Source organism: Zootoca vivipara, chromosome 1, assembly GCF_965207765.1.
Source record: "Zootoca vivipara chromosome 1, rZooViv2.hap1.1, whole genome shotgun sequence".
In the NCBI taxonomy this organism is placed as follows: domain Eukaryota; kingdom Metazoa; phylum Chordata; class Lepidosauria; order Squamata; family Lacertidae; genus Zootoca; species Zootoca vivipara.
The window spans coordinates 23,381,709-23,453,797 of record NC_142582.1 but is presented as its reverse complement, the minus strand read 5'-3'; the positions used below and the strand labels follow the sequence as shown (position 1 = coordinate 23,453,797).

The 72,089-nt window shown below is 45.3% G+C and overlaps 1 protein-coding gene and 1 long non-coding RNA gene across 2 annotated transcripts; one reads left to right on the top strand and one right to left on the bottom strand.

Moving 5' to 3' along the window:
• Positions 1-14,988: 14,988 nt before the first annotated feature.
• On the bottom strand, positions 14,989-62,550 carry LOC148687497 (uncharacterized). The gene is made up of 3 exons (XR_015947810.1): positions 62,209-62,550; positions 19,676-19,804; positions 14,989-15,442 (listed from the first exon to the last, which is right to left on the bottom strand). It is a non-coding gene; the product is annotated as an uncharacterized LOC148687497 (long non-coding RNA).
• Positions 49,354-52,272, top strand: LOC148687498 (uncharacterized). Its single transcript, XM_088660615.1, has one exon. The coding sequence runs from the start codon at positions 50,549-50,551 to the stop codon at positions 51,005-51,007; it is 459 nt and encodes a 152-aa protein (XP_088516741.1). The 5' UTR covers positions 49,354-50,548; the 3' UTR covers positions 51,008-52,272.
• Positions 62,551-72,089: the final 9,539 nt, after the last annotated feature.

Genomic DNA, 72,089 nt, shown 5'->3' with positions numbered 1-72,089 from the left:
AAAAGTTACCCCTTTACATGTTGCAAATGCCCCCCTCGAAAAAGAAGAAGAGGTGGTCTTTGCCACATTGTGGGAATGTGAAGGGGGGGAGAAATCATTCAAAATAAAATAATTTGTATTTTAATGAAACAATGGCATTCTACTATGTCTGGGATTTTCTCATGATTTATGTGCAAGATCTAACAAAGCAAGAGCCCCAAAGCTGTGTCTGTGTGTGAATATACACAATCTCCTTTTCATACCAGCTTTAATACAACTATTACATAGAAATAAAATGATAAGAAGCTAATTTTCTGGTTTTAAGGAAAGGCCGCATGCAGAGAATTCATTCTCCCAGGTTCCAAAATCCAGATTTCCCACTGTAATTAGAGTGAGGTAGTACCAACCAGATGTTGGAATCCTAAAACAATCATGGAATGGAAATGTTTTGGTCTGTGCCAGCCATCATGCCAGCTGCTCTGAGTTCCCTAGAATGAAGATGAAATGCTAATGTAATACATCAACCCTGGAGCTTTTTCATTACAGTTGTATCTTTCAAAATAGGCCCTGATAAGAAGGATAAAATTAAAATCAAATCCATTGTGTGTTCATACATAGTTCAGCGCCATTCCTGGATGTGTTCCTCCCTCCTCCCCCGGGGACAATTCAAGGACCACAACCCTGTGAAATACAGGACCACAATTGCCAGGATAATTCTGCAGCTTCGCAGTATATTCCAAAGCATGTTCACTCAGAAATTAGTCTCATTGACTTCAATAGGAACCACTCCCAGCCCCTGGTAGGATTATAGCATACTGGATTTTGGAACCTGGGAGAATGAATTCTCTGCATGCAGCCTTTCCTTAAAACCAGAAAATTAGCTTCTTATCATTTTATTTCTATGTAATAGTTGTATTTTTATTTTCTAAAAGAAATGCATTCTCACAATTGCTAAGTTCTTGTGATAGCTCTGCTGAATAATTGGGAAATAGAAAATGCCTAGTTGTGATGGGCAAGGGGGGGAAACTGTCAGTGGTGGTACATCTCCATTTAATATTTCTCTGATGGGGACATTCATGGAAGAAATGGTGATCACCAGCTTGCAGTTACTAGAAGAAGAAGAAGAAGAAGAAGAAGAAGAAGAAGAAGAAGAAGAAGAAGAAGAAGAAGAAGAAGAAGAAGAAGAAGAAGAGTTTGGATTTGATATCCCGCTTTATCACTACCCAAAGGAGTCTCAAAGCGGCTAACATTCTCCTTTCCCTTCCTCCCCCACAACAAACACTCTGTGAGGTGGGTGGGGCTGGGAGATTTCTGAGAAGTGTGACTAGCCCAAGGTCACCCAGCAGCTGCATGTGGAGGAGCGGAGACACGAACCCGGTTCCCCAGATTAGGAGTCTACCGCTCTTAGCCACTACACCACACCGGCTCTCGGAGGACCTACTAGGAGGACCTTTGGTGGTGGCAATGAGTTTCAGCCTACCTTTGAATTCCCATCCATTCCCCCCAAAAAACCAATGAACTGACTGCTCCCCATGTTGCTGCCCATGGATGAAACACCAAGGGAGGAGTGCTTTCTGAAGGGGACAGGAGTCAGTGCAGAGCTGGGCTTTAAAAGTCAAAAACCCCAGCCCTATGAACTGAACCCAGAAACTAATTGGTAGCCAGTGTGATCATGTCAGAACTGGTGTTATATGTTCAGACCATCCTGCTTGGCCAACAATCTGGACTCCAGATTCTGTACTAGATGTAACCCTTCTGGATCCCTACCAGTCCAAATGGAAAGCCACACTGTACGAAAACCTAAGAGACTTGGGATTCTCCCCACAGGCCTTGATAGCTGCAGGCTACGAGAAAGCAAGAGCAATAATCCGCCAACAAGTTTGGGATGTGGAACTGCAATGCCTTGTGAGCGAGATGAATAAACACCCAGCCGTAAAAGATAATGGGAGAGGATTTTCCCCAGCAAAGTATTTGTCAAAATTACAAATACCTAAATACAGATGGGCATTTACCTTTGTTTGATTGAATGCACTAGCATCTGCTTTACTGCAGGGAAGATTCGCAGGTAAACCATATGTGGAACGAGTCGGCCCCTGCGGTATGTCGGAGGTAGAAACTGCCTCCCACGTTTTATTACGCTGCCATTTCTACAGTGACATACGCCGGGTTTTCATTTCTCCTGTTATGCAAAAATTTCTCAAATGAATCCGAATCCCAATGCCTAAAATTCCTTGTAGAAGATAAGGACCCTGAGATTACGATAAAAGTAGCCAAATTTTGTGCGACTGCCATAAAACTCAGGGGACAAGCGGTGTCCCCACAATGATCAAGGCCCCCCAACGGCAATTTTAGGCTCTATTTTAGCGACCCAGTTTTAATTTACATATTCTAAATGCTGTAATATATACACGTGTACCGTCCCTGCCATGTAAATTTTAATGCTACATCGTTGAGTTTTATGGTTTTTGATTCTGTATGTGAGCTGGTCTGTGACCGTAAATAAAATTGAATTGAATTGAACTGAATTGTACTGGATGTAGTTTCTGAACCATCTTCCAAGTCATCCGTACATATAATGCATTGCAGTATTCCAAGATATACCAAAGCACAGACAACAGAAGGAGGCTGTCCCTTTCCATAAAGCAGCTCAGGTCAAAGTTGATGGATGGTACTCCAAACCACTGAGGCCACTTGAGCCTCAAGCTACAGTAACAGAGCCAGAAGCATTCCCAGGTAAGGTATTTTCTCCTTCATGGAGAGTGTAATCCCATCCAGTGTAGCCACATCCCATCCATCCATTACAGAATGAGCCACTAACAGCTAATCAATGTGAGTTATTTCTTTACTACTCTCATGAAACTCCTCTGCATCCAGAAAACTTTGGGTAGGTTTTCGCAAGTAATCTATCCAAGATTACTTAACTCATACAAACTTTAAATCAAAAGGTTAGAAAAGTGGCTATGAACTAGAAATGCCCATCCCTCAACAAGAAGGCCCAAGAACATGGTCGTTTCAAGAGGAGCAGAAACGCTCAGAGATGTGAAAGAGGCATTCATTTCAGCAATTACACCGGAAAGAAAATTACTCTAGTTTGCTTTGACCACGCAGGGGTTTGTAAATACCACAGCAATTGGGAAGATGATGATCGTGACATATTTCCTTTGCATGACATCCTTATTACATTTCACTTTTTATAGAGAAAATATTCACCTGGTTGAATTGCTGAGATGTGTGAGCAATATTGGGTATAGTTCTAAAGTTCTCCCACCCAGATGTATCTATTTCCATTTGTACTCTGTCATCATAGCAATCTTCATTCAAAGGAAGGAACTGGATGTTTAAATGTCAATAAATGAAAATGATGGGGTTTGAATTCTAACGTGGTTTCAGATGTGCTGGCAAATAATTTGATTGAAGTTCAAGATGCTCTTTGCAGTATGAACTACTCCCCCCTCCCTCCCACAAATGTTTTGGCATTGGGCAACGTACCAGCTGAAATTCTCTGGAGGAAATGCTATTAATTCAAATGTGAGTAGAATCCTCTAACCTCTTATTCCCCTGTAGGTAGACACTTGCAGAATCTGTTTGAGGACTGAATGCCTCCTTAATGGCCTTTTAATATAATCTTACATGTTGCTGCTACATTCTTTATTGACAGCTTAATAGAATCAGAAATTAAATTTATTCATAAAGTCTAGGTCCATTTCATGTAGCTAATAAACTAATTAATACTGAAGCCAGGACAGGCAGGAATCCTACAGAGGGGGCAAAAAAAAACCCACCCAATTGTCAAATATCAGACACTGTAACCTGAGGGTTTAACCTGAAGGTGACAAGCTTCCAAATGACACCATTATAACAATTCAATTAAAACCTGCGACAAAGTGAAAGACTTCCAATTTTATTTACTGACCAAAGGGAGGAGAAGAAAAAAACCTAGCATGAATAGCCTCCCCAATGCCAGTGATTGTCAGCTAATTTGGCCAGAGGCCCAATCCTGAACAGGAGCGAGGCATCAAGTTCCTTCCTCACTCTCTTCGGGCTCACTTTTAATCACAGGAACTGGGACTGAAAGCTTCAAACCTGCCCTAGGCCTGTTTTGGAATATGGGGCAGGGGGAAATCACTAGAAATATTTCCCCACTATGAGCCCCAATTCCTGAAGCCAGCTCAAAGAATACCATTCTCCAATGCCTCCTCAAATTCACCCACCGAGCAGGTTAGATCCATTATTCTGTGGTTTCATTCCCAAAGGGACATTCCATTTATTATTATTATTATTATTATTATTATTTATTATTATTCCCCACTCATCTGACTGGGTTGCCCCATCCACTTTGGGTGACTTCCAACATATATAAAAACATAATAAAACATTAAACATTTTAAAACTTCCCTATACAGGGCTGCCTTCAGATGTCTTCTAAAAGTTGTATAGTTATTGATCTCCTTGGCTCAGGGGTCGCAAAACTCCATACCCTCCAACACTTCTCCAATGAAAATAGGGACATCCTAAGAAAAAACGGGACATTCCAGGATCAAATCAGAAACTGGGACAGCTTCTGAAAATCCAGGACTGTCCCTGGAAAATAGGGATACTTGAAGGGTCAACATTTTACCATCCGGAAACTACTAAGTTCCTGCTTGTGGGTTTTCCACGGGCTTCTGGTTGACCACTGTGAGACCAGGATGTTGGGCCATTGGCCTGATCCAACAGAGCTCTTGTTAGCTTCTTACTGTCTCTTCGTAAGACAATAAGTCTCACTGACCCTGGGCAACAAGTTTTCAGCAAGTGTTTTCTACACTTGTCATTGTTGTTGTCAGAGAACATTTAAAGGTTTCCTGTTTCTCATTTTGTCTGTGTTTCTTCTTTGATTAAGCTGCTACTTTTTGATTTATCAGTCTCTGCTCTCTGGCAATTCCCCATCTTCTCTTCTTTCTCTGCATTTGCTCTTTTGTCACATCTGCCCTGGCAGTACTTTCCTACTGCTTTCCTAAAAGGCTTGTTGAAAAAGGAAGGTATAATAGGCACCAAAAAGAAAGTAAAGGTGGAGCCTGTTTGATAGGTAATGGGAGGATGTTCCAAAGGGCAGATTCCACCACACTAAAAGCCCGAGTCCTACATTGTATAAAGCGGACCTCCTGGTGAGAGAGCATTTGCACGAGGCCGTCTCTCCTCAGAGTGTGGTGATCAGTTGAGTACATAATGGGTGAGGTGAGGTGTTATTTTCTTCATTTCCATATGTTTACTATATAGCAACCAGCTGCTGAGGCACTTTATAGAATAATAACATATTATTTGCATTATTAGAACTAAAACTTATTTTGTAGCCTATCAGTTTCTACCTCAACAGAAATACCGCTGATCATTATGCAGCACCTGAGAGCAGGCTAAATGGACAAATTTCAGTGCATAATATAAAGTTGATGGGCCACAACACTAAGCTACACAAACAATTTTATCCATAAGCAACATCTTTTTTTAAATAGCTTTTTCACACACCGTACATATTCTGCACCATTAACAAGAAGAGTCAAGGAAGCTATTAGATACAAGGAGACGTCTTCTGGGGAAATGAAAGTGTTCCTCAAATAAGGAGGATCAAAAAAGAACACAAACTTTGGCAAAAGGAATGCAAGCAGATAATAAGGGATACAAAAGAGAGAGAAAGGGGTTAGAAGAGCATGTCGATAAAAACATTAAGACCAAGAATAAAAATATCCCTCACCGAAGATTCCTGCGTAAGCTTAGCAGTCATAGGATAAGAGGACAGGTACTTTTCTGGATAAATAGCTGGTTAAAGAACAAGAAACAAGAGTCAGAATAAATGGACAATTCTCAAAACAGTGTGGTTTAAGAAATGGATTCTGAAGGAACTGTATTAGGTCTTGGGCTTTTTTCACTTGTTCATAAATGATCCTAACTTTGTCATAAATGAGATAGGGGTGAGCACTTAAGTGCAGGGTGACACAGAACACCATTAATCTATGGGATTTGCTACCCAAGGATTTAGTGATGGCCGCCAACTTGGATGGCTTTAAAAGAGGATGTGACAAATTCGTTGAGGGTAAGGCTATCAATGACCACTAGGCATGATGGTTGTATGCTGCCTCCACTATCTGAGGCTGTATGTCTTTCTGAATACCAATTGCTGAGGTCTGAGCAGAGAACTGGTGTGTTCATGTCCTCCTTAGAGGTTTCCCATAGGAATTGGTAGACCTTTAATCTGATCTAGTTGAAACAGTACTGAAACTGTATTCTTTTACATTAGATATCAGTTCCACTGAGAACTTCTTAACCCAAGTTACTTCAGCTGACAGAAATAATGTGAGTTAATACAATCATTGCTCTTCTTCTCTCAATATTTAAGTGTGTGGCCATGCCGGAGCCTAACATTTGTCATTTCCAGCAGCTTACAAACAGTGCAAATGTTTACCGCCATGTGCGGTGAATTAAAATGCAAATCCCTTTAGTACAAAATTGGAGCTGTGCATCTAATCCACGGCACGCCAAGCTGAAAATTTGCCCCGGTTTACAAAATAAGATAGCAAAGAGTTGCTCTCTCTCAGACATCTGATTAATATTCTAGTTCCGTCCTGATGTTGCCAAAGATATGAATTATTTCAGAATGATTTGGGTAGCCAACACTATGAGGAAAGAGGAAAAAATGCTCCCGGGAATTTACACTTTGCTCGAAGATACATGATATACAACAACAGCGTGATTTTCAGTACTTTCTTTCTTTTGCACTGAAACTTGTAGCTCTTCCCCTTTGCTATTTCAATAACTCAACAAAGTTTAAGGAAAATAAAAACATCAAAAAACTCTATTGGTTCAGCCCAGAGATGTCCCTAGTATTGGCTAGGTAAAAGGTAAAGGTAAATGCACCCCTGACCATTAAGTCCAGTTGCGACCGACTTTGGGGTTGTGGTGCTCATCTCGCTTTACTGGTCAACGGAGCCCATGTACAGCTTCCAGGTCATGTGGCCAGCATGACAAAGCCACTTCTGGCGAACCAGAGCAGCGCACGGAAACGCCGTTTACCTTCCCGCTGTAGCGGTTCCTATTTATCTACTTGCATTTTGATGTGCTTTCGAACTGCTAGGTTGGCAGGAGCTGGGACCGAGCAACGGGAGCTCACCCCGTCACAGGGATTCGAACCGCCGACCTTCTGATCAGCAAGCCCTAGGTTCAGTGGTTTAACCCACAGCGCCACCTGGGCCCCATTGGCTAGGTAAATGTCCTCAAAATGTACATATAGAGCATGCTGCATAGGCCTAGCAGCTGGTACACCAAGTCAGTGCTATTTTTCTTGCAAAAGAGGTGCCAGAACGCACCATGACCACCTCCCTAGTTCTCTTAGAATGGAATGGCATTCACCTGAAAGATGCCAGAACTGAGTTTTGGCACGTTCCAACTGGAGAGGGAAAAAAGCCCTGCTCCAAGATACTGTATCTTAGCTCTGAACCATACATGGAGCTCTCGTGGCTTAAAGATATTGACAAGAGGAACCAACAACATTTAGAGGAGAAGGTTACAGCCACTCCATTCCATTTCACTCCATTCCATTTCCTCTCCCCATCATGCAGGAGCTTGGACTGGATCACCCTTGGGGTCACTCCGAATTCTACAATTCTATGGCTGGTTGGACACAGAGGAATGGTGAGAGGCACCAGCTGCGGAACCCCCCAAGGAAGAGGGCTCAGAGCCCAGGGATTGGTGGTGGGACAATGAGTGGTCAAATCTGGGAGGAGGAGGAGGAGGAGGAGGTGTCAGATGCTGAAGAGGGAACGGGGTTTAGTGAGCAGGAAGAGGCTGTGGCAGAGAGCAATCCAGAGGCAGAGGCAGAAGTGAAGGGTCTACTCTGAGTAGGACTAGCACTGGATAAAACCCTATGTTTTACAGCAGGGATGGAAAATTTGTGGTCCCAACTCCCATTGGCCCCAGACAGCATAACCAATAGCCAGAGCTGATGGAAGTTGCAGCAACCACTGGAGTGCCACATGTTTCCCATCTTTGTTTCACAGGAAGCGATTCATACACTCAGTAATTAAATAATAAACCACAACCCTTGAAACAGAACCAAAATGACTGCCTCCAATGTGGCCACTTGCAACAACAACAAAAAGAGAGAGAAAATCATTTATTGCAAAACCACAAGGGGGTCCATTGTATAGAATAGGGTGCCTCTTAATTGGGGGAACCAGTGGCAGCATTCCAAGAGAGAAGTCATGGGGCGGGTCTCCTTCCAACTGCATACATTTCACTTGGAGAAGCCCTCCTCACCTTATATAACCCAGTGCAATTTCATACTACTTTGTGTGCTCCCCTCCCCACCCAAGATGCAGCTAGTCAGCCTTGCCCAGTAACCCAGCTGGGGTTTGATTAACCTCTGGTGTTTGCTACTTCCCTACCAGGCTGAATGTCAGGAGCTGCAGTCAGGGGCAGGTCAGCAATTAAAATGCCCAGAATCAGTGATTTTAACTCTTTATTCAAAGAAACCAAAAGAGTGCAAGCCTGGTGATCACAGAAACCCTTCCCAGTAGGTCTTACCCCGATGAGGCAGTTGTGAGGACTGAAGGTACTCAGCTTCCCACCACTCTTTAAGGCTCCTCTCCCAATTCCTTCCCCAGCAACCCCCTTCCTCTGCTGCCTCTGATTCTGGACTGCTCTCTGCCACAGCCTCTTCCTGCTCACTAAGTCCTGTTCCCTCTTCAGCTTCTGACACCTCCTCCTCCCTCTTCTCCCTCTAGCCACATATCATCATCCCACCACCAATCCCCTGGCTCTGAGCGTTCTCCCCTGGGGGTTCCCTTGGGGGTTCCCCAGCTGGTGCTTCATACCGTTCCTCTGCATCCAGCCAGTCCATGATTTTGGAACTAAAAAAAGCATAAAGGTTTCTCAAGCACCTGGCAAGCCACATTGTTTGACTATGAAGAACAACAGATTACATTTGGCCTAGAGGTCACAAGTAATGTTTAAAATAGCCTTAAACAACACAGTTTCCAAACTTGGAGATCTTTTTAAAAAAAAAATGGAGGCAAAATGGCAGGTCTCAAAAATACAGGCACTGTCAGCACCTGTGAACACTGGTATTGAATTAAAGGTGATGCTTTGCTCATAAAGCATTCCAACATAGCAGACATCCTGCAAGAGTCTTCCATAAGTCAAAGAGAGTTATTTCATTCAAGGTTGGGAATTCTGATGGGACTCGCCTTACAGGACGTGGTAGAGCTAATCCCAGTCCATTTCAAGTCATAAATCTTAGATTTCTAGCTTTTTTTCCCCCTACACTTCTATTTTGCTGAGGGAAAAGTGTGTTTGGGGGCAGTTGGGGAACACTAACAAAATGCCACAAAAGCATTGATCAGCCAGCAGCTTTCTGCAGACTAAGCTTTGGCACAATCTATTTCAAGCCAACAGGGTTACTTTGAAGTAAATGGCTCACAGGCTGCAATAAAACACAGCTGCCTTTAAAGAAGCCAGGCACCTCCTTCAACCTTCTTTCCTATCACATATACTTTTTCACCAACGTAAGAAACACTCAACACCTATGAGGGCTTCTCTTAGTCTATCTGCTGAAAAGAAGTGGGATCACACCCCACTTCAATCAACGAGAGGGACCTACTTCAGTGATGTTCAAGACAACTGATGGGTGTATCCTTCCAAATAAGCTCCTTGAGTTGGGAGCTGGAAGCACTGTGTTTTGCTTGTTCCTTTTACAGTTGCTGTTCAGCGGATGAGCTCTTTGACAGCCATGAAACCCCTCAAAAAAACCACCATTTTCTGAAGTGATGGTGGGGTTGATGAACTACAACTCCCGCCATCCCTAACCAGTGGTCATGCTGGCTGATGGGAGTTGCAGTCCAATAATACCTGGAAGAAATTGTCTACAGGCTTGCTGATCAGAAGGTTGGCGGTTCGAACCCCCGCAACGGGGTGAGCTCCCATTGTTCGGTCCCTGCTCCTGCCAACCTAGCAGTTCGAAAGCACATCAAAGTGCAAGTAGATAAATAGGTACCACTCCGGCGGGAAGGTAAACGGCATTCCCGTGCACTGCTCTGGTTTCACCAGAAGCGGTTTAGACATGACCACATGACCCGGAAGCTATACGCCGGCTCCCTTGGCTAGTAAAGCGAGATGAGCACCACAATCCCAGAGTTGTCCGCAACTGGACCTACTTTAAAAGGTAAAGGTAAAAAGGGGTCCCTTTTTACCTTTACCTTTTAAACATGGCTCAAACGCTAACTCTGCCTTCTTATTTAATGCATCTATAAATATGAATGGATATTTAACATGTTTTTCTCCACCTCCACCAAAAACACATTTTATCCAAGATCCCTTGGCAATCTTATCTCCAGATAGTTTTAATGCTGACTTTTCATGTACAGTTGTAAAAAGTTATGGTGATTTAGGCAGTATTATCACTAAAGTATTTCCCCCCATTGCACATTGTTGCCAGAAACAATTATATACGTAGGATTTCCTCTGATTATATGAAGATAACTTCCTGCTGCTTTATTTTCCATGAAATCATGATAAGACTTGACTTTTCAAGTAGGGCAGCAAGTCATGCATCAAAAACTAATCCTTTTTTTTACTAGCTTCTGTAAAGAGCTTGTCTCCCTTCTGCCGTAATTTGTATAAAAGAGAGGGGGGGAGAGAAAGCAAATATTTGTTTCCAACTCTGTGACTGTGGAAGAGTCTGGAAAATATATAGAAATGAATTAATAACGTTTGACAAATTCTCATACTTTGTTTCTGATTTGATAAAAGTCACATCAACACCATACATTTAAAGCAGTTTTAAAGTGCATGGCTCCCCCCATTAGAATGCCAGGAACTACAGTTTATCTCTTACAGAGCTACAATCAGCAGCACCCTTAACAAACTACAGATCCCATTATTCTTTGGGGGAAGTCGTGTGCTTTAAACATGCTTTAAATGTACGGCATGGATATACGGTAAGCAAAACTGATGATAAAACTTGAAACATTACAATTTTTTCCTCCATTTTTGATTTATTTTTGTTGACAAATTACCATGAATGTATTTTTCATCATATTCATTTCTAATACCTTGTGAAATCAATTACATTTCTGATAAGCAGACAGTGGGTTGAATATAAAGAAAAAGGTGGAGGCTTGATGGATCAGACCAAAGAATCTATCGACCTCTTAACTAGTAGTTGCTGATAACCTTATCCTCCTTTCAACTATGAAAGAAGTCTTCTACTCATAGAAGGTGTCTGTCCATTGCCTACTTCTTTTTTAAAAAGAGAATTGTCAGATTCAGGTCCGTTAGACCAGCGTTTCTCAACCACTGTTCCGCGGCACACTACTGTGCCGCGAGACGGTGGCTGCTGTGCTGCAACGTGAGGCAACGAGAAGGGCGATTTGCGGCCGCCAATAGGCAGCGCTGACCCGCCGGAAAGGAAGCCGGCCGGGTCAGTCTGGAGGGCGCGAGGGCGCAAAGGGTGTTCCTCCGTCATCTCCTCGCGCTCGCTCCCTGAGCGAGGCAGCGCTTCATGGCCGAGGCCGCCTCCTCGCGCTCTCCCCGCGTGCTCAATGGAGAAGGCAGCGGCGCAGGGCAGCGGGGACTCTGGAGCAGCAGCAGCCCCGTCCAGCGGCGGCAGTAACAGCAGCAGCCGCAGCAGCAGCCGCCCCACCTCGGCGGGCTCCTCGCCGTCCTCCTCCGCCAGCCGGGGAGGGCTCTCGGGCCGCCATGGAGCAGCGGCGGCGGCTACACCAGCAGGGAGGCCGGAGGGAGGCGGCGGTGGCGGCAGCAGCAGCAGCCCCAGCTCAGCCGCGGCCAGCCCAGGAGGGAGCGGGGGGCTGGCGGCAGGCAGGACGACGGAGGCGGTGCTCGAGGGCTCTCTCAGCAAGTACACCAACCTCATCCTCCCTATTCCTCAGTCCCCCACCCATTCCCAACCCCCAGGATTTGCCCCGTCTTTTAATGGTGGTGTGCCGCGTGATTTTTTTGACGGAACAAGTATGCCGTGGCCCAAAAAAGGTTGAGAAACACTGCATTAGACAATTACACACTCTGTTCTGGAAGCCCTTGACCCTGGTCCCAGATTTGTATAGGCTGATCTGTGTTTTCATTCGTATGGCACGTTTTCTTGCTCTTTGACCATATAATTCATCACGCAGTGAATTTTACAGCACACAAGGGGCAGGATTCACACAGCACATTCTACTGACCAATATAGCTGAGGCACAGGACGGTTGCCACAGAGATACTTAAACGACACTACACTCCATTTCTACGATTCAGTGAAATATGGTTGTTCCTGCTTAAGTACTCATAAAAATAAAGGACTTCCAGCATAAATCTCAGCACATTAAACAGCAATAAACGTAACAAGTTAGAGACGAGGAAAATTAGAGATTTATTCAGGGTTTCTCCACATTTCTGCTTGTCCCTTGCTGAGAAAGCATGGTTCTGAACGCTTTTCTGCTTAAACCATGCTTTCTCGGTGTGGGTCCAAGCAATTTTCTCCTTGCCCCACCCCTTTCCCAAGGAAAACCCACTTGCAGCAAGCACCAATCCGGAGATGGAATTGCTGTTTGCTCTGATTAAGCACTAAAGAGAAGTTTTCCCCAGGAGCTCTACCACTGCCCTTTCTATATGTTAGTGGTGGGTTGTAAGAATCAGATTACAGTACTGAAGTCCCAAACTCCATCATCTGCTATTCCACCCAACAGATAACATAGCAATTTCAACTCTATCTGTTGCACTGCCCAAGGGGCAAAAGGTAAAAAGGTAAATGACCCCTGGAAGGTTAAGTCCAGACTTGCAGCACTCCTCTCACTTTCAGACCGAGGGAGCCAGTGTTTGTCCACAGCTTTCCGGGTCATGTGGCCAGCATGACTAAACTGCTTCTGGCATAATGGAACACCATGACGGAAACCAGAACGCACAGAAATGCTGTTTACCTTCCAGCCACAGTGGTACCTATTTATCTACTTGCGCTGGTATGCTTTTGAACTGCTAGGTTGGCAGGAGCTGGGACAGAGCAACAGGAGTTCACCCCCTTGTGGGGATTCGAACCGCCAACCTTCTGATCGACAAGCCCAAGAGGCTCAGTGGTTTAGACCACAGTGCCACCTGCATTCCATTGCATCCTGCTCTTCTCCAACAAACAATGATCCCTGCAAGACTGTCCCTGCCAGCATTCCACACTCTTGGGCAGTAAGTCTAAAACAATATTCAGCATCCTAATAGCCTTCAAAACTAGAAATTACATAACTAGAAATTATATAACTTCCAAGCCAATCATGCTGCCTCCTAAGGCCAATCGTAGCCGTGTGTCCTGGGCAGAAGTTCAGGTCTGCATTCCCATCCCAAATCCACCATCCCACACATTAATTGCGTAGAGTATGCTAAGCAATCCACATTCTATTTATGAAGCAGAAAGTTGCTGCTAGGAAAATGAAGCGGAGCATCATATGATGTGAAGTTTAGAGAGGTGCCAAGAAGATGAACTTGCTGCACTCACTAGAGACCCAGAAACATGGTCTTCAAGTTTCTATCTTGCCAAATAAGACAGTATGGCAACTTACGAATATATCGACTTACGAATGGGGCAAATGGCCGCACGCTTATGAATTTCTCAACATCCAAACGGAAACCGCAGCGGTTTTAGATAGGGTTTTTTTCAATTTACGAATTTTTAGATGAGGTTGCTTCGACTTAACGAATTTTTCCGTTTCCAATGCATTCCTATGAGAAATCGCATTTCCAATGGTGCTTTTCAACTTACGAATTTTTCGACCTACGAAGGTGCCTTCGGAATGGATTAAATTCGTAAGTCGAGGCACCACCGTATTTGTAATTTATAATTATACCATACTGCCCTACTTCTGGATTTCCCGTGAATGCAAAGACAGGCTTTGGCAAATTGAGCAAACAAGACCAATGTGGGGTCCAATGGTCAAGAAGGCGGTTTCTGCACATGCTGTAGAGGAAAGGGAGGGGAAGATGGGGCTCGTCCACCTGGGAAAGTAGCCCATCTAGGAGAAGGAAAACCCTGATCTCTGCTGTCTTGTGAGATATCTTCGGGAGAAGAAAAGGCTAAGGAGTCAACCCTACACAAATCCAGAATGGAGTCCCTAAGACTGTTGGATGGTGCCCTGTACGCCTCCTTTCAGCAACTCCTGCAGCCAAACTCGTGCCAGACCTATTGCTCTGCTTTCCTTTGGGCCATATCAGTAAGGCCGAGAGGGTGGTTTTGTTGCCTGGGCAGCTCAGGGCCTCCATACACACTGCCTAGGCTTGCGTCCCTGAAAGGTTGCTTTAGTGCTGCTAATGCAGCAGTTTAATTTGACCCCTGGAGGCGCACTCCATTGTCTCTTGAGACTGACTGTACCGACAACTTCCCTACTTCCCCAGGTGGTCGTAAGGATTGCTGAGGTAATGTATGTGATTAATTTTTTTTCAACTGCAGAAAAAAAGGAAAAAGTACATAACAACAGTTTAATAAAAAAATTCCTTCAGTAGCACCTTAAAGACCAACTAAGTTTTTATTTTGGTATGAGCTTTCGTGTGCATGCACACTTCTTCAGATACCAACAGATAACAACAGTTTGTCACGGTCCTTCTTTCGGCGAGTCCCCCAGTAGCTCTAACAAGCCAAGGGACTTCTGAAAGAGAATTTGTAAAAAAAAAAAAAAAAAGAGGGGGAAAAAAAGAGTCTCCTCCTTAAAACATGTTCCTATAATAATCTCTGGCAAGGTAGCACTGTAGTTCCTACCAACGTGCCACAAATAGTTCCAAGGAAATGCTCCATAAATATAAGAAATTGTTGCTGGCTAGCACAGCAAGTCCTTCAAAGCAACCTTTCAGTTCATTGCCAGGCTTGAATTTTTGTCAAGAAAGACGGGAGAGAGAGAGAGAGAGAGAGAGAGAGAGAGAGAGAGAGAGAGAGAGAGAGAGAGAGAGAGAGAAAGAAAGAAAGAAAGAAAGAAAGAGAGAGAGAGAGAGAATGAGTGAGTGAGTGAGTGAGTGAGTGAGTGAGAGAGAGTCAAATAGATACTTTTTTTGCAAGCAATTTCCTTTATTTGTATGCTAGTTTCACTAATATTTATGCACTAATATTTATGCATTTTTGGTGCACTTTCCCCTATTTATGCATTGTTGTACACAATTTGGGGGGGGGATGGGAAGATCTGCATCACCAGCAGTGATGTCACAACATTGCACACACGCCATGTGACTTCAGCCCTCTCAATTGTGGGTGCAAGCCAGCGCCGATGCCTGGGTATAACTCCGCAAGGCTTACTTCTGAGTAGACATTTTAAAGAGCAAATTTGTTAAGGCTTACCATGGCACAATAAATGCATAGGGAGCAGCAATTTAATCCTGGTCTGTATATGTGCAGGGCAATAAGGCAGTAGAATCCAGAGACGGCATGGCAGATGGTATGGCTTCAGGTTGTGGATTACAAATTGAAATGCTCCTGTATGTAGAAAAGCCCCTCACAATTAGAAACCTAGCATAACAAGGAGCAGGCTGGGCTAGAAGCCTTCTCCCTGATGTGCTACTTTTCGACATGCAGTGAATTTACACGCGCGCGCACACACACACGGGAGCATTCAGAAATAGCATTTCCCTCAATGGCAGTCTGAAGTGGTGCAGCCTTTTCTACCAATTCAGGAATCCCCCATCTCATGCTGCTCCTTCTGCAGACAAGGCTTTAAGTTACATAAATGTTTCCAAAGATTCAGTTGGCAAATGGCACCCTGTGAACCGTATCTGTGTTGTTGTTGTTTTTTTAAAAAAACCTTAAATGGATTTGTGTCAATCAGTCCTCCTATTCAATGTATGCAAGAGAAAAAGATAAATAAATGTGCTTCCATACATATGCATGGCTGATTTAGTTGATTCAGTGTAATTGTCAGACCCAGGCTGCCTCCTGGTTGACCCTGAATATGATCAGCACATGGGGCAGCTGTAAAGAGCTTTTTAAAAATTATTATTCTGGCAGGCTCTTGCCTTGCTAGGCAGATAATTGCTTTTATCTGAATAACTGTTGTTGTTGGGTTTATTATTATTATTATTATTATTATTATTATTATTATTATTATTATTATTACATAACCCCCATTCCTGCCTCCAATGCCCTGTATTCTATCTGACATGGTTATCTTATTTGTTGGAAGCTGTTTTGAGCGATGCATCAGGATTAGAAGCACCGGACAAATCCATACCTACATCTGCATTGTAATAAGGGTAAGAGGGTCATTTGGGGAAAATGACAGGGAATCCTGGGTTTCAGTTAGGCAAGAATTGGATGTGTGCTGTTCACCAGTCAGAAACTATAATGAACAGCTGTTCATTTGAAGGAGCACAGAAGAAAAGCGAGGAGGGGGGGGAGGGAACTGCCCCTGCCTGCAGATTTCTAGGGCGGGTGCGGCTACCAAAAAGGCCCTTTGCCTGGTTTCCTTTAACTTCATCTCTCATAATGAGGGAGCCACCAGACACTAGAGGGAACCACAAGATACCAGAAGTCGCCACGCATCTGGCAATATAAGATTTTCACAAGAAACCAATGGCACAAAAGCAGAGCAGTGTAAAGAGCTCTCGGACGTGGGGGATTAACCAGCACACAAGCCAAGAAAAATATAGGTCAAGTGAAAAGTATGGACAGGCCCTCTTTAGACACCTCCACTGGCTCCAAGGCCCTTCTCTAACTCCAAGAGAACTAATTGGATCCCACCCTTTGTGTTGATTAACTGGGAGCAAATTATCTCCTTGCACTTTTTGTGTGTGTTTGTGATGTATTATCTTTTGGCACAAGCATTTGCAATTCCATTGATGTTGGTGTAAATTTTCCCTGCTTTCATCATAATGTAGCAGAAAGTTGTTTCTCTAGATGAGTTATAATATATTGAATTTTTTTTGTTGTGTGTATGTGTGGGGGGGGGGGGACTCAGTGATGTGTGACTATATATTTCCCACTGAACTCTGTGAGCTTTGCAAATCAACAGTCGGAAGACATAGTACCATGAACCAGTGAAATTTAAAGTTGGAAAGCTTTCAAATAAGAACTTGTATCTTGCAGAAGGGTTTTTTTTTCTTCTTCTTGTAGGGTAGAGGAAACCAAGGGATGTTTAAATTATACTTTTACATTTCAGGTAGCTTTACAGTACTCTAAAAGGAAAGAAAAAGACACAATCTTTTGTCCATGATTGCCATTACCAAACATGCAAATGAAAGAATTGTGCTTCAGGGGCCCTATCCTATATTTCTTATAAATAGAACCCCAATTGATGTGTTGCCATACTGTCTTATTTGGCAAGATAGAAACTTGAAGACCATGCTATGCAAAAATCTCCAAATGAATCCGAACTTCGGTGTCTAAAATCCCTGGTAGAGGACAAGGATCCTGAGATCAAATTCTGTGTGATTACCATAAAACTTTGGGAACAAGCTGTGCTCTCATAATGATTAAGGCCTTAAATGATAATTTTAGGTTATATGTTAGTGACTAAGTTTTAATTTATATATTTTTAAACTGTTGCTATATCTGTATTGTCCCTGTTATACCTAATTGCAAATTCAAATGTATCCCTATCGTGTTTTATGACTTCCTTGATATTGTATGTGCGCTGGAACTGGTCTGTGACCAAAATAATAAATTCACCATCCTTGTATTGGGGTGTACGTGTGTATGGCAGGGTTGATGCCGATGGTGGCTTAATAGAAAGTCCACCTAGTGTGTGAGTCATGTGATTGAGGCAAGACCTCAACCAGGAAATTTAATTAAGTGACATGGGGGTCAACAATAATAATAATAATAATAATAATAATAATAGTTATTTATTTATTTATACATACACACACACACACACACACACACACACACACACACACACACACACTGGGTGGCTCCCAAGAGAATATTAATAATAATAAAAAGTGATAAAACACCGGACATTAAAAACTTCCCTAAACAGGGCTGCCTTCAGATGTCTTCTAAAAGTCAGGTAGTTGTTTATTTCCTTGACATCTGATGGGAGGATGTTCCACAGGGCGGGAGCCACCACCGAGAAGGCCCTCTGCCTGGATCCCTGTAACCTCACTTCTCGCAGTGAGGGAACCGCCAGGAGGCCCTCAGCGCTGAACCTCAGTGTCTGGGCAGAACGATGGGGTGGAGACACTCCTTCAGGTATACTGGGCTGAGGCCATTTAGGGCTTTAAATTATCCTAAACTTTTACATTTTGGTTTTAAGAAATTAGAGCATGATTTTAATCTTTATGGAGTTAAATTCAACATCACACTTTCTAATCATTCCATCTTAAAGGATGGAATGATCCCCCCCCCCAATACTTCCACCATGTGGTGACCTAAGAGTTCTCCTGACCTGCTCCCATAAGCCAATTTAAAGGAGGGGGCATGTGGGGGAAGAAGATGGGGAAAATCCCGTTGCACAAGCAGAAGGGATTTTGCTGACAGAGCTTGTTAGGTGACTCCCACCCTACGTCTCAGTTCATTCTGGAAGGAGCCCAACATATTCTGTTGTTTTAGGAAATATTAGTATTCACTGCAAAGCCTTATTTTCTATGTGCTGAGCTGATTCTCACAGGGAGAAGCCAATCCGCTCTTGGAGCTGTTCTTACCTATTATATATTACAGAGAGTGTTCAAAAAGAAAAGTTGCCCGCATTACACAGTACTTGCCAATAATATTAATTTAGCCAGTATATTAGCACTGTTTGTACCAGTGAACAAGAAGTGTCAGCATCGGATAAAACACTTAAGAGATTACTGTAGAGGACAATCTTCCACACTTACTGCAAGTATATGGAGCAAATGACCCAAGATGTCCTTTTCAACCCTGTCAACTGTGATTCTATGAGCATTATCTAATGTTCTGCTTTGTCCCCTGCATAAATTTCCTGCCACTGAGTCTACAGTGCAAAAACTGAGGGCATTAGTAATGGCTGAAGCTTATTTTGTGGGTGTACATTGGTGACTTAAGAACACCCACATGCCCACACACATATGTGTCCTTTTCTGTGAATCATGTCAGTTCAAAATTACTGTGTATTGAAAAAGAATGTGAGTGCCAGCTTGGCCCCGCGACCGTGGGTGTCCGGGGCCGTGAGTGTTATGCAGTGTGCATGGCCCTGGCACTGAAATTTGTGGGTACCTGGCTCTTTCATGTGGAATTTTGTGGGTGCTCAGGCACCCAGGGCCCCAGGTAATTGCCACCTACGTGTATACACATATATCTCAAACAAATTGAGGACCCACAATCCGGAAGGGCAGGGGACAGTGTTGGGCCAGTGTTGAGACCTGGTTCCATACTGAAACACATTAACTTGAGGCTTGTTCACATGTTACACTGAACACGTGTTTGTGTGAAAGGGAGTACACATGTTGATTCACAGCTCAACTACTATGTCACAAGTACACAGACGACTCTTCTTCTTCTTCTTCTGCAATCACTCATAGCCGAGTAAGATTGACTCCTGACTTTGGCTTCTTCTGACCCTTGGTACTGATACCCACCTTGGCTGTTTCCTGGCCCAAACTGTTGGATCTAGGCTCCATCTGCATCTGACTGCCGCCTTCAGCACGCCAACCTGTTGACGCCCTAACACTTCCTGACCCTCATCCACCCTTTCTCCCCTGCCATGTAAGAAGCGATAAGATTGCAGGAAATGGAGTAGTGCTGTCCACTCACCTTCTATTCTCAGAGAAGTCCCGGGGAAGCAGGAGGCTTATGAAAGCCCGCTCTGGGCTGCATCAGCTCAACAGGTCACAAGCAGAGCAGCTCTGGGTGTAACACTTTGTCCTTTGCTCTTTAATAGAACTGCATGGGGCAGGAAACAGAAGGAGAGAGAGAGAGAGAACCACAATAATCATATACTTTTACAGGTGCCAGATTGAAAGCCCCAGCAAGGCAGCCAAGATCTTCATGGGATGCCAGGATATTAAATTTAATACCACTTATTGCTCTTTTGAAGTTCTGTGCTTAAAGTTTCGCATTGACTACCTGATTAGTTCCAAGAGCACCGACGAGTCTGCTGATTTGTTATCGCAGCACCATTCAACCTTGAAGGGCTGGAAAGACACTTCATCATCAGATGGCATTTCGGAGAGCTACTGAAAGAATCACCTGACTTGGCATAATCGTAAAAATCTTGGCCAAGTTACAGAGGTCACTCAGCTTCAGCCTCCCCCCCACCCTGCACACACACGAAAAGGAATTGCTCGTTTTGGGTTCGATGTTACGTTTTAGACACAAAAAGGGCCGATTCGTGAAATGCAAATGGATGGATCAAAATGTGAAAACTTCCAAAGGTTTAGGGTGCTCTGATCTCTGGGGAGCCAATGATGGGGAAACCATGGCTCTTCAAATGTTGTAAGACAACTCCCATCATCCCTCACAGTCGCCAATACTGGCTGAGTTTGATGGGATATAGTTTCCAACATTATCCAAAGGGACACAGGTTGCCTTATCCTGGTTTAAGCATTTGGCCCTGTTGTAGACCCAATTAGGTTCCCTAGGCCTGCAATAGAAGGAGAGCTTCCATTAAGGCTGCATTCAGACAGCACATGATTCTGCTTTCTCAACATTTCCTTACCTGACAGTTTCTGCATTTGGGTTAATCTTTCACAAGACGTGAAAGCCACTTCCAGAAATCTACTGGACAATAGTGGAAGTTTAGCATTCATCTCCATGTTAATAGCATCCAAAGAAGAAGAAGAAATCCATTTGCAACCCCAATAACCCAGAAAATTGTGGGAGTGAAGTGACAAAATTTGGAGTGTCCAGTCCATTCCTGCTGTTTTCATGGGAGAATCATTGGGGAAGAAGAGAGTTTGGATTTGATATCCTGCGTTATCACTACCCTAAGGAGTCTCAAAGCAGCTAATATTCTCCTTTCCCTTCCTCCCGTGCAACAAACGCTCTGTGAGGTGAGTGAGGCTGAGAGACTTCAAAGAAGTGTGACTAGCCCAAGGTCACCCAGCAGCTGTATGTGGAAGAGTGGAGACACGAACCTGGTTCCCCAGATTACGCGTCTACCGCTCTTAACCACTACACCACACTGGCTCTCGAAATCTGCGCTCATGGAAAGGGTGGTAAAGCAGTGACGTGTCCAATCACACTCTTCGTTGCATTGCACATCCATGAAATTTAGCATGACATGGCGGTCTGTGGGTCAAAAAGCCGCTGTTTCAGAACACAACAGCTACTGCAGTGTGAGAGGGACATTATAAATTGGGACAGGAGCACTGCCATTATAATCAGTAAAACTAACACCACTAACCCCATAGCTGAACGCAGCCACTAATATTTTATATATGTATTCATTTCTGCAGTTTGGGTTAATTTTCAGCAAAGCCCCAAAGCAGCAATCAGTAAAACAGTAATAAAACAGTATAACTGCCTTATGCCAGGTAAGACTGTTCATTCATCTAGCCCAGCACTGACAGTGGCTCTAAAACAGGGGTCAGCAAACTTTTTCAGCAGGGGGGCAGTCCACTGTCCCTCAGACCTTGTGGGGGGCCAGACTATATGTTGGAAAAAAATGTGAACGAATTCCTATGCCCCAAAAATAACCCAGAGGTGCATTTTAAATAAAAGGACACATTCTACTCATATAAAAACATGCTGATTCCCGGACCGTCCGTGGGCCGGATTTAGAAGGCGATTGGGCCGCATCCAGCCCCCGGGCCTTAGTTTGGGAACCCCTGTCTAAACGGTCACAGCCAGAGGTTTCCCCGTGCACCGAATATGTGGTCCTTTTAATTAGAGGTCCCTGGGGTTTAACCTCTACTGGGGCTTTCTGCACCATGCCCGTAACATCAAATGAAATGAAATTTAAGACAACAGTAAATTCTGCAGGCAGCACACCTGGGGTCTTAGGACCCCTGATGTAGGACATAGCGATCATTGATTAATATGGACTCCTATTTGAAAACCACCAAGCGAGCACTAAATTACTAAAAAAAAAAAAGAGAGACCCTGTACCAATTTTCATTTCAAAACTTCATAACCTTAATGATGGATATCTGTGGCCTTCTTCTGAAGGTCCAAAGGAAAGCTGCACGACAATACTTACTATTATTTGTGTTGTAGGTTTAAGGTTACCAGTGCTTAAATCATGGCAAAGTAACTGTTCCCTTCTTCCTTCCGTGACAGCACCCCCACAGCTCTTGCACAGAGCCATACGTACACATGGATTAATTACTCAGAAAACTTCCTACTCTGTCTTCAGGAATTCAATAAAAGTCTAATCTGTTAGTGAATGGTCTGTAGACAGTTCTAATTTAGGGGACTAATTGGCTAATGCCCTTTCCATCTGCAAATGAAGATGGTGTGCAACAGGTGTTATTATCTTATATAACAGGAAAATGAATGCAGTGACAAATGAGATCTCACTCGTGCACAAAATTCCCATGGTTATAAAAGAAAATGGGTGAATGTCCTTATGGCACATGCTGGAGCCTCGAGATCAGTGTGATGCAGTCAGCAAAATGTCATGACTTGTTGCACTGGCTTGGCATTGCACATGGATGGCTCTGTTCTACCTCTGAATACTAACTGCCGAGAATCACAGGAGAGGAGAGTGTTGCTGCACCCAGGTCCTGTTTGCCAGCTTCCCACAGGCATCTGGTTGGCCACTGTAAGAACAGGATGCTGGACGAGATGGGCCATTGGCCAGACCCAGTGGGCTTCTCCTATGTTTCTCATGTTCTTGTGCATGATTGCTGGAGTAATCATGGCAGGCCAGCCTTGCTAAACTAGAAGCAGCTGCTATAAATGGCTGAGTTGCTGTGACACCCCAGAAATCTACTCATCACAAATTTAGGTAACTGGGAGTAGAGTCTGCTGTGACTGTCTGAAATGTACAGTATTCAGGTCGCCACTGAGCCACTTAAGCTACTGCACATTTACACAATTAAATGTGTTGCAACTGTCAAATCAATCCCAGCCAATCAGCCAAGGGTGGATTTGCTCAACCCCAATGAGGAGGGAAGTCTTGAGTGACTTTCTTCCAAGGGGAGGGGGCAGCTCCTCATCATCATGTGGCCTGATTGTCCAGCAGCGGGCGACTCTCACCCTCTCACCCTTAAGCAGTGTGGGCTAATAATAATAATATAATAATAATAATTAATAATAATAATATGAATTGAATAATTCATATGAATAATTTATTTATTTATACCCCGCCCATCTGGCTGGGTTTCCCCAGCCACTCTGGGCGGCTTACAACAGAAAAATGAAATAAAATAATCTATTAAACATTAAAAGCCTCCCTAAACAGGGCTGCCTTCAGATGTCTTCTAAAAATCTGGTAGCTGTTTTTTTCTTTGACATCTGATGGGAGGGCATTCCACAGGGCGGGCGCCACCACCGAGAAGGCCCTCTGCCTGGTTCCCTGCAACTTGGGTTCTCGCAACGAGGGAATCGCCAGAAGGCCCTCGGTACTGGACCTCAGTGTCCGGGCAGAACGATGGGGGTGGAGACGCTCCTTCAGGTATACTGGACCGAGGCCATTTAGGGCTTTAAAGGTAAGCACCAACACTTTGAACTGTGCTCGGAAACGTACTGGGAGCCAGTGTAGATCTTTCAAGACCGGTGTTGTGGTCTCGGCGGCCGCTCCCGGTCACCAGTCTAGCTGCCGCATTGGCTTAGTCAATTACCAAACTGGGGCTGGATTTTAGGGGGGGCACTCTGATTTGGGGGGCTGCTCCTTTTAAAAAATCTATTTCACACTGCTCTGAATTTGATTGGCTTGTGGTGGAGCAGGACTTAATTTGGCTTCTTTTGCTTCAGTTGGTGGGCAGGTAAGAGGTTTGGATAATAGCCAGCACCCTAAGGCAAGTTGGGATGAGGGCATTCCACTAACCACTCTCTATTGTTGACCAGCTTGGGGATAGGGGCTGCTCAGTGTAGTGCTCTTGGGGCCTGGCAGGTGCCACCCACTGCATGCTCAGCAGTGGGGGGTGGTTGCATCTGTTAGGCAACACACCTATTGCCCATTTGCTTCCATCCATGACAGCTTGGGCGAAGGAGTTGCTCTGGGGTGGTTTGGTGGTTACCATCAGGCAGGAGATCTTCTGCCAGCCAGCGTAGTTTATTCCTGCCCAGACCTTGGCTTGGTTTGGCTCAACCAGGGTCAGCAAACTTTTTCAGCAGGGGGCCGGTCCACTGTCCCTCAGACCTTGTGGGGGGGGGCAGAATATATTGGGGGGGGGAATTGAACAAATCCCTACGCCCCACAAATAACCTAGAGCTGCATTTTAAATAAAAGCACATTCCAGTCATGTAAAAACACCAGGCAGGCCCCACAAATAACCCAGAGATGCATTTCAAATAAAAGGACACATTCTACTCATGTACAGGTAAAAACATGCTGATTCCCGGACCATCCACAGGCCAGATTTAGAAGGCGATTGGGCCGGATCCAGCCCCCAGGCCTTAGTTTGCCTACCCATGGCTCAGACCTTCCTTGTGATATTTCCATAAACTGCTGCTGGCGCAACGGGACACCGTGTTGAAAGCCAAAGCATATGGAAAGACCGTTTACTTTCCCGTCGCAGCGGTACCTATTTATCTACTTGTAAAGGTAAAGGTAAAGGGACCCCTGACTATTAGGTCCAGTCGTGACCGACTCTGGGGTTGCGCGCTCATCTCGCATTATTGGCCGAGGGAGCCGGCGTATAGCTTCCAGGTCATGTGGCCAGCATGACAAAGCCGCTTCTGGCAAACCAGAGCAGCACATGGAAATGCCATTTACCTTCCCGCTGCAGCGGTACCTATTTATCTACTTGCACTTTGACATGCTTTCGAACTGCTAGGTTGGCAGGAGCTGGGACCAAGCAACGGGAGCTCACCCCGTCACAGGGATTCGAACCGCCAACCTTCTGATCAGCAAGCCCTAGGCTCAGTGGTTTAACCACAGTGCCACCTGGGTCCCATTCCATAAACATAACCCTGTCTCAAGTCTATTCCGGGTGTGGGGCAATGGGATTAGTAATGGGAGACCGCAGTTCCATTCCCTCCTTAAACAACTGCAGTGAAGCTGCACCCATTTGTTGACATTCACTAGCGCATGCATGTTTCACATCGGGGGGGGCATCTCTGTTGATTATTTATTAAGCCTTCCTTGGAAGGAGGGGAACAGAACTAGTCCTGTCGGGCAGCGGGGCGGGCAGATCCCCACATTTTGGATACTCTCATCTAAGTATGGACAGGCAGAACTATTTCTTGGGGAGGGGGATAATTGGAACACTAGCATGCCTGCAGCCTCTTCTTTATTTGGTCCCGAATACAGGAAACTATATTCAGATCTTTCCAATAATAGGCCCTACTGTGCACTCTCATCATAAGACCATCTCCAATACAAGATGCCTGTACCTTGAGCTTCGGTTCTATTAAAGTTTATAATAAACAACCCTGTACAACATCCCCTCTCACGGTGGGAAGAAAATTGCTAGGCTCCAAAGAACAGTTTTTCAGAGACGGTGCGCGTACTTAAACTGGCAGCGTTGAACAGAATGCCTAATAAGTTTGACGTCCGTGGCCATTTCAAGGGTACTCCACAGGCTGCAGATGCTCTTTCCCTACAATACATGGACAAAAGGAGAGAATTGTGTTTGCATCCCTTCCTCCTTCCCAGCTGGCATCGGGAAAATGAAGTGTCAGTTTCACAGCCCTTCAGTTTTAACCCTCATCAGGTTCAACATAGCAGGATACGCACCTCTAGTGCTGTGAAGTTTGATTGTGGTTATTCTTGAATGCGTATCACTTTTCTTCCTTTTCTTTCTAATATTACTGAGACTACAAAAAAATGAAAATAATATTGGCAGGGGGGCAGATTTCAAGCAGGAAAAGAAATCCATAGCAGTCACAGCAGAAACAACACTCGTCTAAATGCAATGATTTCCTTTTCAATAAAATCTCCTTAACCTTGCTTTTTATATACTGTATATTTAAAAACCAGCTATTTCGGGTCCAATTTTAATTCTATCAGGCTTTATGTGCTGGCCACCCAAATAGATTTTGTGCAGATCATCAATGGCATCAACATGGCAGAAGGGGGGAAGAGCTACGACAAAGAACAATGGCCGTCACTGGGCCAACTAGACGTAAACAGAAGGTAGTCAGGGTCAGCATCAGGCATCAGCTACAAGCTGGTGATTAGGCTCTCTTCTTCTTGCATAGTGCAAAAAGAGGGAGATTGGATGGGGAGGACTAGCCCAGCTCAGAAGAGGCATAAGCTACATGCTTATCTGTACAGTGAGAAGGCAACTTCAAAGAGCAACAGGAACCGAAGGATGGCTGGTAGGGTTTTATAAAAAGGGAGGATGTGGAAACCTGGAACTTTACTTGATATAATAATAATAATAATAATAATAATAATAATAATAATAATAATAATAATATTTATACTCCACCCATCTGGCTGGGTTTCCCCAGCCGCTCTGGGCGGTTTCCAACAGAAATATCAAAATACAATAATTTATTAAGCATTAAAAGCTTCCCTAAACAGGGCTGCCTGTTGATATCTGGAGTGAACTCCCTGGATTGGTGGGGATAGGGCATATACACAGGGGCGTCGCAATAGGGGGGCGATGGGGGCGGTGTGCCCCAGGCTCCACTCTGCGGGGGGCAGCGCGGCGCCCCCTCGCCCCCTCCACTGACGGCTGCTACTACCGCGGCCACGGTGCGACCGCCATCATGGAGGCCTCGATGTTGCTGGCCTCACCCCTCGCTTCTTCCTGGTGGGGCGGGTGCAAGGGGCGAGCCAGAGAGCAGCAGCGGCCGCTGACAGCCCTCGCCACTCTGCCTGAGTAGGAAGAAGCACAAAGAAGCAACCCGATCCGTAGTGCGCTTTGTGCTTCTTCCTACACAGGCGGAGCGGCGTCAGCGGAGACACCCCTCACCGCTCCACCTGAGCAGGAAGAAGCAGCAAAGTGAGCTACGGAAGGTGTTGCCAGCGGTGCCGCTCTAGCATCGGTGGTCGACTGCAGCAGGGGACCTGCTCAACTCCTGTAGACTGTGCACAGGAAAAGCAGAGGGAGGGTGGTGGGAACAGCATTACGGGATAAGCATAGCAAGTGACCCACTGAGAATTAAATGGATGGAGGTGGAATGGGTCAGAGTGAACACGTTCATTTCTAATTCATTTCTAACTCTTTCTTCTCCCAGCATCAGTCACATGATGAGGCAAGTGCCTGAAGAGGGATAAAGAAGGCTAACCTGTAGCCACAAAGAAACTCCTACCCTGGGATGATCGCATCCACCTGAAACCCTCCACATCACACATCACTCCAGCCACTTCCACATTAGCCCAAGGGAAAAGAAGCTTCAGGAAAGGAAGCAGGGTTTGGTGTTGGTGCCAAGGTAAAGGTAAAGGGACCCCTGACCATTAGGTCCAGTCGTGACCAACTCTGGGGTTGCGGTGCTCATCTCGCATTATTGGCCAAGGGAGCCGGCGTACAGCTTCCAGGTCATGTGGCCAGCATGACAAAGCCGCTTCTGGCGAACCAGAACAGCACATGGAAACACGGTTTACCTTCCCGCTGTAGCAGTACCTATTTATGTACTTGCACTTCGACATGCTTTCGAACTGCTAGGTTGGCAGGAGCTGGGACCGAACAATGGGAGCTCAACCCCGTCATGGGGATTCGAACCGCGGACCTTCTGATCGGCAAGCCCTTGGCTCTGTGGTTTAACCCACAGTGCCACCCCATCCATTTAGCTTTTGCGAAGGCCAGTGCCCCTGGCAAAGACAGATCTAGGAGTGCTGCTGCTACATCCTGCATATGTCATTTTACGTGTGCATATTCCCATATTGCTACTGCTGCTGGGGATATGCTAGCTACAATGGTGTTTTTATTATTAGCCAATCATTGTGTTGTATTTGTGGTATTCTTACTGTTCTACTATTAGTTGATTGGGGGGATGTTGTGATGTTTTATTTGCTTATGAATTCATTCATTTCTCTAACACTATGGAGTAGTTTAATTTAAATGGAAGCATGTGCCTTTGGGAATTAAGTCAAACTGCTGGAGAGTTAGATTGAGAGAAGTAGAGAAGGAATGCTTTCATGAGGAAGCTGTAGATATTTTTATGCTCGCCAGGCATTTGTGTAATGGGATTGTATTAATACGATTTGTTGTTGCTGTTATTACTTTAAATAATGTGTTATTCTGCATAATAGCTTATCTAGTGGTTCTTAGCAGCCTTGAGCACCAGACTGGAGGGAGGGAGGGATATAAGAATCTTGAATAAGGAAATAAAATAAACATAGCAGCTACAGGTGTGAGTGGTCCCAACCTGTCACAATTGGGTGGGGACAGTTAGTGACTAAGCAGGATTGAATTCCTTGCACACCAGCTGATGCACAAGGAGTTCAATCCTGATTTCTTCAGCAATCAGCTGTGTGAGCAACCAATACAGCCACATCTTTACCTAGCCCACACACGCAACATCAGGTGTTGGCATGGTTTGGGGGAAATGGCCTTGCAGGCCAAAATTGGAGGCATGGTGAGCCAAATTTGGCCCATGAGCTGGAGGTCCCCCAACTGGGTTCTAGCAGGAGCTATTCTGCCACAGCTGGATAGAACCAGGCCCCTGAAAGATGGGTGATGTTAATGCCTGAAGATTTTAAAAACCCTCGCATTTTGAGTCAGAGAAAATGAAGATATCGCCTGAGCAGCAATCTCTTGGCTTATTTCTGTTGTTTATTATTATTTTCAAGCTCCCAACCCCAGATAGGGAATTAGGCTTGATATTGAAAATAGAAACATTGATATTCTAATGCCATTTACAGTTTGAGCTCGGCATTTATTAGCTCTAGATAGCATTACAAGAGTTGTCATGTTTCTGCTAATTTGCTGGAGTGACAAGAATTAAATGGTATTAGTTTCTACTCCACTTGATTCCTGAGACTAAAGACGATAGCGACAGTAATGCTGGTGGTTGATCACTGCTGGCTTCTAATTATACAGCAACAGAAAATGACACACATTGCTTCGGATGCACTTTCTCTTCAAAGAAGGTTGAAATTAAAGTCTTCTCTGTATCAGGCTCCTGTTTGTGTTCATTAAAAAGAACTCTTTGGGCCAGACTAGATGCAATGTGAAACAAATGCATTAAGTCATCGTGTGTGTGTGTGTGTCCCCCCCCCCCTTCTAAAATCCAGTAGTGTTGAAGCAGGAAGATCAGGACCATGACACCTGGGAAAGGGGGTGGCTGACCCTTTCCTCACCTCTGCAATCTTGCCCAGTGCATTTTGCACCCCTTCCTGGAAGTTCACCTCACAAGACCATGCTGTAGATGGAGGATTACACCTCCCCTGCCTATGCGCCCAAATCCTGATTCCCCACAACTGTTATTTAGGGCTAAAAACCAGGGCTATTGAGTGCATTACGCCATGATTGGGTGTGTGGAAGCTGCAACCCTGTGACACACCTTTTTGCAAGTGGAGGGTGCCCTGTAGCAGTGTTGGTGAATGTTCTGTGCATACAATCCCACTGTACTGTATACACTGGTGAACCTTGCTTGAGAAGCAAGGTCTGCCCGAGCTCCGTTGTGCCTTGCGTTTCTCACGGGGATCGATCTCCAGTCAAACTGTGTTTATAAAACATGCATATATCAGGAGAAAGTGTGCATTAAACAGATCTGTTAGTGAAAAGAGCATGCAAAAATGTGAAGTTAGATGAAATTGCTTGCAAAAAAAATCAGTACATACGTACCTGATCCGTTCCGGTGGTGCCGTTCGCACCCCGAAAAGTACGCATCCAGAGCGGCGCTTTTGAGCAAGCGCAAAGCGCAGATAGAGCTTTATACTTCCAACTGAATTCCACAGAGGCAACACTGAGACTAAGGAGGAGGAAGCTAACAGGCCTCGGACTGGTTGTACGTAAGGAGGCAGGCAGGTGGGCTGAGGGTAGACTTAATGGGGCAGTGCCCTATTTGTCCTAATGGACCACAGTTTACAGTGAAAGCCTAAATCCTGCTTAGTCAGCAGTTCAGTTCCATTGGTGTCCTTTTCAGGCATTATCACCTAAAGATGTGTGTTTAGTGTTCGATATTTGTGAGGCGCCGGGTGCATTTTTCACCTTGTTATTGGCCACTTGTGACCAAGGGAAGATGCCCGGGTGCCAGGATGGTGCCTGGGGATCATAGAATCATAGAGTTGGAAGAGACCACAAGGGCCATCCAGTCCAACCCCTTGCCAAGCAGGAAACACCATCAAAGCATTCTTGACATATGCCTGTCAAGCCTCTGCTTAAAGACCTCCAAAGAAGGAGACTCCACCACACTCCTTGGCAGCAAATTCCACTGCCAAACAGCTCTTACTGTCAGGAAGTTCTTCCTAATGTTTAGGTGGAATCTTCTTTCTTGTAGTTTGAATCCATTGCTCTGTTTCCGCTTCTCTGGAGCAGCAGAAAACAACGTTTTTCCCTCCTCTATATGGCATCCTTTTATATATTTGAACATGGCTATAATATCACCCCTAAACCTTCTCTTCTCCAGGCTAAACATACCCAGCTCTCTAAACCGTTCCTCATAAGGCATCGTTTCCAGGCCTTTGACCATTTTGGTTGCCCTCTTCTGGACATATACAGTGATACCTCTACTTACGAATTTAATGCGTTCCGAACACACATTTGTAAGTCGAAAAAAATTGTAAGTCGAATCCCATAGGAATGCATTGGGAGAAAAAATTCGTAAGTAGAAGCAACCCTATCTAAAAATTCGTAAGTAGAAAAAATCCTATCTAAACCGCATCCAAGATGGCGGACAGAGCTCCATTCGTAAGTAGAAACATTCGTAAGTAGAGTTATTCGTAAGTAGAGGTACCACTGTAAAGTGGATCCTTGGATCTTGACTAGCAACACATCCTGTAGAATTCTATCCATTCAATTTATCTGAACAATCAAAGTGAATTTCAGGAACCAAAAAGTCGTATTGAAAAATACGACTTTTGAAACACCTGGCACAAAAAATGACAACTAGACATGCCATTTTGGTAACTGTAACCCTGGTTTAAGAAGCCATTTCACCCCTAGCTTCTAATAAAGCTCCTGCAGTTTCTAATACAGCTCCTGTAGCTCCTTTGCAAGTCTTCCAGAGAATTTCTGTAGAGGGGAGCTTCATGTAGCAGCATCCTTGCTCACACAGAGAGCTTCCACAGATACACAAGTGCCGCCCCCACTGCCAAGGTTGTGGAGTCATGTGGCTCCAAGGGATGGGACTAAACATGCAGCCATGCTTCACCTCTGTTTCCCCTTCTGAAATAACACCTGCAGAGGGTTAACATGGGATGTATTTCCTGATCAGTGTGCTAAAGATAGCAGCCATGTAGCCCTTGCCTACGCATAGATACGAGAAGTAAGTCCCACTGAGAAAAAAATGCTGTCCTGATTTTCCAAAAGGCTTCCTTGCTCTTTACAAAGAAAAAAGAAAAATCTTGACCTCCTAAGACAGTGAAACTTTTGAGACTGTCTGCAATACTTTGTATTGAATTTGCTAAATCCACTTTCTCTCAACTGATTGGCTCGGCTGGTTCCCATCCATCCTGTGGGCTGTTGAAAATGATTTCCAATACAGTACTCTCAAAATAACAGGGCCTCTAGACCACAATCAAGCAGAAGGGCTGCAGTTTAACTCAATAACTGAGTTCCACTTGTGCGGTGCTTTTCTCCTGCCCCTGAGATGTTGGATTATCAATTAGGTTCAGCAATTGAGCTCTTTAAAGAAAAGAAATGGAAATAAGATGGAACTCTGTAGTTTAACATGGGGGCATGGGAAGTACCGGTAGCAGTCTCAACCGAAAGCAGATTTGGAGAAATGGAACAGGAGATCATTAACTCCCACTTCCAACCTGCCCTCACCCCCTTAACTCTAGCTGTGCCCTGTTGGGATCCTATAAACAGGCCTTATTTAAATTGTGTGATCACAGTAAGTTTCAAGATAAAACAAATGTTTTCTTTGCTATGTTAGAACGAAGGCTACATTCACACCATATGTTTAAAGCACTGTGTCACTTTACACAGTCATGCCTTCCCCCCCAATAATTCTGGGAGTTGTAGTTTATTGTTGTTGTTTAGTTGTTTAGTCGTGTCCGACTCTTTGTGACCCCATGGACCATAGCACGCCAGGCACCCCTGTCTTCCACTGCCTCCCGCAGTTTGGTCAAACTCATGTTCGTAGCTTCGAGAACACTGTCCAACCATCTCGTCCTCTATCGTCCCCTTCTCCTAGTGCCCTCAATCTTTCCCAACACCAGGGTCTTTTCCAGGTAGTCTGCTCTTCTCATGAGGTGGCCAAAGTATTGGAGCCTCAGCTTCACGATCTGTCCTTCCAGTGAGCGCTAAGGGCTGATTTCCTTCAAAATGGATAGGTTTGATCTTCTTGCAGTCCATGGGACTCTCAAGAGTCTCCTCCAGCAGCATAATTCAAAAGCATCAATTCTTCTGTAGTTTATTAGGGGGCCCCTATTCTCCTCATAGAGCCACAGCTTACAGAATGATATAACAGTGAACCCCCTTTTCAAGGAACTGTGGGAATGGTAGCTCTCTGTGCGGGGAACAGGGGTCTCCTAAAAACTCTCACCCCCCTTAACGAACTACAGCTTCCAGAATTCTTCGGGGAAAGACATGAGTGTTTAAAGTAGTGTTGGGTTTCTGGAATAATCAAAGTTGCTTTTGAGCCGGTCTAATGTCAATACTGTCTGTTTAAGAAAAACAGGTGCCTGTAATTTCTGTTTAATTGCTCACAGGTGTGGGCTCTACTCCATATATATAAGGCTCTGTTGGAAAGCATTTTGTGTGGGAGTATGGTGGGAGGTTTGGAATGTGGGTATGTAAAGTTGCTTGGAGAGGGAGTGTTTATCTGTAGTTTAAAGTCTCTTCCAAGTCAGTTTGTTTTTCTGTTAAAGAAAGCCAACCTTTTGTTTTTCTTCTGTATACTTTAAACAGGTATACTGCTAGTCAGGGGTTTCATGCTAGGTTGGTCTTTAAACTCTTGGTGGTGTATTCTAGCCAAGTCAACTTCTGGTTGTGTATTTTGTTTTTCCAAAGTATGTGAAGCGTACTTTGAAGGGCCACTGGGAAACGGGGGTATATGATTTATGTTAGCACTCTTAATACCCAGTGTTCCCCAATATTATTTCCTAATAAGTGGTATCATAGTACTTCAAATGCATGGTGTGAATGTGGTTCAAGGGTCTATAATAACTTAGGGAGCAATCCTAACCAGGGCCGGATTTAGGTTTGATGAGGCCCTAAGCTACTGAAGGTAATGGGGTACTTTATATGTCCAGCTGTCCTTTGTCAACAACAAATTGTTGCAGTTTTTTCTGTTGAACATATGCTATATTTATGGACCTAATAGGTATCTAAAGTGATTTTATTTGTTTTTTATCTTATATTTTGGAAGTGTACATACAGGGTTTTATCCTTTAAATTTTTAGGAGGGCCCCAAGAGAGTGGGGCCCTAAGCTATAGTTTGTTTAGCTTATACGTAAATCTGGCACCAATTCTAACCTCCAGTTTGCTATGCAGGGGGAGGTATAGTTGTAGAATACAGCAGAAGTGTCCCTCTGTAGGGTTCTGGGTTTGCTTGCTTGCTTGCTTGCTTGCTTGTTTATTGGTACCATATCCCATTCTGCCTCACATCATTTTTAGGTTTCTGTAACAATACAAAATCCACCTAACTGAAGTGATAATTGTTTGAGTGTACAGGCAGTGACACCACCCTCAAAACACACAAAAATCACTATTGTCTCTCCCCCTTCATTAGGACTCTACTTTCCCTATATACAATGTCAACTGACAGCACAGTTGTACCCATTTCAACTCAGAGGTAGGTCCTATTGAATTCAGTGGGGCTTTAAAAGGTAAAGGGACCCCTGACCACGAGGTCCAGTCGTGACCGACTCTCGGGTTGCGGCGCTCATCTTGCGTTATTGGCCGAGGGAGCCGGTGTACAGCTTCCAGGTCATGTGGCCAGCATGACAAAACCGCTTCTGGCGAACCACAGCAGCGCACGGAAACACCGTTTAGTGGGACTTTCTCCCAAGTAAATGGGTTGAAGAATGCAGTCTTACACTACAAATATGTTGTTCTATTATGCATCAGAGTTGATGTCAAGCAGAGGAACTCAGAAAGGCAACGCTACGTAGAAGTCACTCATGAAGAAAATGTAATATAGCATTTGCTGGAGGTGCAGGAAATGGTTTCCGAGCGATGGGATTGCTAATAAAGCACAACACATCAGGGAGTCAAGATTCAGAAGAAACTTGAAAGAGAAACAATAGTCCATAAGTGGGAAGGGATAGAATTATGACAGGTCAGGAGAGTAAACAGCAAACTAGGAAATTAATTGAAGTGCAGCTGAACAAACTGGTTAACTGTGATGTATGGAGGAGTTTAATAAGGTAAGTCCCCCCTGTGTATCGATTCAAGAAAAGGACATGCCAATCAAACAGAACAGCTAAGCAACCAATTAAGACAAATGAGCAAACTGTTCAGATTGCATTGCCTGACATAGTGCCATGTGGTTAGGGCAGGAGGTGTCATGTGATATCAACAGGGAACCAACAACAAAGAGTCACAGGCAGCACACACCACCCTATGCAGAGCTGTGAATGAGCATACGTCCAAAAATGATTTTCCTATTTCAATCCATTCCGGTGATAGGAACAGCGAGCTGCTTCAAGGACTGGCAAAAGGCTATATCAAGATTTATTTGGACTAGAAAAAAACCCAGAATCAAACACAAATTGTTGATCGATATAAAAGAAAGAGGAGGATTTGCATTACATGACTTGAAATTATACTATGAAGCAGCTTGCCTTTCCTGGATACAAGAATGGATGACATTAAATAACACCGGCCTACTAGACTTGAAAGGGTTCAACAATAGACATGGTTGGCATGCCTATCTAGGTTATGAGAAGGCTAAGGTACACAAAGGTTTCCTAAACCACGTGATCAGGAGATCGGTATATAAAGAGTGGTCCAAATATAAGACTTTATCAGAGACCCAAACGCCATAGTGGCTGTCCCTGGCGGAAGCATTCTTGGTTAAAAAGAAGAATATGAAGAGCAATTTGCCAACTTACAAAGATTTGCTGGAAGAAAAAGATGACAAGTTAAAACTTAAAAAAAATGAAGAAATTAGGTACCATTTGACAGATTGAATGCAATATTTTCAATTGAATGAGACCTTCCAAAAAGACAAAAAAATACAACCCGGCTTTTCCACAGAACCTTCAAGACTCGATAAAGATCTGATTCAAAATAAATATAAACCACTCTCTAAAATGTATTGGTTACTCCTTGACTGGGAGGTCAAGGAGGAAGAAGTGAAATCTGTAATGGTGCAGTGGGCTAAGGATTTTGGCTACAACATTCACATGGAATCTTGGGAGAGACTCTGGAGGGAAGACGTTGCCTGCTTCTGAATCATGACCCCTGAACTGTACTGCCAAGATGGAACCATTACTTGTCTGAATAAAGATCTCTTTGTTACTTAAACATAAGAGATTTCACGTGTGTTGGGCATGAGGCAGATAATCACCCTCCTCTGCTGAGATCTGCTCCAAAGTGCAAAAGAAACACATGGAGGCCACGGCTGTGACCAGATAACTGGCAGATAGCTGAAGTTTCATCACAGATTAGGAAGTATGCATCACCCTTTAGCATCACAGAACCGCCTTTCCCTCTACAAAGAATGCCCTGTATTGCTTTCACACTAGTTTTCCGTGGAATGGGGACAACTTGTTATAATCAATCCAGACAAAGTTGATACCAAATAGTTGTTTTCAGTGTTTCTCCCTTTTTCAGCTCTAATGTGTGGTTATTTTTGTCTTATAACACAATCACAGCACTAGGCTTTCCAGTGTGTACAAGGCAAGTGTTATTGGGGCTTTTCAGGGCTACTGTCCTTTTAGTTAGTTGCTGCCTCCTCGCTCCTGAGAATTTGCACTCACAAACAAAAGAAAACAACATGAGCAACTATTGTGGCCACAAATGGAACAAATAATAATGCCCTTCTCAAATAGTTAACAAGCCAGGGAGTCCATGGTCATGTAAGTTAACAATCACAGAAGCTACTTTAAAAAGAAATAGGGAAGGAGGAAGCTACTTTAAAGAGAAAGTAGCAGAGAGAAGCTTTGCTATAACAGAACCTTTGCTATAACAGAACCTACTTTCAAATAAGCATATTGTAGGATTTTATCCATGGAGCTCACTCTCCAGTGGGACAGAAATATTCCCTTTGCTTGAGGCCAAGCGAAAGATGGGCCAATATGATCACTACAGGTCAGATAAGTCCACAGTTAAAACTGCAATTTGACCTTTACCTCCTATAGCAAAAACATTGGGAGTTTGTTTAAATGGAGATATTTTCTTTTTAAAGGCAAGGAACCTTTTAGCAACTTTTGCTGTTTAAAAGGTTCTGCATGCCTGGCTTTCAACTCCAGACTGCAATGTTTCAGCAACTTGCACTGTAACATAACCTTAGCGACATTTAAATGAAATTGTTTTCCCTTGAATCGCTATCATGCCATAAAAAAATCAAAAGTTCTCTCCAAGGACTTCAGCCGAGCCCATTTCACCTGAAAATTGCCTCAAAACAGAGTCAGGGCTTTGGAACTTAACTCAGAGAAGCAGTGTGTCTTCCTATATAGATGCTATACATAAAAATGTAACACTGTCATCACAATCTTGGATTTCCATGAAGTCAGGGTGGGATGGGGAGGAAAGAAGGAGGCATGGGAGTGAGATGGGAGGAATGCAATATTCTGTTCTGTGAACCAAAGGTTAAGCAATGTGATTGTTCTCTTACAAAGAGGTGTGTTCTTTTCATGATTATGATCATTATTATTTTCCAGTTACAAAGTGACATAAGCAAGCAAAAAAGAAATACCGTAATAAGTTTTCAGTTCTCCAGTCCATATATAATATTCCAAACAAATATAATCTCAAAATATCATAAATACAAATTTCATAACAAGCAGGGCAAGGTAAGTATTGCCATTGAAATGGATAGAACATACTTTTCTCACTCATGTTATGAAAAGAAAAGATACATTCTACCCATTTCAATGGTAAAACAGGAAGGCCTAAATGGATGAACTGGGAGAAGTGAACAAGCTATGGAGAATCCTTGGGTTTTCCTCATTGGGCTCTCATTTCGAGACGCTTTCACTGCACCAAGGCAACAATACAGGCACTCAAGCTTTAGGCCACAACTCAGAGCAAAAGTAATTTTTAAAAATTCATTTTGCAGGGCTGTTAAAAGGCTCGCTCACTTTCAAAACAACATTAGATGAATCAAGATTTTTGCTGGCAGATCTGACAGCCTTTCCATCTTAGCTAGAATTGGGGGAACAGAAATAAATCACATCTGGGGCCTACTCTCCAAGAACAGTTTTAAGTGAATATGTGGTAGATCAGAGAATTGGGTTACAGCAGAGTACGTCAGGTATGATTTTGTAGTGTTTCGTATTGTTTTGTGCTTTCCTCCCCCGTTTATTGTTATTAAATTTGTTCTTGTTGTATGCTGTCGCAACCGGGTTCTTTCGCCCTGAGATTTCTGTCCCTGGCAATAAGAAGAAAAGCAGGTTAGGAAGACATGTCTGGTTGTGATCCACAAGTCACTTAAGTCAGTGTGCTTGCACCTCAGCTCTTTGGATGTCACAAATGTTCCAGATGAACTGGCATGCACATACAGAATGTGATTTGGTGGGCCTTTTCAAATTGCCTCTGCTAGATACTGTCTCTCAGATGTTTCCTCACTCAGCTTTCTTCTCAATGAATCCACTGGGTTAAGTCAAAACTTAGGTTTAGAGTAAACCCACTGAAATCAGTAGGTCTCAGGTCAACTTATGTCCTGTTGATTTCAATGCATCTATTTTAAGCACTACTCCATCTGAATTCAACTCGTAGCTCTATGTTCAGACAAAAGGCTAGAGGTTAGGGAAACCCTAAAGCAGGCATAGGCAACCTTGGCTCTCCAGATGTTTTGGAACTACAACTCCCATGATCCCTGACCACTGGCCCTGTTAGCTAGGGATCATGGGAGTTGTAGTTCCAAAACATCTGGAGTGCCAAGGTTGCCTATGCCTGCCCTAAAGTGTGGTCTATGCCATTGAGTGATCCTTTCCCAACTTGGTTCCCTTCATTCAACATGGCCAATAGGCAGGGATGGTGGGAGTTCTAACCCAACACGGTCTGAAGGACACCAGTTCACTTTGGTCAGCAGCGGCGTCGCTAGCCTTCTGGCTGCCCGGGGCGGCAAACCAGAAGGCACCCCGCATCGCATGTCTTGACGCACACGTCACACTACAGAGCGGGTTGTCGGAGGCGGTGCTCCAGCGCCCGGATCCTCGGATCTGGTCTCACAGTGGCTAATCGGTGCCTATGGGAAGCCCACAAGCAGAATCTGAGAGCAACAGTGTTATGAATTTGTCACAATGAATGGGCTCATTTGGTTTACACCTTTACTCCACACAATAATAATTATTCCGACAGTAGTGAAATTGTGATTTATACTGGCAGAGAAATAAAATTTGAAGTAACTCCACCCAAATCAGTGAAATCGAAAATCAACAAAAACAAAGAGACAATTCACAGCAGCATTTGCAACGTCACACGCAGCAGCTGTTAAAAAAGAAATTCCTAAAGGAAGACAATTCCAGCATGAACCCAACAAATGAGATGTAAAATTTTAATATACAACATGTCAATATATTTTAAAATCTTCGAAGAAGCTTACAAGTACAGAGTTTAAATAACAGCATCTGGAAAGCTAATTGAGAGCAGTTCATGCAGGTAATCGTCAATATATGGTCGCTGGAGCAAAACGGTAGAAATAATGTTAGAAACAATTAGATGATATGGGGAGGGACAATGCAGAGGGGGTTTTCAATTTAAAAAAAATGAAAGATGCCACTGTGCCTGATATAATCAACGCTTCTCAGCATGAAGGATTTCAGCGTAAGAGTTAAAAATGTGCTTGACTTTTTCCACATTGAATTTACACTGGAATGTGATTGTAAGCGACATGGCATTTCTGCCACTCCATGCCCCTTTGCTTTCTCCTCCTTTTGATGTAATGTAAAACAAAGTGTGATGCAGCATGCTCCGGGGGGGGGGGGGGGAGAGTGCACAGAAAAAAGGATATGAAACAGAAACATCATGTCCCTCATATGATATTTGGTTCTACTTAATCTTGGCTGAATCAGACCTAGTTCTGTTTAGCTCCTTTTTAATTGTCTTCAAATAAATACTTTAAAAAATCGGATCAGGGAATGAATTAATTTTTTTTTTAAGTCTGTTTGTGCCAACTATCTCCAACATGTCGGCTGGGGCTGATGGAAGTTGCTGTCAGATGTCATAGACCAGGCACATCCAACCTAAAGTTGGCTGAGATCTACGAACAAGTATCAAAAATGGATCTTTATTTCACAGATGATGAAGAAGAGGAGGAGGAGGAGGAGGAGGAGGAGGAGTTTGGATTTGATATCCCACTTTATCACTACCCGAAGGAGTCTCAAAGTGCCTAACATTCTCCTTTCCCTTCCTCCCCCACAACAAACACTCTGTGAGGTGAGTGGGGCTGAGAGACTTCAGAGAAGTGTGACTAGCCCAAGGTCACCCAGCAGCTGCATGTTGAGGAGCGGAGACGCGAACACGGTTCCCCAGATTACGAGTCTAATGCTCTTAACCACTACACCACACTGGCTCCAAATAGTTCCTAGATCCAAATAGTTACTAGATGGACAACTAAACAAGTGGGAAAAGTCAAACTATATTTTATATTAGTTTGCACAGATCTGAGGACCTAGTTTCTCTCTCTCTAGTTTCCTCTCTCTCTCTCTCTCTCTCTCTCTCTCTCTCTCTCTCCTGTCAAAGGGAGCCTTCCCACACAGCTCCTCGTTGCGCCTCCCTCCTTCTCTGGCAGTCACCCCCTTCCCCATCAGGGAAAGCCATGCTAGGTCTGCCTCCCCTCTTCCAGCAGCATCGCGCAGACCTCTCCCCAGCTCTCTCATGCCTCGTGCTTGGCTGCTCAGAGAGAGGCCCTGCAATTGACCAGAAACAACCCCGAGGTCCACCAGGGGCTCGCGATCGACGTGTTGTACATGGCTGTCATAGACCACTGCAAGCTTCCCATCCCTTCTTTATGCCACACAAACAGAGAAAAGGGTTTCGATCTTCTGGGGGTTCTTGGGCACAAAGAACACTGGATGAAGGACTTACATATAAACGTACAAATAATTCACTCTTAACATTTTTGCTTAACTCATACTGTACATTATATTGTAAAGGGGGATGCAGCAAAAGTGTTCGTTCCTTCCAAGGGCGTCGCAATAGGGGGTGGGAGGGCGGGGGGGCCCAGGCTCCAGTCAGCGGGGAGCAGCGCAGCGCCCCCTCGCCGCTCCGCCTCCGCCTGAGTAGGAAGAAGACAAAGCGCACTACGGAGCGGGTTGCCGGTGGCGGTGCTCCAGCGCCCCGGCAACCCACTCCGTAGTGCAACGCATGCGTTCAGTGGACGCCCCGCCTCCCCCCCGTTGGGGTGCCTTCTGGTTTGCCACCCCGGGCAGCCAGAAGGCTAGCGACGCCACTGGATCCTTCAGAGAATTGGAGCTTGGTTCTCACTCTCAATTGACTTTGTCTGATTCTCTTCATGGTCTTATAAGATCATCATGCTCACTATGTGATCTTCAGTTGGTCAATATTATATTCTAGGAAAACAAAACTGGAACTGGAACAGCAAGTAATCAAAGAATTGGATTGGATGGGAAACTGATGGCAAGAAAAGTAGCCTAAACAGGATAGGGGAAAGACAGATAATCCTTCTTCCCCAATAAAAAATGACAACAACTCCTTTTGGCACCACCCCAGAAAAAATGGGCCATCATCACCTGTGGAAGAAATCTAGTTGCCCACTCTTTCCCTACATCATTATATTAATTTGGTGAAGCTTTGGTGAAGCATCTTCTAAATCTGCTAAACTTGCCTTAATACATTCTTTTAATTGGTCAGGAACTCTAATTTTTAACCAGAGATTTCTAAAAAAATGATTATTGCATATGTCAGTCACTTTTCAGGCAGCATATTGACAACTTTCATGAAGCCAAAGAAAAGCTGGTTTTAATCCACGGAAAACTGCTTTTACCATATGACAAGACTCCTGCTGATTGTTATAGTCTAGTCATCTTCATGTTGATAAAATTGGCATCTCATTTGACAGGGGGGAAATCAAGTAGCATAAAGGAGATGTAGTGTTGCCGCAGAGCCACCCGAATTTACAATATTAGCTTTTGGTCTGCTCTAATTTCCAGAGAAAAGCAGAATAATAGATCCCCCTCCTTCTCATGATATTCATGAAATTATACTAAATGGATAACTTCAGTTTCAACATTTCACTGCAATTCATACCTTCTCTTTGCACTTGTGTTTTGTATGCATTGTATACATTTGCAAATGGGAGTTTGGGCATTTTCTTTTAATTGAAATGTAGATCCACATCCTGCATTGTAAACTAGTTTTCAAAGCCTGCTCATCTTTGGAATTAGTTTGCTATGGGACAAACAAAATGAGATGCCATTGTGTTAATGATATTTGTCAAGTAAACAGCATGCATGTATGAATGACACCAGTACAGACAGCACATAGCCTCCATGCCCACCAAAGGTTTATTCACCTTAAGTAATTTTCCAAGAAGGAAGTTTGTTTTGAAACTTAGCAGTACTGTGCCATCAGTTACAATTTGGCCCCATTTATCTCCATCCTTACAGGTAAAGCAAATTAACACTCCGCTCTTCTGCAACTATGTCCCTTCTCCAGATGTTTCAAATTAGATTTTAACTTTTGATGCAAAGAACTGCCTCCATACTTCAGTAATTCTCCTGCAAAGGCATGTATCCCAGGTGCTTTATTGTTCTTTTGAGTCATTATGCTTTGCACAATTTCCTAGGATGTAGGTTCTGGTATGTTCGGTTTCAGCTCTGTTTCTGACACCCAGCGTACCCCATTATTCTCATTGCTGACATTTTAATGCTTTACTAAAACTATTTCAGCCGCTCTACAACTTATTTTCGTTCCAACCAAGACGATCGCTTTCATGCTCAGATCCCAGTGGCGCTGCTTAGTAACCAGTCTTAACCATTCATATTTTTTATACCCCCATAAAATTCTTTTAGATTTCTCTTATAATTACATCTCATCCACTCTGGTTGATGATCCATATATTTCTTGCCATCTCGCCACTGTGACTTTTTCTTAATCTTCCTTCTTTGTCTCATTAACCATGCAAGGTAACGCAACTGTTTCTTATTGTTCCTTGCCAGCTCCCCTATTTCACAGTCCTTCATTAAAACACTTACTTTCCTAATTGTGGACTTTGCCGATCACTTTCTTACACAGGAGAGAGAAGATTGTTGAGCTAAACATTTATTAATTTATTTATACTGTTTAATTCTCCTGCCTTTCTTCCATCAGTGAATTCAAGGTGACATATGTGAGGTGCCTTTACAGACTCCTGTTCAGACATTTAACAGACTGAACCTGCTTAGCTTCAACTAGGGGTGAATCTACACTCATGGCTTTTAACATTAAGGAAGGGTTAAAGAAGGGTTTTGATAATGTATATGGACACATGACGTCCTACTTTTAATGTTCATGATGTGTTATTAAAATGTGACACCAGAGGGCACTGCAGAGCAACCCACAACCAGCGGCAGGGAGACAGCGTTTTGACAAAAATAACCCCAAGGTAAAAAAACACTTTAATTAACAAGTATGCCTGTGATGTTTTAGAACAATAAACAGTTGTACCATGGATATCTAACACCTTGGCTCCCGAACAAATCGGCTCCCAAATGATCGAAACCCGGTTTTCAAACGTTCTTTTGGAAGCCGAATGTCCGATGAGGCTTCCATGGCTTCCGATTGGCTGCAGGAGCTTTGGTTTTCAAATGTTTCTGAAGCCGTTTGACTTCCAAGGTACAACTGTATCTAATATCATTCTAATAACGTTAAACAGGTCGTTGTCAATCCAGTCCTAAAGGTAAAGGTAAAGGGACCCCTGACCATTAGGTCCAGTCGTGACCGACTCTGGGGTTGCGCGCTCATCTCGCATTATTGGCCGAGGGAGCCGGCGTATAGCTTCCAGGTCATGTGGCCAGCATGACAAAGCCGCTTCTGGCAAACCAGAGCAGCACATGGAAACGCCGTTTACCTTCCCGCTGTAGCGGTTCCTATTTATCTACTTGCATTTTGACGTGCTTTCGAACTGCTAGGTTGGCAGGAGCTGGGACCGAGCAACGGGAGCTCACCCCGTCACAGGGATTCAAACCGCTGACCTTCTGATCAGCAAGCCCTAGGCTCAGTGGTTTAACCACAGCGCCACCTGGGTCCCTAAATCCAGTCCTAGGAAGCTTCAAACCATGCTGAGGATGAAACACTATTGTCTCAAGGTGTGAACACTTATCCCACTCTTGCCACAGATAACCAGGTTTTGCAGCATTTCTCCCATGCTTCAAAATACTGCAAAGCATGTTTGATCAGTGCCTACAGTAGGGCCAAAAAAATGATTGTGCATACCCTGGGTAACAATGTATTTGTCATATCATCATTATTAAATCAACTCTTTTGAAAGACTTTTCTTCATATCCAATTCTAGCTGCCTCATCAACATATTCAATAGGATTCTCCTACTCCATAAGTAATATATGGCAATCATAGGAATTAGCTAGGTAAAAAGTCAAAGAAATAGCTAATTTAAACACCTATCAGGTATTTATGCCAACGAGATTTTGTAATAATAATAAAGAAAAAAACACTTTCAGAATTCTAGGCATTTTTAGAGAGTGGTGTTTTTCCCCCCTGAAACAATAATTTCATATTAAAAGACATACATTACAAAATGTCTCTCCCTTGAAATGCAGCTATGTTTTAAAAATGTGTGTTAAAAGTGCTTCTTTGCATGGCACAAGTTTCCTGTTGAGATGACCCTGACCCTAGTGAGAACATACCCTTAAAATGCCTCTGAGGGACTGTGGCCCACAACAGGAGAGGGGGCAGTTTCTCAGCCCTGCCTTAACAGATAGGAACGCAAGTGGAGAATATCCGCCCTCACCCCTCCCCTCAGGTGGGCGGGGTTTGCGACACCGCGCGGGGCTTACCTGGCTGGAGACACCCACCTGAATGACTCGGCCTATGGTCAGCCACCTGGCCAGGTAGGACAAAGGACACCTGGCCGGAGGGGGCGGAGTAAGGCCAAAGAAAAGAGCCCAAAACACATTGGAGAAGCCTCTTTGTTCCTTTTACCTTTTGCAGGCAGAGCTCTCTCCTGGATCTCCTGGATCATCGCTGGATTCCGCAAGGCTTGAGGTAAGCCTCCTTTGCTTTTAAAATTTTACTTGCCTTGTGGGAATTGAACTGAGGGCCCTGCGGCCCTGGGATGGGGAGGGCAGTGGCGTAGTCCTCCCTTGGGACCCCAGGACGCCGGGGGCCTCCTGGCTGCAAATGCGGCCTCGGCCTGGACCGGGCCGCATGGGGGGGGTGTTCCGCCGCTTTGCTCGGCTTCCCCCCCCCCTGAACCTTGCTTTTTGGCCGGGAGGCCTAGGCATTGGCCGGGGGCCTCCCGGCTGCAGCTGCGGCCTTGGCCTGGACCAGGCCGCATGGGGGGGTGTTCTGCCGCCTCGCACGGCCTCCCCCCCCCGAACCTTGCCTTTTGGCTGCGGCCTCGGCCTGGAGTGGGCCGCATGGTACGGTTATCTCTTTGCCAGGAGGCTTCGGCCTTCGCCGGGAGCCTCCTGGCTGCAAATGCAGCCTCTGCCTGGACCCGCATGGGGGGGGTGTTCCGCCGCTTCACGCGGCCTCCCCCGCCCTCCGGTATGTGTTTTTCCCCCCAGGAGGCCTCGGCCTTCGCTGGGGGGCCTCCTGGCTGAAAATGCGGCCTGGACTGGGCCGCATGGTGGGGGGGTGTTCCGCCGCTTCGCGTGGCCTCCCCCCACCTCCCGAATGTGTTTCCTCCCCCCCCAAGGATGCAAGGGCGCTCCGCTTGGCCCAGCTGGGCTGCGGAGCTCAGGAAAAAAGGCCGCAAGGGCGGCGATTCCGGCGGCGGCGCGTGGGGGGGCGGGTGGCCCCTCCCATGGCCGCCGCAATGCACAGGCGCTCCGCTTGGTCCAGCTGGGTTGCGGAGCGCAGGGAGAAGGCCGCAATTGCGGCGATTCCGACGGCGGCGCGTGGGGGGTGGTGGATGGCCCCTCCCATGGCTGCCGCGTTGCACAGGCGCTCCGCTTGGCCCAGCTGGGCTGCGGAGCGCAGGGAGAAGGCCACAATTGCGGCGATTCCAGTGGCGGCGTGTGGGGGGGCGGATGGCCCCTCCCATGGCCGCCGCGATGCAGGGGCACCGGAGAAGGCCGCAATTGCGGCGATTCCGGCGGTGGCGCGTGGGGGGGACCAGGCGCCCAGTGTAGGCCGCGGTTTGGCCTGTTCCCGAGGCGGCAACATGTGAGTGGGGGGCCAGGGATCCTCCCAAGGGTGGAGGGTAATTAATAAATAAATAAATAAATAAATAAAAATTGGCGGGGCCAGACCCATCTGCTTGGGGGGCCCTGCTGGCCACGTCACGCCCCACAACCTTACCTGCCAATGCACCTCTAAGGCAGAGGGAGAGGCGGACCCCATCTCCCCAGTCTAGCAGGCAGAATGGGGTCCCAAGGGGGCCTCTTCTCTGCGCCCCACAGCACCTCTTCCAGTCCTGCCTGTCCTGGTCCAGCTCTGGCACTGGCTTCACTTGCAGAGGCCTGGGTGGTGCAGTGGGTCATGCATTGGCTAGTAATCACAGGGACAGCTCTTTGGTGGGTTCCCTCATTGCAGCGGGTTGGTCTGGATGATCCTGGGGTCCCTCCTAGCCTTCTGGCCCTCCCATGGCTACCATGGGGCAGCTGCAAGCTGGTGTTCTCTCATTTATCACAAACCCCTTCCCAGCAGTAAGAGTGAGCCGCGTGGCATGTCTTGGTAGAGCACAGGACTCTTAACCGTAAGGTTTTGGTTTCTGCTACCATGTTGGGCAAAAAAGTTGCAGGGGTCGGACCAAAATAATAATAATAATAATAATAATAATAATAATAATAATAATAATTTTGCACTTGAATCATGCCATCCGTGCCAGTGCGAGGGTTGGTTTAGATGACCTTCCTGGGTCCCAGGGGTTCAGGTGGTGCTTATCGCGATTCAGTTGGCATGAATTTAACCTTTTATTCTTTTACACAGTTTAGCGTGCGTGTGCGCAGTTAGGTTGGCTGGTTCTGTCCTGAGTGTAGGTTAATCGGTCAGGCAAATAACTAATATGTAAATAATCATATAAAACAGCTGCTTCATAGGGCAATAAAATTTAAATCAGGCCCGAAATTCAAGTTTGACTGGAACAGTGTAGACGCCCTTCATCCTTCAGGTTGCAGGCATGGCCCCCGGACGCAAGGAGAGCTCCCCCCCTTGTGAGGTTGAGCCCACCCCTAAAGCCTCGGCAAGGGGCACTCCGAGCAACGCGGTAAGAGCAGCCAAGAAAATTAAAAAAAGGGCATTATCATCTGGCAGGAAGGTCCCTCCCATGAAATTGGTACTCGCCAAGAAAAAGGTTAGGGAAGATCCATTGGAGGGCCCCTCCACCTCTAAGGCTAGGCTCTACCGGGCCTCCCCTAAGGTGATAAGATGTGTTTCACCACCAGAGTCTGTTGCTGAGAGCGATATTTCATCGGCCAGTGTCGATGAGCTGCAGGAATTAAGGCACAAAAACCGCATCCTGCAGCGTCGTCTGGCTAAGGCTAGGGATAGGTCCGGATCCCCTCGCAGGCGCTCTCGCGTAGGGAGGCGTAAGCACAGGCGCAGGTCACCGGTTTCCAGCTCGATGGACAGCTCCTCCAGCCCCGATTTGCGCAGGACACGACGCGGGAAGAAGAGGTCGCGCAGTTCAAGAAAACATGGACGCAGGCACCAGCGGGATTCATCGGATTCTTCAGACCTTTCTGGTACGTATGACTCCTCATGCGATGAGTCGGATGAGGAGCGCTGCAAGGGTTTCTGGGTCACAACAAGCAAGGCTCCCGGCCTGCCGAGTTGGATTTGGGAACGGCGCACTCGGCGTCACCGCCGTGCCTTTGGGGCCAAGGAGCCGTGCGGGGAAGATGGATTGGATGCTAAAGGCAAGGTACGGGCATCCAACTTCAGGCGGGCAGATCAGCCACCCGGTATTCGGCTCAAAAAGAAGCTGCGCGACAGCATATTAAACGGCGAATTCGTGGATATGTTTTCTCTCCTTTCACCAGCTTACGTGTGTAGTTCCAAGTATAAGCCAAAATTGCATAGGAAAAAGGAGAAGGTCGAGGTAGATAGGACGTTCGATAATTGGCTAATCGCATATGCTTCTTACATGGGGTTGGTGTCTGCCGCTTATCCCGATAGGGCCTGGCATCTGGCTAATTACTTGGGGATCATCCTAAAGGCCAAAAAGATGGCGGGGGACAGTGCTGCCCTGGAGTATGATGAGGAATTTAGGGGAAGGGCGGCCGCAGACCCCAAGGCACGCTGGGACATAAAAGACAGCGACATTTGGTCGGAGGTAGTGGCCCCCCATTTCCGTAAGCAGCCTCATGGGGATAAAGCAGGTAAACCCCCCTCAAAAATGAGGAGGGTGACTGTCTCTGCGTGCTGGGAGTATAACAATGGGTTGTGTAGCAGGGACAGTTGCCGCTTCGACCATGTGTGCGAGCGTTGTGGTGGTTCGCATCCGCGCGCAAAGTGCTTTCGAGCCAAGCTGCCTTTTCGAGCCTTTCGGAAGACTGGATCTGGGAGTGCGTTCAAGGATGCCAAGGGAGACTCAGGAGCCTCCACCTCTGGCACCCAGCAGGCCAAGGCCAGCTCTAAGAAATGAGGTTTTGTCCACCCTGGCCCCGACCCCGGTTTCTTTGGCTGCTATGTTACCTTTCTTGCAAGCTTATCCCAACAGGACGGCGGCCAGCTACTTGGAGGCCGGATTTCGCCACGGTTTCCGCATACCAGTTTCCAGTTCACCAGTTTCGAGAACCCCTCCCAATCAGAAGGCGGTAAGGGAAATGCCCCTGGTTGCATCCAACAAAATCGAGAAGGAGCTGCGCCTAGGCAGGATAGCTGGCCCTTTTCCTGCCCCCCCCCCGTTTAGAAATTTTATAGTTTCCCCGCTTGGCATAGTGCCCAAGAAAATCTCGGGTGAGTTCCGCATGATTCACAATTTGTCTTACCCTAAGGGGAGGTCTGTAAACGCTGCCATACCCCGGGAATACTGCTCAGTTAAATATGCGTCCTTGGATGTGGCCATTAAAATGATTAGGGAACTCGGCCCGGGGGCCTTATTAGCAAAATGTGACATTGAGTCAGCCTTTCGGCTGCTCCCAGTCCACCCTGAGGATTTTTGGCTCTTGGGATTTAAATTCAATAACAGTTGGTACTTCGATAAGGCCATGCCTATGGGTTGTTCCGTGGCCTGTGCGGCCTTCGAGGCTTTCAGCACATTCATTGAGTGGGCCATGAAGACAACATCTGGTTCCCAGTACGTGTGTCATTACTTAGATGACTTTCTGATAATGGGGGCCCCTGATACCCCCTCCTGCGCTCTAGCTTTAGCTAGTTTCATGCGCCTGGCGGCAGACTTTGGTATTCCATTGGCCGCCGATAAGACGGAGGGTCCTTCTACAATTCTCACCTACTTGGGTATCGAACTTGACACTCAGCAGCAGTCATCACGTCTCCCCCAGGCCAAACTTGATTCCTTGAAAGCGCTATTGGAATCAATGTTGCGGGTCAGGAAGACGACCCTTCGCCAGGTCCAGTCGCTAATGGGCCATCTCAATTTCGCATGTAGGGTGGTCGCGCCAGGCCGGGCCTTTTGCGCTCGCCTGGCACGCCTGACAGCCGGAGGGGTAGCCCCCCACCATCACATAAGGGTGACAAAGCAGGTAAAGGAGGATATTAAGATTTGGCTCACATTCCTGCAGGATTATAATGGGGTCTCATTCTGGCAAGAAGTTGTTACCCCAGGGGTGGAATTCCAAGTCCATTCGGATGCCTCTGGCCGCCATGGCTTCGGTGTGTTCTTCAGGGGCCGCTGGTGTGCGCACCCGTGGCCGCCCGCCTGGCATACAGCAGGCATCACTCGCGACCTAACCTTTCTTGAGTTCTTCCCTATTCTAGTTGCCATACGCCTCTGGGGAACCTGTTTCGCAAATTCCAGGGTATGTTTCTGGTCTGACAATCAAGCGGTGGTAAGAATCATATCCAAGCTGTCCCCCAAGTCCGCCCGGGTTATCAGGGTGATGCGCCTGTTTGTACTGGAGTGCCTGAAGCACAATGTTTCCTTCACAGCCCGCTTCATACCTGGTCTCAATAACAACATTGCTGATGCATTATCTCGTTTCCAGATGGAGCGTTTCCGCCAGCTAGCACCGGATGCAGCCCATACCCCAGAGGCCTTTCCAGAAGAGCTGTGGGAGATTGGAAACGAGAAGTAAACCAGGGAGTATTGTCAGCCCTTGCCCCCTCCACTAGACGTTCATATTCCAGGGCCTGGGATGCCTTTGGGCGTTTTTGGGGTTCCAAAATGCGGCGCGCATCTGAGGGGGAAGTACTTCAGTTCCTAGTTTTCCTGAAGCAGAGGGGCCTGGCCACTAGAACGTTAATGCTTTACAGGGCAGCTATATCCTTCTATTGTAAATTTCTTCGTTGGCCGGACCCATGTGATACATTCCACGTTAAAAAAGTTCTGTCAGGCTGGCGTCGTACCATCCCTCAGCGCCAGGATGGCAGAAAGCCCATTACCATAGACATCCTGAATCGACTTTGGGGGAAATTACCAGAAGTTTGCTGGTCAAATTTTGAAACTCGTCTCTTTCGAGCGGCATTCTCGCTGGCCTTCTTTGGGGCTATGCGTATTGGAGAGTGTCTGGCTGCCGGGGCAATTCATGGAGGGTTGCGCGATTCTGACGTCAAGTTCTCTGGGGTCACTGTCAATGTCAAAATTCGGTCATCAAAAACAGACCAATTGCAGAAGGGTGTCACGCTGATGCTGGCCCCAACAGGTCAAGAGGGTGCCTGCCCCTATAAGGACTTACGCAGTTTTTTCAGGGTCCGGCCAAAATGTAAGGGTCCATTCTTCATACATGCTAACATGCGGCCCCTATCCCGGTTTCAATTTACGGCAGTCTTGCGCAAAGTTATAGCGGCCTGTGGAGCTGACCCCCAAGGATACTCTGGGCACTCCTTCCGTATAGGGGCGGCCACTTCGGCAGCAATCCAGGGTTGGGACCCAGCCCGCATCAAGACGTTAGGGCGTTGGCGCTCAGCAGCATACAAAAGTTACATTCGTCCTGGCTCCTCTTCCTTAACACATGCAATTTAACGTTTTGTTGCAGGTTTGCCCATCACGAAGATCTGGGTGGTTGGGCACAGATTCGCGCATTGGGCGGCGGAACATGCTCGGCCTCAAAATGGGGGTCTTCACCTCAACATTCACCCCAAGGTACGCATTTATTGGATGGGCCACCGGGGCATGCGGTGGTCCAGCCTGATGACCACACTTAATAGGGCTACAGCGAAGTATGGCCCCCCGGATATACTGGTGGTTCACCTGGGGGGAAATGACTTGGTTGAGCTTAAGGGCATTGCCCTTACCCTTGCGGCAAGGGCGGATATTGAGAAGCTGCACACCTTGTACCCGGCAATGGCAATAGGCTGGTCCAACCTAATCCCCCGCCTGTGCTGGAGGGGGGTGCTCAATTCTTCCCGCATTAACTATGCGGTACAAAAAATCAACAGAGCTATGCGCAACACCATGCAAAAAATTGGGGGATTCTCTATCCCACACCCCACCATTAGGGTAGATACAGCGGGCATGTTTAGGGCCGATGGGGTACATCTGACACCACTTGGGAATGATCTCTGGCTAAATGACTTGCGGCAGGCCCTCATGGACCGGCTAGACATTTGTCTCTGAACTGAAGGTACGGATCTTGGCCACTTGGTCGTGGGAATTGGCGGCGAGGCCCTTAAGGGCCTCGGGTGGCGGTTTTTAGGCCTTGGCAAGGTTTCCTTTAGTCTATCTTCAAATTGGGAGGGACGCAATCGGGCTCCCTTCCCATGCGGCGGCGTTGCAGGGGCCCTCATAAAGGGCTAAAATCGGGAGTCCCTGGCCCTGGAGCGGCGGCTCGTAGGTCAAACTCTCGGATGTGGTTAGCGGAAGGGCATGCTGTGTAAGTTTGCGCTTTACAGTCCCCTCTCGCAGGCCTCATCAACCTGCATATCCTCAGCCAGAGGGGCTGAGAGGGTTACCTGCCAAGGCCTGGGCCAAGTTTCCCACTTCCTGAATTCAATAAAGTTGTGGCCAATTTTAATCCATATCCTTGACTCTCGACTCTTTATTGGGGAAGGGGGTAGGTACGACAGACAGGAATTTAGCACGTGTGTACGCAATATCCGCCCTCACCCCTCCCCTCAGGTGGGCGGGGTTTGCGACACCGCGCGGGGCTTACCTGGCTGGAGACACCCACCTGAATGACTCGGCCTATGGTCAGCCACCTGGCCAGGTAGGACAAAGGACACCTGGCCGGAGGGGGCGGAGTAAGGCCAAAGAAAAGAGCCCAAAACACATTGGAGAAGCCTCTTTGTTCCTTTTACCTTTTGCAGGCACCCACCCACCCTCCCTCTCTTAACATTCTTTCTTGCAAAAAAAAAAAAAATTCCTTCCTAGGTCAGCGATCATCAGGTAATGGTGTTTTCTTAACGGTGTTTTCTTTACAGCGTAATATTTTGCATTGCAGGCGAGCGGGCGCTGCTGCGGAATAGATGGTTGCTGTATTCAGAACCGGGAAGGAATTTTCCCTGCATTGGCAGGTTTCGCCTTCCCCGCAGCAATTCGTCACAACTTTGGCGGTTTTTAGGCCTTGGCAAGGTTTCCTTTAGTCTATCTTCAAATTGGGAGGGACGCAATCGGGCTCCCTTCCCATGCGGCGGCGTTGCAGGGGCCCTCATAAAGGGCTAAAATCGGGAGTCCCTGGCCCTGGAGCGGCGGCTCGTAGGTCAAACTCTCGGATGTGGTTAGCGGAAGGGCATGCTGTGTAAGTTTGCGCTTTACAGTCCCCTCTCGCAGGCCTCATCAACCTGCATATCCTCAGCCAGAGGGGCTGAGAGGGTTACCTGCCAAGGCCTGGGCCAAGTTTCCCACTTCCTGAATTCAATAAAGTTGTGGCCAATTTTAATCCATATCCTTGACTCTCGACTCTTTATTGGGGAAGGGGGTAGGTACGACAGACAGGAATTTAGCACGTGTGTACGCAATCAGGACCCCTGTCCGCCCTTTAGGAACATTGTCATGAGAGAAAAAAATGCCAAGGCACAGCCTAAGACAATGCTTCTTTCACCCCATTCAAGCCAGCAGTAGAGCACATGCTTTTTGAATGCACACAGGGCCCATTAAAAACCTAGGTAGTGCCTTGCTGGATCCAGTCAAAAGCCCAACTAATTCGGCATCCTGTTCTCACAGTTGCCCATGGGAAGCCCAACAGCAGGACCTTCCCCAATTGTGATTCTCAGCAACTGGCAGAGGCGCAGGCTTCGGCCCAACATTTGGGGGGCTCAGTGTAGCGTCACGCATGTGATGTCATGTGTGTGATGCCAGGAGGAGGCTAAGCGCCCAGCCCAGTGCACCGAGCCTGGCAGCAGACAAGCTGGAACGTGTCCAGAGGAGGGCAACCAAAATGGTCAAAGGCCTGGAAACGATGCCTTATGAGGAACGGCTTAGGGAGCTGGGTATGTTTAGCCTGGAGAAGAGAAGGTTAAGGGGTGATATGATAGCCATGTTCAAATATATGAAAGGATGTCATATGGAGGAAGGAGAAGGATTGTTTTCTGCTGCTCCAGAGAAGCGGACACGGAGCAATGGATTAAAACTTCAAGAAAGAAGATTCCACCTAAACATTAGGAAGAACTTCCTGACAGTAAGAGCTGTTCGGCAGTGGAATTTGCTACCAAGGAGTGTGGTGGAGTCTCCTTCTTTGGAGGTCTTTAAGCAGAGGCTTGACAGCCGTATGTCAAGAATGCTTTGATGGTGTTTCCTGCTTGGCAGGGGGTTGGACTGGATGGCCCTTGTGGTCTCTTCCAACTCTATGATTCTATTATTCTATGATTCTAGACCAGGCAAGCCTCCTGCCAGCCGGGCTGTGGCATGGCTGCAGCTGGCGCAGGCAGGGTGGAAGCTGCCACTGCATCCGCCACAGCAGCCATGGTTGGTGGCAGTGGTAGGGGAAACAGTGGCAGCAACGGAGTGCTGTAGCAAAGGCGGGGGCAGCGGGGGCAGGCAGCCCTGGCTCGGCTCATAGGGAAGAAGGCACAGTTCTGCTCCGTGCCCCGTACCAAGAAGCTGGAGAAACTGGGCCTAGCCCAGTGCCGCACTCCACTCATTGCTCAACCTCCTCCCCCCACTCAATATTGCAGGGGGCTGAATACACCTCAACCTGAAGAAGTTGGCACCTATGGCAACTGGCATTCAGAGGTGTGCTGTCTCTGACAGCAGAGATCCAGCCATCATGGCTAGAGGCTTTTGATAGCCCAGATGCAGTGCCAGGCATTTCCAGTTAAGAAGGTTGCCAGGGCTGTCAAGGGTGGGGGAGATGTGTCTAAGACCACATTTGCATGCCAACCGTTAAGTAATTATGTCTTGGCGCAAATATTATGGCTTCCTCCCATAAAAAGAATATATGTAATATTGCAGCTGGGATAATAAAAAGAAGAAGTAACAATTAGCAAGCTCTCATTTTCCCTTTCATGTATTCCTTTTTCATTTGAGCAGCATGATTCATTGCAAGTCGCTCCTTGGGTTACCTAATTGACAGGGCAATTCAATACATGCCTACTCAAAGGAAAGGCCAATTATATTCAATGGGATTTTACTCCCAGGTAAAGGATTGCAGGTGATAGGTTTGCAGCCTTAAGTCTCTATCGTTTCCATTTTTTCAAAAGGAAAGGTATTAGATTCTCAGTGGCTGGGGATGAATTGCCTAAAATTAGACTGGCTTTCTTGTTCTTGGACTTGTTCCAATGCTAATATGTCCTTTCGTAAATCCGGGGAACCAAAATCGTACACGCCAGTACAAAGGAGGCCTAACAAGAGCCTTCTGTAATGCAATCAGTAATCAATAGCTCCTTTCCTTGTGACTGATTCCTGGGCTTATGTAGGCTGACACCCTTGTTCTCCACAGAAGGATCACCGCCTTGCAGTTATTGTACCAGGTTTTCAGCTTATATAAATTTCAGCACTGCAAAAGTCAATAGGAGCTGGTCCTCTTTACACCAAGGGAGCATGCCAAAGCATTATTTAAAGAGAACAGACCTCCTACAATGCAGGGGTAGATGGTGACCTCAAAAGCAGCGGTCCCGTTCCTTGTGAATTTTCAGAGCTTAGTTCTTGCTTGAACCTGTTGTGTGCATGCACACGAAAGCTCATACTAAAATAAAAACTTAGTTGGTCTTTAAGGTGCTACTGAAGGAATTTTTTTTATTCTGTTTCATCATATTATTCTTTTGACTTCCTTCCTGAATCACCAAAAGGATGGGGAAACTTGTGGCTTTCCAAATCAAAATCTCTGACTATTGGCCATTCTTGCTAAGGTCTTGGGAGCTGAAGTCCTACAACATCTAGTTACAGTTCCTGCTATACAGTCTTTAGGGCAATCGTTCTCAAGTCATTACCTCCAAATTGCCTGATTTACTTTTCATATTAACTCTTTCGGCATAGTTTGCCTGTCAATGAGCCTCTATAAACAGAAGGCAGATTCTTTCACAGTATCATAGAATTGTAGAGTTGGGAGGGGCCCCAGGAGTTACCCAGTCCAACCCCCCGCAATTTAAATGCAATTTAAATGGCAATCACATGACCCTGGGAAGTAAGTTGTTACTGTTCCTTTTCTAGATAGGAGGGAGAGAGGAAGGAAGTGGAAACTAACTCAGCAAATTCCTTAACAGAAGCTGGAGTCCGATTAAAGCTGTGTAGGTTTGTGCCTGGACCCTCTGCTATAAACAATCTCAGTCCTCTTTTAAAATGTTGTGAATCACTAACTGCCTCCCTTCGTGACAAGGGAGAACCAACACATCCACCAGCCAGTGAAGAAACATCTGCTCCAGTGCTTGTTTTCCTCTTCCCTCCACATTCCTATTTTCCTTTTGTAGCATGTCTATTAGATTGTGAGCTTGTGGGAAGGGTCTGCCTCTTCGGCTGGAAGCAATATGCCTCTTAATACCAGTTGCCAAGAATTGCAGGCAGATAGGTTGCTGTGATGCTCAGGTCCTGCTTGTGGGCTTCTTGTAAGCATCTGGTTGGCCACTGTGAGAACAGGATTATGGACTAGGTGAGTCTTTGGCCTCATACAGTGCTTAGAAAAATGGTGTCAGGGAGCTGACAAGGAGAGCAGGTTGTTCACAGGTCAGAGAAAAAGAGCGAAACACTTGGCTAACTTACAGCTAGCTTCCTTGTTAAGGAAAGCAGGACAAAGAATACACAGAGACTTCTAAAAGTTGCTCCTGTATTAAAGGAAGCAGTTGTCCAGACTGGCTTGTAGCTCCCCCTTCATTCCCTATCCCTCTGTGTCAGGCCCCTCCCTTTGCCAAGTCTGACTCCTAGCCCTGCCCTGTTTGGGGGCACCTGCCTGTTTTTGCCTTTTCACTATCCCTCAGGCTCCCAGCCTCCAGCACCTCCCAGCTTTCCCTTTCCTCTGGCCGGTTTCCCGCCACCAGGAGCCAGGGTCCAAATCCTCTTCCTCTGTACTTTCCCTGGGGGGGGGCTTTTGGTCAGGCAGTTTCCACCACTCCTCCTCATCCAGCCAGTTGCCTGACATCTTGTTAAACAAGAAGAAGAAGAACAAAGTAGGTATAACTATGCTCTTATATACAGTGGTACCTCGGTTTGCAAACACAATTGGTTCCGGAAGTCTGTACTTAACCTGAAGCGTACTTAACCTGAAGCGAACTTTTCCATTGAAAGTAATGGAAAGTGGATTAATCTGTTCCAGACGGGTCTGCGAAGTACTCAACCTGAAGCATACTTAACCCAAGGTATGAGTGTAATTGGTTCCGGAAGTCCGTATTTACCTGAAGTGAACTTTCCCATTGAAAGTAATGGAAAGTGGATTAATCCCGTTCCAGACGGGTCCGCAGAGTACTTAAAATACTCAAACCGTAGTCTCCTAGACTAGGGGATATGAAGGGAAATAAAAACAAAATAATTAATTAGTATTTTTAACAGTAAAGTAGAATTGTATTGGAAATAAATGCACGAGTGAATATAAGAGTGGAAAAGGAAGTCAAAAGAGTGCAGAGGGAAGTATAGGGGGAGGGGGAGGGAAAGGGCGGGTAAAGGGGATTGTATTTATGTATATGATTGATTTTACCATCATCTAAGTTTGTTTATTCTTTTGCTGTATATTTTAAAAATCTGAAATAAAGTCTTTTTAACATAAAAAATAAAATAAAATAAAATACTCAAACCGAGGTGTACTTAAACCGAGGTATGACTGTATGCTTTCAGAATGCATCATTCCCCATGAGCACATTGGCAATTTTTTTGGAGTGGGGTGAGGGACTTCCTGTTAGAGCTAGCTGTACCATTCAAAACCAATCCTCTTATCAGAATACTGAGATTTCTTCCATTACACAGTCTCAAGAAACTTTCCTAGGTGGCCTGTTATGCTTAGCAGGATGAATGTCGTATGTTCCATGAACACTAGGGTAGCCGGATCAATTCAATTAAAGAATAATAGGATTGTGCACAGACCTCCCATTCCACGAGTCTTTGCGGCTCCAATGCTATTTCATAAAGCTCTGATTGTACGCATCAAGCAGGTAAAGAGTTTGCCTAATTATAATTATGAAGACTATAGCAGTGGCATTCATGTGAGAGATTAAAAGGAAGCTGGCTATTAATTTGAGATCTTTCGATTGCTATGTAAAGCAATCGCTAAGCAGCTCAGCTTGCGAAAACTCTGACTTGTTATTATCCTCCTAGCCAACCCAGCCCAAGCACACGCTGTGCCTTCTTGGCATTTTCTCCATCGTGCATAAAAAGGGGCAGTTTATCTTGTCTCACTTCACTATGTGTGGAAACTAACACAGCATGAATAACAGAGGAGGCCGTAGACCTTCCACTTTGCTGTGAAATGACTGCTGGGACCACTCTGGATGTCTTGAGGAGCAGCAAAGACCATGAATTCCAACAGGGTGGTGGTGTGAAAGTGGGGGGTGGAGAGATTGCCTAAATTTTGTCCCATTTCAGTTTTTCCGGTACTCATTCATAGGTCCTTCCATCCCAGTTTGCATGGTGTGCTGTTGTTTTGTAAAAAGATACTCTTAACAGTCTGCATTTCAGTTGTGCATATGACCATACACAATCATAGTAGTATTTATTATACATGTTCAATTTTCACATTCAGAAGAGTGCTCCAAGATGACTTATAGCATAGAAAACAGCAACAACAGCAGTGTTTTTTTCCTAGAAAAAAAGGTGACGGAACTCATCATGAACACCTCCCTTGTTCTCTTAAAAAAAGGTAAAGGACCCCTGGATGGTTAAGTCCAGTCAAAGGCGACTATGGGGTTGTGGCGCGCATCTCGCTTTCAGGTCAAGGGAGCCGGCGTTTGTCCCCAGACAGCTTTCTGGGTCATGTGGCCAGCATGACTAAACAGCTTCTGGTGCAACAGGACACTGTGACAGAAACCAGAGCACACGAAAATGCCATTTACCTTCCCGCCGCAGCGGCACCTCTTTATCTACTTGCACTGGTATGCTTTTGAACTGCTAGGTTGCAGCAGCTGGGACAGAGCAATGGGAGCTCACCCCGTCATGGGGATTCAAACTGCTGACCTTCTGATCAGCCAGCCCAAGTGGCTCAGTGGTTTAGACCACAGTGCCACCCACATCCTTTGTTCTCTTATAATGGCAATGGGGCCCACCTCACCTGAGAGGTGCTGGAACTGAGTTCCAGTGAGTTCTGGCTGAGGAAAAAGCCCTGAGCACAACCCAAGCCTGATATCTACAGGGTTGAGCATGTTTAGAATAGGAAGATATTGGACTGTCTTGGACCACACCAGTATAACTCTCTCATCCCTACTGAACTAGTGTTACACTGTCTCAGAAGAGGTTCAGCCTGTGGAGCTTAAGCAAGCAGAATTTACACCAGTGTAAGTGCCCCCCCAAAAAAGGGGCATGGCAGGGGCAGAAGAGGGTAAGAAGGGAATCACAGCTATTCCAAACCCCTTCCAGCTCAGTCATGTGACCTGGCAACCCAGTGGAACTTGCACCATCACCAGCAAAAAGGCTGGAGTAAATAACAGGGTTTGGAATATGGGCAGTGTGTGTCAGCTTCCTGTAAAACTCTGTTAAAAAACATTCATAAAACATGATGCCTCAACCTGCTCATCCAAAAACATTGATAAAAGGACCAAGCCTTCCCAACCTCTAAAAGAGCAAAGAAGCATAACTCACTAGCCTCTGAATTAATGACGACTGTACATAATTCCTCTAGATTATCCATGCCTTTTCACATACACTTCTCATGCACAACATTGCAAAATCTGGAGATGTGTTTTGAGCCACAAGCCAGTTCAGGACCGTCTTATTACGTCAGTCCACTGCCAAAAGCAGACCGAACGAATTCTTCCTCCATGTCTAAGTGAAGGTCTAGGAGATAAAGGTAAAGGTAAAGGGACCCCTGACCATTAGGTCCAGTCGTGACCAACTCTGGGGTTACGCGCTCATCTCGCATTATTGGCCGAGGGAGCCGGCGTACAGCTTCCAGATCATGTGGCCAGCATGACAAAGCCGCTTCTGGCAAACCAGAGCAGCACATGGAAACGCCGTTTACCTTCCCGCTGTAGCGGTTCCTATTTGTCTACTTGCACTTTGATGTGCTTTCGAACTGCTAGGTTGGCAGGAGCAGGGACCGAGCAACGGGAGCTCACCCCGTCGCAGGGATTCGAACCGCCGACCTTCTGATCAGCAAGCCCTAGGCTCAGTGGTTTAACCACAGCGCCACCTGGGTCCGAACGAATTCTTCCTCCATGTCTAAGTGAAGGTCTAGGAGAAGCAGCCCCAAATAAAGAAAGAGAACAAGCTTCCCACCTCGCCTGCCCTCACAGCCGAGTTCCCTTCCATTAGGTTTGTATCAAGTTGCCAATGCTAGTAGCCAGGAAGCCGTTAGGAAGGAAATGGTTTCCTTTGGCCCTGCAGGAATAATTGTCTATACGTGACTCATGACAGCCAGTCCTTGTTTCCTTATTGTTAGAGACATTCGGATCGGCAATTTCCCATTCATTTCTTTACTCACTTCCATTCTTCAGGCCTAGAGGGGGGCGGGTAGGAACCAAACTCCGCAACAAATAGAATCCAGTTTTGAAGCTTCCTATGAAAAGCATCGTGTCCTCTTGAGATAAAGCATCAAGCATACACTTCATCTCTTGGCCTCTCTCATTAAGGTGATGTCCTGCCAGGTACTGATGGCTTGCTTATTTAATTCCCTCTAAAGCCTATATTGGGGGAGGAGGAAATAAAAGCATCTGCAGCTCTTTTGCAAGAAAGCAGCATTAACCAGAGCCGGCATTTCTTTGTAACTTCAGGTGCTGCTCAAAACTGCCTAGAGAACAGCACTCATCCTCCTCAAAAAGGCGTAATTTTACCACTTTCGAAATCGGGGAAAAACAGAAAACGAGACTGATCTAATTATCACAGCACCTTTCTCTTTTGTCCACCTAGGTACAATATTTGCCTCTCCTTCCCCCCCCCCTTTGTCACAGGCTGCCGATGCTTTGGGAAGCAATAGAAAACCACAATAGCTGTATTTACTCCCAGCTGTGCCACAATAAAGGCAAATCTTTGGGTTTGCTGTCTCAGTGAGCAAACATATGAATTCAGTTCCCTTGTATGCATTGCATTTCTGGATATCAAGGTGACATCTCTCTGTGGGGAGAGAATTGCTTTGACCGATCTCCTAATCTTCAGCTGTTGTTTGTGGAACAGTCTGAAGTCCAAACAGCGGTCACTTATGGCCTGACTTGTATATCTCACCGGGTGAAATATACTCGGAGTCGAGAGTGAATTTCATGCTCTTTATTCAGCTCATAGTCATCAAGGAGAAGAAGAGAAGAATGGCTCTTTTCCCAAAACCATCTGCTTATATACATTATTTACACAATGGGCCTTGCGTGATTGGCTACTTCAGGGCTCCACCTGTGGGCCAATCAGGTTGTGGATTGACTTCTGCCTGCAGCCTGATTGGCTGCTCCTACAGGCCAATCAGGTTGCAGATTCACTTCTGCCAGCTGCCTGATTGGCTGCTCCTGTCGGCCAATCAGGTTGCGGATTCACTTTCACCTGGAGTTGGATTGGGTAGCTCCTGCTGATTCTGAATCCTATTGTTCTAGGATTCAGCTCAGTACATAACACCGGGCAAGCAATATATTTTAGGCAGTGCTGGCGTTCCATGCAGATGCTGCAATGAGTGCGTACCTGGACTCACATGCGTACAACCAATACTCAGGTATGTTCATATACACACTGCTGAGAGGTATGGGATCTTTTGCTGGGGTTGTGACGTGCATTTGTTATGGATGTTGTGGATGTGTTAACTCTCCGTCTTATGCCTAGAAGAAGCTCTCACACAAAGAAATAGGGAAATCTTGGTTTACTATATAACACAGGAATGACAGAATATATAAAAAATGCTGCTTTAGACAGCAAAGTTACAGTCAAAGCAGGTAGCAAATTACAATACATACACACTTAAAGAGGAAAAGATTCTCTAACCATTCTAAAGGCCTACAGAAACATGGGCATGGCAATTTTGTCATAAGCCCACACTAGAAGGCGGAGGGGGGAGTATACCTGTGCTTAATGCAAAGCAGATGTGTGAAGGAGCGTCTCCACCCCCATCATTCAGCCCGGACACTGAGGTCCAGATCTGAGGGCCTTCTGGCTGTTCCCTCACTGTAAGATGTGAGGTTACAGGGAACCAGGCAGAGGGCCTTCTCGGTGGTGGCACCTGCCCTGTGGAACACCCTCCCATCAGATATCAAGGAAATAAACAATTATCTGACTTTTAGAAGATGTCTGAAGGCAGCCCTGTATGGGGAAGTTTTTGAAGTTTGATGTTTTATCATGTTTTTAATATTCTGTTGGGAGCTGCCCAACCCGCAGACAACAACCAATATTTTCTCCCCCAAGGGTTGTGCCCCTTCCTCTGCAATGTCATGAAGCTACCGTTTCAGCTTGGAGCTTGGACATCTCTCCGTTTACGAAGGGGACGGGGAGGCAGAAACAAATCCGTTTGCGACGTAGCTCTGAAAATCAGCGGGGACAAGAGAGCACTGTGGGTATTAAACAGCGTCTGATTGCATTTCCTGATCTTCCCAGAAACACTTTGCCCACATTAATGCTGCAGTCAGGAACCCACAGAGGAGAGGATTTGGAAAGAACAACAGTTTAAAAGGATTTAATAAAATATTTATAAACCGTGCATCCAGTCTTTCAGGGAGGAAAAGACTGCCCTTTGGATTGCAAAACGGATTCGGCTGCCCATTTGCTTGGTTCTAGTTTTTTTCTTTTTTTAATGTTATCAAGGGATTGGGTTATCTAATGGACCGTTTAAAAGCTGTGGCTCAGAGTCTGAGGTGAAATCGACAACATCTAGAAAGAGCATAAATTATATCGGCGCAGTCTGTCTTCCCCCCACCCCTTTCCCCCTCTCTTTTGCCTGTGAAATGGGGCTTTATCAACACAAAATGGCTAGAGGAGAACATGGCTTTGCTGCTGTGTCTTCTGATTTAGAATTCTGTGTATCAACAGTGACCACGCAGATGCTTCATGGGAATTACCCATCCCTAGTGGTTAAATCCCCAGGGCACCAGCAGTCAAAAAGAAATCCTGGAAACTAGAAGTAGCTTTTTAAAAGAAAAAAGAAAAAAAAGAAACTATACCTATTGAGCAAATTCTGTTCAAAAGCCACCTGGCAAATAACGATCACAGTATTTTACTGAGTGAACACAATATATTGATTGTGTGTTCTCAATCAGGCAGACTGCCTGCTTCTGCCGGCCTTAATTGCCTGGCACGGACTCCAAAGGCCTCTTGCCTTCGCAGCCAAAGGACGATCCACATACCTCGTAAATTCCCGGAACGCTGCTCCAGCCAACAGCAGTCCTACTCCAGTGTAAAGCCTCGGATCTGAGCCCATAACCTTGATGTCGGAACCGGGGGGTGAAAAGCCAGCTGGCTCGGCCCCAGCCGGAGTGTCTCCCCTCTCAGCCTTGCCGCTGCAGAGATCCATTAGTCATCCTCCTCTGACGTGCGTCAATGACTCCAACTGCAGAGCAGGCTTGAGCACACATTACTGAGCAGAGTAATCACACAACAGAATCAGGCCTGAGGTGTGGAAACAATACTAAGCTACGCATTTATTATACATAAATCAGGACAAAGAAAAACACGTCCTCTCTCCTTGTCGTTCTTCTCGGGGAGAGAGAAAACAAACGCAATAAAGAGCGGAAGTTTCGCTCACACCAGCAATCTGTGCTGGAATGTAAACAGACATGTGACATGTAACAATCCCACATACTGTAGCTGCAGCTCAGGAGGAGTGTAATCTCAACATTGATTACTTAGCTGGGGTAGCTCTGTCAGTAGAGCAGGAGACTCTTAATCTCAGGGTCATGGGTTTGAGCCCCATGTTGGGCAGAAAATTCCTGCATTGCAGGGGTTGGACTAGATGACCCTTGTGGCCCCTTCCAACTCTACGATCCTATGATCTGATGATGGCACACTGTGCAAACAGGCTCCTAGTTCCTTTCTGGTGCTGGTGCCTTACCTTGGGAGCTCTGTAGAGCTTGGGATCAGCTACTTGAGGGATCTCATCTGCCTCCAAATCAGCTTGTCCATGAGTCAAGAGAGTGGTAGGGGAACTTTTTACCGCCTGAGGGGCATATTCGCTTTTGGACAACCTGCAGGAGGTGATATACCAGTGGTGGGCAGGACACGGGTCAACAGTGGATCGAACTATGGATGTGAATTCATTGGAATCTACACAAACCCCTCTCTATCCTCCAGGCAAACACTAAATGGATACTGTGACTCTTCCTCAGACCCCTATGCTAGCACTTGGGTTTCTTTGGTTCCAACACCAGATAGTTCAGATGTACACCCTTTGAAAATGGCACAGGGGTCAAGCTGGAATCCAAATCTCAAATTAAAATTGTGTCCCCAGTGCACATACTAGATTTCATTCCAATGTTCAGTGGAGATACCTTGTTATGGGGGGAGGGAGCAGACAGAACCCCAAATGGGGGAGTCAAAAGCTTCATCTTTCTCGGCCAATAAAACCCCTTTTTGCTCCTTCTAGTTACTAAAAGGAAGCAGATTTGTGCAAATTGCTTAAACTCCTCCCGTCTATAGAATTGTGTAGTTCAGAATTGTTGCAAGGGAGGGCTTCTGAAACTTGCCACAACTTTCCAGGTGTATATATCAGGGGTCCCCAAACTAAGGCCCGGGGGCCCAATCGCCTTCTAAATCCGGCCAACGGACGGTCCGGGAATCAGCATGTTTTTACATGAGTAGAATGTGTTCTTTCATTTAAAATGCATCTCTGGGTTATTTGTGAGGCCTGCCTGGTGTCCCATGAGTAGAATGTGTCCTTTTATTTAAAATGCATCTCTGGGTTATTTGTGGGGCATGGGAATTCATTCATTTTTTTTTCAAAATATAGTCTGCCCCCCCCCCACAAGGTCTGGGGGACAGTGGACCAGCCCCCTGCTGAAAAAGTTTGCTTTGCAACAGTTCTCTTGCAACAATTCTGAACTATATGATTTGAACATCCAATCTCATGCGTATATCTTACCACACATTCCTAGGCATGATGACTTATAAATAAGTCTTTCTATGGCTACATACACACTCCCCCCCCCCCCTGTAAACAGTGGATACTTAGTAGTACTCATTTTTTCTACATAGTCCACATACAACCTATTGCATATTTTCCACCCCTGAAAGGCACTTTTTTGAGAAACTAGAATCATTCAGAAATTGGAAGTTCTTTGTAGACTGATTCTGCCTTGCCCCACAACATGTCCATTAGAAAACAGGTGCAGGTGGCTCTGCCAATTCAGGGGCCGTATCGGCACCTGTCCAATGGTGTTGTGGACGGCGGGTATCAAGATTGTGATCCCCACTTCATTCTTCATTCATCTGGGGCATGTGCAGGGAGGAAAATGTATGGATCAATGGGAGGGTTTTCAGACATGTCTCAACTAACCACATATACCCTTGTGGACAGCAAGATCTAGAATCAATCTAGACCTAAACCCGGTCAGATGGGCATTATCACCATCAACATAACAACAACAACAACAACAACAACAACAACAACGGCATGCTGAGGACAAGCATGAACAGTTTCCAACTGACAAAAACTACTTTTTTGTCCTACAAACAGGTTAGTATGTATGCAGCCTAAAACCAATGTGGCTTACTCCATGGTACATTTAGGGCTGCAGCTTAAAAGCACAATTCTATATGTGTCTCCTCAGAAGTAAGCAGTGCTGGGGGGAATGGGTCTTTCTCACAGGTGAATGACTATGGCATCACAACCTATGAATGGTTGGTTAGTCCACAGTGCATTTATTTAAAACACTTGTGCTGAATTATTAACAGTCACCGAAAGGATCCGATTGTTACGACAGAGAAATGTTAGCTTGTGGAAAAACCGAAACAAACCACTGCTGTTGTTCCAATATGCATGCATTGGGAACAGTCTTGCTCTGTGAAAAAATCTTTGGGTGAAGATGGATAAAGAAAAGCAAATTGCACCATCTGCTGGCCAATTCTCATTCAACAGAGAGGAAGTAAACGGAAAGCGCCAGAGGCCAAAAAGAAAAAGGGGGGGAAGCCCTGGTGGTTTCTACAAGGGTGGTTCTGATTTTGGGCCAGACTTCTAGCTAAGGCTCCCTTTCTGCCAGTGCTGTAGATGCAAGCATAGAGAAAACTTTCTGAGCAGATCAGATGTACCTTGATTTCAGGATGCAATACTTTCAAGATAACAACTGCCAGGAGACAAGCAATTGCTTTCACAGAGGCATTGAATCATAGAATTGTAGGGTTGGAAGAGACCCTGAGGGTCATCAAAGTCCAGCCCCCTGCAATGCAGGAATATGCCGCTGCCCCATATGGAGAATCAAACCTGCAACCTTGGCATTACTGGCACCAAGCTCTAACTGGCTGAGCTGTCCATTGGCCCCATTGGTTGCTGATATTTGAGCAAGGCGAATCTGCTTCACTCTATTAACTGCTTTACTGCACATTGTGACTACTTAATGCTGTGTGTGTGTGTGTGTGTGTGTTTGTGTGTGTGTATACACATACATACACACAGAGAGAGACGTAAATAAATTAATACGTGTCTCTCTGTGTGTATGTATCAACTACAACAACTAGTTAAATGAAATCAGACAGAAAGCTAGATAGCCATGTGAGCCCATTCAATTTGGAAAAGGAACAGGAGGGTAACTAAACAGCTGACAGTGAGCAAACTTTCAAGCTCATCAATACTCTTCATCAGGCTGATTGTTTATGTGCTTCATCACATCCACATTTTTTAAAAAATTCAATGCATTGTCAGAATATTATGAGGAGAGGGGCTTTTGATTACATTCCAGTGATTGCCTGTATGATGACAACACTCCCATTTGTTGCATCAACTGTGCAACATATTTCTTTACCAAATAATATTTTTTTATTTTAAAAAATGAGCAAACCTCCTAAATAAAGGAGAGGATCAGAAAATTTGATCATGCACTAGACATACCGACTTCATTAAAGAAAATCTTAAAATTTATAAAGTGCTTGACTGGAAAAAAATAAAACCAAAAAGACCTCAAAGTTGTTTACTAAGAGATTTCAATAACTCCTGCCACGGTGCCTACTTCCAGTTACTTGTTCAATAATCAGAATAATATTGCACGCCTGTCCTAGCTTACAAACCATTAGAGGCTTTTGTGCCTAGTTAAGAGAAAATAAACACATTTATCAAAACAATCTCAGCTTGGACATAACCTCGGACATAATGCAGACAGTGATAAAGTGCAAGGGACAATTGAGAACAAATGCATTTGTAAATTTATGCTGCCTAAAGATCTTTCATCTTCCAAGAGCTGGAGAAAGAAAGAAGAGCTTTCTAATCCACAGGATGACTTTCTGAAACTGGTGTTTCCACTGGTTACTTCTGACAACATGGATGTTCTGTTTTCTCTTCTATTGTGGGGTTTTTACCAGACATCTTTTAAACAGACCGTCACGGAGAAAAATCCAGACCACCACCAATTAAATGCACAGGTGGCAACCGAGGACATCTCTCTAACCATCTCCTTATTTTTAAACATTCTGACCGCATTCACGGAGTCCCCATCTTCTGCAATGTGTTTCTGTAATCAGTTTCTAACTCTCAACATTTTAACAGAAACATCCTGAATAAACACTGATAGGAGCTTCCCGGTGGAGTCGATCAATTGCTAATGCAAACACAAAACCTGGCAGCCTTCCCACACACTTATGAATATTAGATTGAGGTCCTCCTCGGAAATGCTGAGCTTCTAATCTTCCAGCACAGCACTGCATCACCAAACATGAAGCAGAGGAGCTCCCGGAGATACACTCTTCACAAGAGCTGTTCCGCTTTGATGGTCCTTTCCCATTCATGGGACATTTTGTACACAGGAAGTATTAACAGATGTGCAGCTTAGCCACAGAGTAGTTGAGGGGAAGGGAGGCACAAATTTCTTGCTGTACAAGAAGATTTCATAATGGTATCTCCGGTGCTAGGATGCAGCTCTCTTTGGAATGCTAAAGCTGTGTGACAGAGGGCAGGCTCTGGGTTTTCCAGTCACTTTGTTCCCTAAAGCATATTTGTTAGTTTCTAAATTCTACATTCAGCAGGTAAATACATCATCTTCTGACTGCATCTTACCTTTTCGCAACATATTCTGCAGCAGTTGGGTATCACATATTTGAATACTGCCCCCTCCATTAAAAAGTCACCTTTCTGTGTTGCATTGTCAGGAAGAAAGTTATATTAGAACCTGTTCTGCCTGACTCGCTATCCTTTCTACAAGTTTTTAACGTTGGGAAGAAATTCTGCATGAGATCTCCACACTTGCCTCATGAAATGCACTTTCTTAATTGGTGGGTTGGTCCCTAGTAGTTACTGCAGCATGAAATACGCATGGTGTTTGAAATCGCATTAACTATTAAGAAGATAGTCAAGTGCAACAGAGCATCATCTTCTAAATGCTTGCATTGTAATGGGAGTTTGAGAAGGAGCTGTTATGGGCTCACAGTTTGTGAGCTAATTTTCAATCCTTGAAATGAATACTAGGAAGCTTTACTATGAAAATGAAATTTTCATAGTAAATTTTCATAGTAAGAGAAGAATGGCAGCAGATGGTGCCGACCGGACCTACCATTAGCACACATCAATTACCTTGTTCTGGTCACAAAGAGTGGGGGCAAGGTAGGTTAAGTGTTTCAGCACCAGGGAGAGCTCCTAGTGAGCCACTTGCTCCAACTAGAGATGGCAGTGAACTGAGACCATTTAGTCTCTGTCTTCAGGCCACCTCTCCTATGTTCCGCTCCCTTTGTTGGAGTGCTGAAGTCAATTAAAGGACCAATCCCTCTGTCCTAAAAACTTCTCCTATACTCTGTGTTCTCTACACTGTTTGACTGGCACGGTAGTATGGGAGGCACTCTATTCTTTAGGCCTGTGGGAAGGAGCTCCTGAGGGTCCATCTGGCTCTGGCTCTGGTTTTACATGCCCCTGTGTTGTGAGACTCAGTTCAACAGTCCCCTTCTTTCCAGTCACCAGCTGAACCAGGAACACTGTCTGATTCCTCACATGGTGTCATTGTAGCCTCTAACTCTGTGTCCTGGTCCCTGCTGGACTCCAGGGTCATTGCAGCATAAGCAGTTAGAGGTGTATGATTTCTTGTTATAATTTTATTTTCCAAATAACCAGGACAGTACTTGATTTCACCTCCAGTAATATAAACCCTTGCTATTTGGTCTGAGCTGTTGAAATAAAGTGATTTGCGCTTTTCTTCCATCAGGCACCTGAGATATTCCCTACTATGCAGAAAATAAGCTTCACTTACATCCACCTGTGTATAATCAGATCATATCCACAACCACAGAAAGAAGTGGTTTAAAAAGCACAGCTTAGATGATCCAGAAGGCAAATTTGTGCAAGCGTTCCTGATATCTCCTCCCTGCTGTTCTCAAGGCCACAGTGACTTTAAAATATAAATGTATAATATACTGCTCCTCTTCTCCAATATTTCGATCATTTTACCTAGCTGATGAGGATTTATGTCTCCATGCTCACATTTGACAACAGCCACCAAAATGCTAGTCTTCACTTGCATGACCATTTGCAAACTTTGGGCTGTACCCAATGCAGCGCTAACTTAAAGCCACTATTAAAGTCACTAGTAACTATTGGTTCTGCTGGCAAAATCATAGAGTCATAGAATTGTAGGGTTGGAAGGGACCGTTAGGGTGCTCTAGTCCAACCCCCTGCAATGCAGAAATCTTTTGCCCAACATGGGGCTCGAACCCATGACCCTGGGATTAACAGTCTCATTATTTATCAGTTGAGCTATCCCAGTCTTAATGTTTTATGCCAGTGAAATACTGTGGTGCGAGAGACTGCAAAGCAGGTTGCTGGGGACTTTGCTACACATCGGAACAGACACGAAAGGTGTAAACTTACAACACAGCCTGCAAAGCCTCAGTGCCATTACAGACACTGCAGCGGGGAGAGATTGCCATGGCTTGTCCAGAAAGTGTTACTATGTTAAGCATTTCTTATACACAAAACAGAGTACGTCAGTTTGTCCAGAATCTCCTCTCAGTCCACCTGACCAGTGAAGGCTGAGGCAGCAGACATTCAAACCTTATGGATAGCTCCCTTCTTTCGGCCAAGAGCCCAGCATCAAAGCCCACAGATAAACGTAACACCAAAGCAAGCCACTTAGAATATATCAAAGGAAGTGCATAAATGAAGCTGGCCGAGCTGAGCGGGAGACTTTGTGACCAGAGGGAAGAGTCGGTGGAAGAAGATTGGAAGAAATTTAAAGTTTATTTAAAAAATAAACGTAAGATTGGAAATAATTAATATAAGATCTGGAAGCATATGGAGGTTGTAGAGGAGGATTGGTCGAGAATTTACAGATATTAAAATTCTAATACGTGTTATAATTATATTGTTGAGTTAGCATTAGATATAAATGTCAAGGTAAAATTGATTGGTATGTTAAGGAAGTAATAAGAGATATTATTTGACAGTGAAGTTAAGCAGAGAATTGAAAATAAATAAGATTGAAAACAATATGTAGAAAGTACTAAAGATGATATACATTGCAACGCAGTTGGGAAGTACTGGAGGAAGTCAACAATGTAAGAACATATGATAGATAATTAGAGTCTTTTTCTTTTCTTTTTTCTTTTTCTTTTTTCTTCTTCTTTTTTCCCTCTCTTTTTATTGTTGTTGTTGTTTTGGTTTTCTATACTCTTTTTTGTATGCTTGTATTGTATTCATTTTCAGGTGTGTGTTTTTGGTGTTTTTTTCCTTTTTTGTATTTTTAAGCTTATAAAATAAAAAAATATTTCACAAAAAAGGTAAGTGCATAAATGTTTGTGATCTCATTGCTGCAGCAACTATCCATTAGCCTTGGGGCTATCTTGATTACCAAGGAGGTGTCTGCAGGTCTTCCGGGACATTTTCACCATTTGGCTCTATACAGTAACCCACTCAGGGACCATTATAGTGAAAGACAGGTGAAAAATATAATTAAATAAATAAAGCTTTTTAAAAATGTCCCCAAAGGTGCTCCCAGGCTGTTGCTATTCTGGGGTGGTAAAACCAAACCGCACGGTTATAGTTGATTGGGACGTCTCGTGCAACAAACCGCTTCCCCAAAAATATCAGACTTTTTGCCATAAGGATTTGGGAATGCACCGGAAAGTGTGGGATAGCATTTGCTTGATTCAGTGTCATCTACAGGTAACCTCCCCACAAACCAGGGGGGGTGCTGTTCAAATAGTCTTATTTTCCCTTCCAACAAACCAAGATGGAAGCTCGATAGACAGGTTGGCTGGAAGTATGCACTAAAATCCTGTCCCACCCCTCTAATCTCCAGAACAGTTTTGCACTTCAAAAACATGTTATGAATGAACTCCTGTGCATTTTCTTTCTTTAAAGGCAAATAATCTGCCTGAAGAATGGGGAGAAAGGAATGCCTGGTTGCCGAGCTGGCAACAATTTCAAATAGCTGTGCTTGGATCAGAGGGTTAACCTACAATCTTCAACATACCTAGAATCATACAATTGTAGAGTTCAAGAGGACCGCAAGGGTTATCTAGTCAACCCTTTGCAATGCAGGAATCTTTTTGCTCAATGTGGGGTTCGAACCCACAATCCTGAGATTAAAAATTTCATACTCTGCCAACTGAGCTGTCCCTGAATTTTTTACTGGGGAGTAAGCCACACTGGATGAATGGTGGTGTTCTGTTAATTTCAGTTTCTCTCAGTGACTCATTTTCCTAAACTTAAAATTCAGTTCTCCCCATTTGCACATCGGCTTGCAATTATTATTTGAGTCCTTGTGAATATTCAGCCACATTTTAGTGCGAATTTCTCTTAATGTACACATTTTTGCATTCAGTTTCCCCTAATGTACACATTCTCCCACCCCCTAATATAGTGCGTGTTTGCAGGTTACTTTTTCCTAATATATGCATTTTATCCACACTTTGCCATGAAATGTGCATTTTTGTACACATTAGTATATTGTGAAATTTGGAAAAGTGCTAATTTCAAAGGATGGTTCATAGATGGTTTCAGAAAGTGTGGGGTAAGTTAGGATTTAGCCACACTTACATTTCCTCCACTTTTTCCAGACACTGTCTGTGCTTTAAAGCTCCATGTCTGAGCGGCCTCACCACCCCCACTCCAGAGCTTTCCCCAAGAAAAATCACTCTTTAAATCTCAATGAGAGCAAACGACAGTCCGTGGAAGACTGGAATTGATGTTTGCTCTGGTTGAGTGCTAAAGAGCAGGTTTTCACAGGGAAGCTCCAGGGCAGAAAAACAAACAAACAAATGCTTGGACGCAAAGCTTTTAAGCATGCACCTGCACCTGGAAAAGTGGAGCCAAAAAAAGTGTGAAAAAGCCCACCTTTAAATGCAAAGTTAATTGAATTTCTTCCCTATCTTTACACTGAACACAGTAGAACTTAATTCCAAATAAACATGCATCATTAGTTTGGACACAGAGCATGGGGAGGAAACCCTCTTGTACTTTAAAAACAAATGGATAACAAGCACATTTTACCCAAGGAAGATACAGAATCTGTTTCCACGTAGGTGTTTTAAAAGGAGACAGCGGGGAGGGGGGGATCCAGAACCATTAAACATCAATGGAAAGCTTATTGTTTACTTCGAGGAACATGCATTGCATGTCTAGTTGAGTAGATAATGTGGGATACAGTTTAAATGCCCAAATCACTGCTATTGCAAGTGGAAGAGCATATAAACTCCCTGATAATGCTATTGCGTTATGCTAAATAGGAAGCTGTTGAGATAAAACTGCACTTCAGTTCTACTAAGGCAACACTGCGTTGTTCCTCACAGTAGCACTGCTTTTGGGAAACAGCTTCAAGAAAGCAATGGCAAGGAGCTGTTTCCACATTGCCTTGCGATACAATGCCACCGTGAACCATACATTAACTGGCGGAATGGACAATAGCAGCGATACTCACATGCGAGGTGTTGCACTGCTATTTTCCAGGCAGCTCCATTCTAGGCAGCAACTCAGCCAAAAGCAAATTGCCCGGCAGCGACTCAGCCAAAAGCAAATGCAGCTGAGCTCCAACATAGGAAGCTGCCTTACACTGAGTCAGGCCATAGGTCCATTTAGGTGGGTATGGTCTACACCAGGGTTTCC

What these genes read in the sequence shown, in the direction of transcription:
- LOC148687498 (XM_088660615.1), top strand. Translation starts at nt 50,549, where the DNA reads ATGGGCCACCGGGGCATGCGGTGGTCCAGCCTGATGACCACACTTAAT.